At 38.2% G+C, this 64,335-nt stretch overlaps 3 protein-coding genes across 8 annotated transcripts in view; 2 read left to right on the top strand and 1 right to left on the bottom strand.

The window, feature by feature from the left end:
- LOC113568265 (C-type lectin domain family 12 member B-like) overlaps positions 1–12,059 on the top strand; it is a 15,316-nt gene extending 3,257 nt beyond the window's left edge. Inside the window, exons 3-10 of the mRNA XM_035519913.1 lie at positions 4,324–4,485; positions 4,827–4,874; positions 5,143–5,205; positions 5,306–5,389; positions 5,936–5,998; positions 7,176–7,333; positions 10,620–10,735; positions 10,910–12,059. Of these exons, the coding sequence (XP_035375806.1) occupies positions 4,324–4,485; positions 4,827–4,874; positions 5,143–5,205; positions 5,306–5,389; positions 5,936–5,998; positions 7,176–7,333; positions 10,620–10,735; positions 10,910–11,084 (869 nt within the window). The 3' untranslated portion in view covers positions 11,085–12,059. The remainder of the gene's footprint in view (positions 1–4,323; positions 4,486–4,826; positions 4,875–5,142; positions 5,206–5,305; positions 5,390–5,935; positions 5,999–7,175; positions 7,334–10,619; positions 10,736–10,909) is intronic.
- Positions 12,060–18,141: 6,082 nt separating this feature from the next.
- On the bottom strand, positions 18,142–21,239 carry LOC118240125. Its single transcript, XM_035519964.1, has 6 exons — positions 21,162–21,239; positions 20,561–20,830; positions 20,372–20,446; positions 20,219–20,277; positions 19,991–20,112; positions 18,142–18,352 (listed from the first exon to the last, which is right to left on the bottom strand). The coding sequence occupies exons 1-6, from the start codon at positions 21,230–21,232 to the stop codon at positions 18,347–18,349; spliced, it is 603 nt and encodes a 200-aa protein (XP_035375857.1). The 5' UTR covers positions 21,233–21,239; the 3' UTR covers positions 18,142–18,346.
- Positions 21,240–26,551: 5,312 nt separating this feature from the next.
- On the top strand, positions 26,552–59,023 carry LOC113568372. Of its 6 annotated transcripts, none has more exons than XM_035536667.1 (26): positions 26,552–26,728; positions 30,052–30,166; positions 30,343–31,859; positions 32,738–34,427; positions 35,409–35,684; positions 36,792–37,211; positions 37,326–37,760; positions 38,423–38,854; positions 41,505–41,936; positions 43,821–44,252; positions 44,389–44,658; positions 44,777–45,028; positions 46,784–47,029; positions 51,861–52,118; positions 52,537–52,836; positions 53,168–53,437; positions 53,552–53,626; positions 53,721–53,779; positions 53,886–54,007; positions 55,129–55,193; positions 55,655–55,866; positions 56,560–56,810; positions 56,892–57,008; positions 57,551–57,698; positions 58,124–58,171; positions 58,293–59,023. In XM_035536667.1, the coding sequence occupies exons 3-26, from the start codon at positions 31,487–31,489 to the stop codon at positions 58,604–58,606; spliced, it is 7,497 nt and encodes a 2,498-aa protein (XP_035392560.1). In that variant the 5' UTR covers positions 26,552–26,728; positions 30,052–30,166; positions 30,343–31,486; the 3' UTR covers positions 58,607–59,023. The 6 variants fall into 6 exon arrangements, with proteins under 6 accessions (XP_035392560.1, XP_035392559.1, XP_035392561.1 ...); XM_035536666.1 differs by lacking the exon at positions 26,552–26,728 and adding an exon at positions 28,424–28,500; XM_035536668.1 differs by lacking the exons at positions 26,552–26,728; positions 58,124–58,171; positions 58,293–59,023 and adding an exon at positions 28,424–28,500 and having other exon boundaries at positions 57,497–57,621.
- Positions 59,024–64,335: the final 5,312 nt, after the last annotated feature.

Here is a 64,335-nt window from a genome sequence, read left to right on the forward strand (position 1 = left end):
GCACAGCTGGGCACACAGTGATTCACACAGCTCTCTTGCAATGGGGCTCAAGCCCAGGTCAGATAGGTGATGACACAAACAGTCTACTGGGTGAGCTACCACACTTTAATAATGGTGGGCCCATGTGCAAAACAGTTAAATCTTAGAACAGGTAAAACGAGTGCCAACCCTTACGTCTCTTCCCTGTCGCGCTCCTCCTGGCGTAGCAGCTGGAGAAGGCCTGATTTTAGTTCAGAGTTGACACAGTGATTGATCTCATTGATCTTCTGATTTAGATTTTGTCTTCATTCAGTTCACAGAGTTAAAAACTGGAAGGAAAAAATAAGCAGTTTAATCAGGTATCAGTACAAATCATTTACCATAGTGGATAAGATTTGTAAATAAGGCATTCTTAACTCATTGCTTGAACAGTGTCAAAATGTCTTGCACCTGGCAAGCAATACCCTACCACAAGCAATAATCACAGGTCTAGTGGATGACAAAGCCAGTTCGTTTCACACTTCTCACACTTAATTGGTCTTAGTTCTTATCAGAACAAACTTATTTAATCTGTAATGATCACCAGTTATGTACAGTCCTTAGTAACAATTATTGTTTTTGTAATTGGTAGGACATAGGAGGCAGGATAGACAGAGAGCTCACTCTTTTTTCAAGTAACAAACAACCGATGCCTCGAGGAAGTTGTTTCCCCAGAGCCTTTAAAATGCTCAGTTCTACTTTCACTTGACAGCATTGTCTCTTTCCGCAGCTAGCCTCTGTGTTTAGGGTTGGTCTCTCTCTCTCGATCTCTCTCTTTGACTGTCTCTCTGTCCTTTATCTTTCTCTGTGTATCCATTAGCCTACTGAAAGTCAAAAGTGGAAGAAAAAAAAGCCACCAGTGTCCAATCTCATCTCTTATTTTTACCCCTAACCCTTGCATATGACTGTTGCTTTGTAGCCTGGTTAGAATTTTGCCGTAACATATTTCTTTGTTTTTCTTTGTATATTGTGCATTGTTTCTTAAATAATGACCTGTAAATAAGTTCATCCTGTTTTAGCGACATTTCCAATATGCCGTCCTGAGCTGTGGATATATGCATCCTTTTGGGGTTGTCTGCAGGTAGCGTCCACAACTTGTATCAGTAGGTAACCAAATAAAAAAGAACCAGTCTGATATCAATGCTCTGTAGGCAATCCTGCCAGTCTGCACTGATATTAGAGGAAAGGTAAAGTTCAACAACTTTGCTGCAGGACTTTAATTAAATTATGGGTGCTGAATGCCTTGACATGAGGTGTGACAAAAAAATATGCCAAAATGCAGGATTGTCATGCAGTCAAGCACCTTAGCCACTGAGCTACCACTGCCCTAACAGTCCTTGAAGAAACACTTTTTGATTTTTCATAACCATTCAACATCATCACAGATATTGCTTTGGAAGAAAATAATTTTCTCACCATGTCATACCATGCTAGCAGTAAAAGTTAAAGACAACTTGGCCTTGGCTTGGTCTTGACCTGTTGATCCACACTACATCAGTGACACCTTGCTACAACTTGACCTGGTGTTCCACACCACATCAGCAACACTCTGCTACAACTTGACCTATTGATCCACACCCCATCAGTGACACCCTGTTACAACTTGTATTTTTGTGTTTTCTTGTTATTTTGTTTACAGTTTTACATAGGAGAAACAAAAACACAAATTAGTTTTCCATTTTGTATTTACTATTTATGACAATATTTATTGATTGATTGCTTGCCAATTTCTCATGTAAAGCAAGAATCAAATATCCATTCACCTTTCTGTTTTTAATTTCTGTTCCTGAAATTAAAAAAGAATGACCAAAAAGTTGGTGGAATGAATCTTTTTGAAACAATGAATATTTTCTCAAAGCTGTATCAAAAAGAGTTTGGTACGCAGTTTTCCAATAAACTGCAAATCTAGTGGTGAATAATATGAAGTGCAACTGTTGTACCTAAATGACAGTGGTTTCTGAACTACATCACAAAATGTTAGTTGTTAAAACAGGCATCTGACAACACAAGATAATACTGTTTCAGTGTATGGATACATAAAAAAACTTTCCTGGTCACATCTAGAACAGGTCACATCTGTCTTTTATAGTGTACCTGTTGAACCTGTTCTGTTTGCAAAATGAAGCTTTGGATATCACAAATCACATGTTTATGTCAGATCAAATGAAGCCTTCCTCATCTCTTACTCCTGAGGATTTTATCATCTTCTTTTGAGGAGAAGGTTGCAGCAATCTGCCAGCCCTTTTCCTCTGTTCTCACTCTTCCAAACAGTGTTCATTCCCCTGCATCCAACTCTCTGGCTTCTTTTTCTAATCTTTCCTTAGACAAAATTCATCAACTCCTGACTTCCAGCAATCCAACTACATGTCAGCTGGATCCCGTTCCTTCCACTTCCCTGGTTAATACATTTTCAGCCTATTCTAAACACAGGGCCATGCAAAAAAATAAATTAGAAAAAACAAGTCTCTCCAGTCTCTCCTCTCCAAGTTCTCACTGGAAGTAACATTTGCAAAGTCATGTCTGCTGCATCCCATTCCTTCCACTCTGTTCCAGACAATCTCAAGAGATATGCTTCCTTTCATCTCTGTCATAATCAACAACTCCTTTTCCTCTGGATATGTACCAACTGCATTCAAAACCACCAGGGTGGTAACAATCTTCAAGATAGACACACTCGACAGGTCCAACATAACCAATTAAAGACCAGTATCACTTCTCTCTTTTCTCTCAAAAACCCTTGAACAAGAGGTTTGCAATCAATTATGTCTATTCCTCTCCCACAACTAGTTGCAAGATCCCAAACAGTCTGGCTACAAGCCAGCACATTCAACAGCCCTCATAGCAGTGATGGAGAAACTTTATTCTGTTAAAGCTGCCAAACTGTTATCTGTCTTGATTCTTCTGGACCTTTTGGCAGCCTTTTACACAGTAAATCATAACATTCTCCTATCTGTTCTCTCCAGCCTTGGTGTGATTGGCTCTGCATGGAAATGGTTTCAGTCCTATCTGGAGGGACGGTCCTATTAGGTAGCATGAAAAGGATCCACATCCAATCCATGTAGACTCTCATCCAGTGTCCTCCAGGGCTCAGTATTATACCCTCTTCTCTTTGTATACTCATTCTCTTGGTGATGTAATATCTTCTCATGGATTCTCCTACCACTGCTATGCTGATGACACCCAATTATTTCTTTCTTTGCAGACTCTGACACGCAGGCCTCCAGCTGTATCTCAGCATGCTTGATTGACATTGTGTTATGGATGACAGCCCACCACTTGAAGCTCAACCCCAGTAAAACCGAGCTCTGTACAACCCAGGAACTCCCAGCTCATTTGAAGCTCTTATAAGCCTGAGCATAACTTTAGACAACCAGTTGTCATTTTCAAATCATGTTTCAAATCTGACCTGGATTTGCAGATTTCTCCATTGTAACCTACAAAGGATTCAGGCCTTTCTCTTGCAGGAAGATGCCCAGGTACTTATACATTCTCTTGTAATCTCAAAGCCAGACTACTGTAACTCACTACTTGCTGGTCTTCAGACCTCTACAACCTTTCCAGAATGCAGCAGCATGGCTGGTTTTCAATCTTCCGAAGTTCACACGTCACTCCTTTATTGCACTCCCTTCATTGTCTTCCAGTAGTTGCCTGCATCAAAAATGGACCTGCCAGAACCTCAAGTATGGCTCAGCTTGAAATACAATGCATCAAGTCCCATAGAAGTCAAGCATCGGGACTATTCTGTGTCCTGGCTCCTAGATGGTGGAACAAACTTCTGCTTGCTGTCCAGACTTCTGCTTGCTGTCAATCCCTTGCAGACTGAAGACCCATCTATTTGTGGAATATTTAAATGACCACTGACCCTGCTCCTGTGTTGACTAACAGAAACCTGAAACCCCTATTTATTGTAGGGTATTGTTTATTGCACTGATGTTGACTGATCCTTTATTGACTAACAAACTCTAGTACTTTTGTTTATTGCACTTATTGTTGTCTGAGATAGAGCTTATGTATTTTGTACTTCTAGGCATCATCATTGATCCCTGTATTTAAACAGTATTCTAGTTCATTGGTATATTGGACTCCGATCTACTGGGCTGGCTAGGATGTATTCTAAGTCACTCTGGATAAGAGTGTCTGCTAAATTCCATAAATGTAAATGTAAATGTAAAAAATACTTACACATGGTTACACCTACATATTGTATGTTTTTATGACTGTTAAGATCATTATAAACATTATATGATATAATGATCATTATATGATTATATGATATAATGAAGCAATTCCTCATATTTCTGGCAGCTGGTCCGAGTCCATCTAATCTGCCAGGACCAGTTGACCCAGCTGACCCCTCAGATGGTGCCAGGACAAAGGTCATGACCAAAGCACGGTCTAAGGACAGACTGCTATTTGTTTCTCTCTGTGCTCTCCTGTTTGCTGTGGCCTTAATCACTGGAGTGCTCTGTGAGTCCCAAATCAAATATCTATTGCTAATAAACTATTTATTTTTTCATTTGCTGAATAAATACTGACAGGTAGCTTTGCCATGATGGTGTTTTTTCTGGATGTGTTTGCTTATGCCAACACATTTGGTCAAGTTGCCACTGTTGGGCCCCTGAGCACGGTCCTTAACCCTCAACTTATCAAGTTGTATTCAGTCATAAATGTAAGCCACTTTTGATAAAAGTGTCAGTTAAATGCCCTAAATGTAAATGAATTAATGGTGTTCTCAGGAAACACTCTCTGTGGCTTCTTCCTTCACTTCTTAGTGTGGCTACTCTACATGCATTCTTTCTCCTTCCCAGATATTTCAAGGAAGATTTTACATGAAGAGTTTGCTCGAAGTCTCACAGGTCAGTATCAGTATCAGAAATCAGACCCTGAGAGTGATGTAGTGCAAAGATGAACTACAATCAAAGCCAATTCACATTTCTCTCATTAAAAGTGTAGGATTGTAAGCCCTGGAAGTGTAGTTTGTTTTCACAGAAGCTCTGGAGAGTTTAGACAGAGCTTCAGAGTAACAAATGATCCAACTGGTTATTAGGCATCAGCATGTACAACATGACATCAAATTATTAAAATGACTTTTACTGTCCAATTTTCTTTTGATCTGGGTTTTAGAAAAACTACATCAGTATAATAAATCCTTGTGGAATTGTTCAATGAGTGAAGATACTTTGTCAAGTAAGTGTATTTTCGATTGGTCAAACCTACAGTGGCTTTTTATATGACCTACAGTGACATAATCTCAGATGACTTTCCAATTTCCAATTTTTTTTTGCAGAAGTATGGGTGAACATGACTCACCTGGAGAGAGAGAACAGGGATCTCTTGAACAATAACAACAATCTGACCAGTCAGCTTTCAGGTAAGATGAAGTTTTCATAAAAACACAAGCACAATATTCACTTCTTGGATCATGTCTGTTTATTTTCTGTTTACTTTTGCAATTTATGAACAGAAATTACAACCAGTTCTATGTGTCATAATAATATGGCATCTTGACATGCTGTGTAGTTTTATCCTTATGTCTCTATGACAAAGAACTATTTAAATGGGAAAAACAAAAGAAGCAAAACTTAACACTTAACAGTAGGGAGCAAGAAAGCATTTTTATAGAAAGGATTGCTGCTTACTTTAATAGAATAATGAATAAAATGTCATTTTTTTCTATTAGAAAAAGGGTAAGAATACTTAATTCTTTCTCTTTTCACATTTACTATCCATGAGCGGAGGCCCTATGATACACGCGCACACACAATGTTTTACTAAGTATTGAAGGGTGAAAATAATTTATTGATTGATTCTTTTATTTTATTTATTTCACAATTGTTGTTTGTTTATCCCTGTTATGCTGCCTTCAGTATTTGCTTGTCATGCGTACTAACATACTGGTGTTCTCCTGATTTTCCAGAGATGAACAGGAGTATTGAGCAGTTGCAAGCAGAAAAGGAAAATCTGACCAGTGAACTTCAAAGTGAGATATAGATTTACCTCTATAGTTTCAGTCTCAACTAGAAAACTATATAAATATTATGTCAGCATAAATGATGGCCTTCATGGGCATGATTGCATTAGAAGAAAAAGTATTCTTCATTTGTGACTGGCACACATTGTAACGTTGAGCGGTAAGGAGGCGGACGCGTGTGCGGAGAGGAGCGAGATTATTATGGGCAAATCCAAAATCATTGTAGTAGTCCAGGGTCAAAGACCCAACACGGAGAGCACGGGGATACATGAGTAAACAAAACAAGAGTACACAAAAGCAAATAGGGGAATCAGGCTATAACAAAAGACCTGGGAAAACTTGGGGCTAAGGCTAGGAGAGCAAACAAACAAAATGATTCAAATAGACATACAATCATCAATGAACTAAACACATTCAAAAATTCAATGAACAGCCACAACCAAGGCACACAACAGGGTTTAAATACATGAGCTTCACAAAACTAGAAATGAGGGACAGGTGTAAGCAATCAAACAAGGTGAGGAAACGAAACTGTGGAACGGAGCTTAACACAAGCCAGGGAAAACACGGAACACGGAAGAGGGAAGGGACTGATCGTGACACACATAAAGAGATTGTGACTGAGCCACACATATAAATACTGTGATTGAGCCACACATACAGAGACAGTGAGTGAGTGCTTGCTCCATGTACGGTGGGTTAATACTCCAGTTTCACTGTAGCAGAGCAGATTCCCTCTGAATTTGCTCATCTTAATAACTTATGTAGCATATACAAGAATTTCTACTGTAGTGTAGCTTTCATTTACACATTCAACATTTTGACTTTTATTAATTTGACCCAAGTCACATTATTTTTTACAAGGAATTGCAGTTCTGGGTAGGGTGTTGCACTAAATGTATTTATTTAAAGTTTTTATTTAAGCAATTATTTATTTATTTATTTATTTATAAATGTGTTGTCTGTTTGATTGTAAATGACTGGCCTCAATATCCTCAGCTTTCTGTCTCTTTTAAAGCATTAGATAGAACATTGTTAATATTGCTCATCTTTACATCTCAATGCCTCATGTGGAATAACTGAACATAAAAAAAGAGATTGTTATACATCAGGATATAATTTTGTGTATTGTAACAGACTGTATATTAGAACTCATCTCATTAGCATCTCATCTGTACTACTTCAGCTCTGATGGCAAAAGCAAACCACTGTGCTGAGGGCTGGAAGTTCTACAGTGGGAAGTGTTACTACTTCTCTACTTATAAGAAGACCTGGACTGCCAGTCGTGATGCTTGTGTTGCTGAGGGTGCAGATTTGGTGATTATCACCAGTATAGAGGAGCAGGTATGATGAACTCCAAGTGTAAGTAACGCCATAATGCTCAGTGATTGATGGAAAGTTACCCATGAAAGTTGGAAATTCAGCAATAAAGGGGTTGTCTCTTGAATCAGGACCATGTCTGTGGAACATTGGAAAGCTTGTAAAGCTTGGAACATATAAATTATCCATAATATTACTAGTTAGTAAATGATTAAAGTTGGTGTGTTTGCCTTTCTCAGTGTTTGTGAGTATGAAATTGATATTAGTACATTATGTGTACACCAAATAGAAGGAAATAAATACACCAGGGAGCATCAACCATTAAATCTAGAGGGTAATTCAGGCCATGCCATATCACACAGCCAATAAGTACCAGGTGGCACAGGAAGTCGACAGAATTGAGTCAGTGATATGAAAGTGCACCAATGCGCTCTCTCCTTAACACAATCATCATCATCATCATCATCATCATCATCAACAACCAACTCCCTAAATTTTGCTATCTTAGGAAGGTTGCCAGGAAAAGGGTGTGAGGGTATATTATAAGTGACAGAGGGTCCAGGTTGGGGCTGTGTGGCTGTGAGAGTGGCCTGTTTTTTTCTACCTTTCTACCTTACTGTTCTCCAGTTATGCCGTATTAATCAATGCATTGCGAGCATTAAGTGAATGTTCTATATCATTCAACATTTTATTTATTTATTTATGCTAACCTACATGACTTAAAATAAAGGCTTACTGAGTCTACCTTTTTTTTCTGATAAAAAAACTGCTTTCCTTGAGATTCATTGTACAGCTATTGCATGCTCTTATATGGCATGTGTCTGTCCAAATTCCTTTTCGATCTCCTTTTGCACTAGTCAACCCATGTCCAAGTGTCCCAGCATGGAAAACTGGACTGTAGCCCATAAACACATGAAATGCCAAGTTTGCTGCACTCTGTATCAGTGAGTGATGCAAACTGTGGAAAGCCTGAAGCCCTTAACTTGACCTTTTTGCCGCCGTGTGAGCAAGCCTGTTGCCTTATGCCACACTTGAATCACTGTTAGTGTGTGCTTTCATTTTCACAGTGACTAGTTCACTAGGTATCTTAGCTGCTTCCAGAAGCACCTGCCCTGTACCATGAGAATTTCTAATCAGGGCTCCTGTCAAATGGCTGTCAAGAAGCCTCTGTGACACCACAGGTATTCAAAATCACGAGCAACTCCAAACATGCCTAGAGTCTGTGTACATGTTAACCCTTTCACCCTCAGTGAGTTGGCATGCTTCAGTTAAAAGCATCAATTCAGTTGAATTGAGCAGAGCTAAGGCACCACAGGCAAGTGTGTCAAGGTTGTTCGTTACTGCCCAGTCACACTGGCATTGTACATCAACATGAGTTGTTGACCCCTTGGTGAAAACTGTCAAATTAATATTCTCAAGAGGGGTGTCTTAAAAGAATGATTAAAAGCATGCCATCAATGTACTAGACCATAACAAAGGAATGAAACATGCCCGGCTATGTGCTACAACAGGCTCGATACCATGTAATGCCTCCCCATGAATTGGTAAGTGCTTTGTATTTGGAGGGTGTCATGAATGGCCACCCTCCTGGCGTCCCTGTTTTCGTGGTTTCCCTATTGGGTCTGTTTTCCTTTACTTCCCTGTTCCGCTCCTTGGTTTCGTTTTCTCCGCCCCTCGTCTGTTCCTTTATTCCAGTCCGTGTTTTGGTTCTCCCTGTTCCTATCTTCACCTGAGTCTGTTTAGTGCCTAATTGTCCTGGTTATTCAATCCCTGTATTTGTGTCTCCCAGTTTCTGTTGTGTCTTTCTTATACTTGCTGTACTGTTGTTGCTCTTGTTTTTTCAGTGTGTGTTATTTTACCCTCAATGTTTTCTCTTTGCTTCTGTTTGTTTTGCTCTTTGTGTTTGATCTCACTCGTTATTCAATGCCTCTTGCATTTGCGTTCTGCCTCTTGCCTCGTTCCTACTGGAAATGTAACAGAGGGACGACACCTATAAGAACAACTTGTTCCATGTCCAGCACACCAGTTATCCTTATCCTGCAGACCACTTTGGGTGTTCAGCAAAATCAGACACAATTAACACCGATTACCTCTGAACAATTCAGGGACCTCAAAGTCCATTCTAATGATATTGCCACCTTTTCCCACCAAATGATTTTAGGTCCTAAGAAGTCAACTGCTTGAATGAGAAACACCTTGCCCTAACTTAAGGCAGTCACTGTGTTTCTCAGTGAGTTTTTCCTGTGTTCTTTATGCATTTGAAGCAGATATTTTATGCTTTTTTTGCTCTTCAGTTAGTTCAGCCTTTTACTTGGCTCGTCCAGCAATTTTCTTCTCCTGCTGTAGGAATTTGGACTCCCAGTAAAACTTAATAATGAATAAATATTATTATTATTATTATTACTTACATTTATATAGTGACTCTCACACTCAAGGATGCTTTACAGACAAAATGCATTCTTCAAACATCATGCTTGAGGGCATACCCCAAAGCCTATTTACACTCATCTAGAGTCCATGTTCCATCATTGGGAAAACAGTGTAAAAATCTGGAATTTTCTTTTGCTCACAAATGTGTTTTGTCACAACTTCATCTATTACCCCATTTGAATTGCAACTCAGTCCACTCGGGCTTTTCTATCTCTCCCTTAACTAAAATGCTGGTTTGATAGTTAAGTGCTTTTGAGGAATCCTTTCCTAAATTCTATGGAGTTTGCCCATCAGCCATGATGAGGTAACAGGATAAACAAGCCGCTATAGCAATACTTCTCTCAATTCCTGGTCTGAAGTCAGACTGCTCTAATTCCAACTCTGTCTTTCCTGTCCTTAAAGGAAGTGAATCCAGCTGACCATGACGCCCCCTTACCAGTGTCCTTCCCACATGCTAGTACTCGCTGCGTGACCCTTTGTTTATCTTTTCATTTCTCAAAGTGCTTTGCTTTTCTTTGCCACGCCCCTGCACAGGTGTCCCATGTTTCCCTCTTTGCCTGTGCCCAGTTATCCCTCACTATGTCTCCTATAAAGCTTGTTCCTATTAACCCTTTACTGTCACTTATGTAGACCACTTTGACTGTTTAAAATTGTTTGTTTATCCCACTTTTTGCTTTTTTGACTTGTTTGCGTAACAGTTTATGCCATTGTATGTCCATGCTCCCGTTGTGTGTAACCGTCCTGAGCAATTAATTATCTTAGTTTTGTATAAGCAGGATATCTTTGTTTAAAGCCTTTATTTAAATGGTGACCCCACTGATACACTGCCAAATGACGGAGTGTCTTACAGTATTTAATCACAGAATATCTTTAATTATAGGATTTCTTAAAAAGTCAATGCCTGGGCATTGAGCACTACTGGATCGGACTGACTGATGCTGTAAAGGAGAGAGACTGGCGCTGGTTAGATGGCACAAAACTCAGTGCGACACCGTGGTGGGTCCATTTCACACTCCACTCAGAAACATTCACCATATAGCAACTTTATGATGGCACGCTACATATTTCATATTTAGTTAACATGCCGTTAAATGTAAGTTGCCTTTTTTTTTTTTTTTTTTATAAAATGGCCCTGTTATTTTTTTTTTTAAATGTTCCATTGTTATCCAGGTACTGGACTGGTAATGAGCCTGACAACTGGAAAGGGTATCTTAACATGTATCCTGAAGGAGAAGACTGTGCTGTAATGCAGCTTGGATCTAACACATATCAGTTACAAGATGCCTTCTGTGATGTAGCTAACAAAATATGCAAATATGTCTGTGAGGCAAAAGCAGGAATGTAAATTTAATGAGGGGCAAAAATGGGGAGTGTCAAGAACTGAAAATTCATAACAAATCAAACTCTCCCCTTTTGTTATGGCCCAAAATCTCAAGAGAATGCTTTCAAATCCTTGTAAAATCATTCCAGAACGAACTAAGGATGTTCTGAAAACAAATGGGCATCCTACCTAGTATTAGGTATTCGTAATACACTTCCTAAATAAGTGTATGTATAACCCTGTATTTTTTTATTATTTATTTTTAAACATCAATATAATGCATAAGCCTTCCAATGAACCAGGATGTTTCAGACAGCTCCTTCATTAGCTGTGCAAAGTGCTCCTACAGAACACTGGAGTTACTCTTTGGGATCTCTTTCTGTGCCTATTACTTTATGGAGGGATTAAGGTTTATGTGTGGGGCTCGACCACTGGTTGTTTCATTATTTAGCATGAGTTCTGGTGTTGCACAGTTTATTCAGGCCTCGTCTGAGGATGTGCTATATAGATTTTCTAAAGAGCAGATTTTGGAATGGTGTTAATAATTTACACTATTTGGTTGGTTTACACCATGTGGAAATTATTCATTGTTACTATGTCTATTTAGTTTACAGTTTAATGTTATTTGCATTTAGTGTAGCATCTGCCAAAATAAAAGAATATAAACTGCGTAGACTACTTCAAGCACTTTTTAGATGGTCACTTGATCGCGGAAATGCCGCTGTTTTTTCCGTTTCCTGTAGCGTTCTCGTTTGTGAAGTTTGCCCTAAGACTGGGATTGTAGTTTGTTCAACATAATGTACTGTGTGTATTACAGAGTAGGACATGTTTCTGGGTTGGGATATATAAGGTATCTGATAAATTTGGTTGTTTAGGTGAGTGAAGGTTGCTTTACCAGTTAATGTCTGGAAATGTGTGGTGTGTGTGCGTGGGTTTTTTTTGTTTGGTTTTTTTTTGGGTTTTTTAAAACTGTTGGTATCATGCAAGAATGTAACATCAAAGATTTGAAGGATAATATGATATATGAAACTTTATATATATATATATATATATATATATATATATATATATATATATATATATATATATATGTGTGTGTGTGTGTGTGTGTGTGCATATGAGCAGAAACTGCATATAAATTGGATAACATGAATTTTACAATTCCATAAACTTGAGTTCATTATAAGCAGTGTCTGTCAGGGTGATATTAGCATGTAAACAGCAACAACAAATTAATTATATTTTTATTATACTGAGGCCCTCATCTGCTGGGAAAAAGTCCTTACTTATACACTGAGGGGTCTGTGACCATTTGCCATTATCACATTTGATCATCCCCCACTAGGACTTAGCTGTAGGTTTTAGGCTGATGTCACAGCCATAGTAAACACTAGAATCAATTTCCTGCTGAGGGACTAGAAAACCATTTCTGAGTGTAGGACTCTTACAATGTTTTGAACCTGTTGAAGACAATATAGATTTTTTTAATTAATTTATTTCAACTGATTTAAGCAATACCATCTCCAATCTGCTGTTATGTATAGGATTAACATCCAAGACAGAATAGTGAAATCTGAAGCATGAATTCATAAAATGACATTCAATTATTAATTAAGCTTTTTTCATACAAGAGGATCAAATTATTAATTATTTCTACAAATGTAAACAATAATTTCTAATAAAAAAAAAAGAAATACAAACTGCTATTGAATTTGCATTATTTAAGAAAGCTAAACAGACTGCTGCAAAACCCTTACCTCCCACAGCCTGAGAAAACCAAATGCAGAGAACCAGAATAGTGATTTTAATTTTCTTCTCCTCAGCCCACAGCATAACCTTTGAGTTAAAATGAGATACAAACAACTAAAGTACCCAGTACGAATTATTTACCCATTGACTCCTGTTACCAGAAACCACGCATGAAATTTCATCATTGGAAACTTTGTAATTGGAGCATGACCTGCTCTGATGTCATTCTGAACTAATTTTGTCAGTTGTTTTTTAAATATTTTATTTGGAATTTGATATACTTGATTTGTTTTGACAAAGTATTTGAATATTTGCAGTATTGAAATGACACAAAATGAATAAAATTAAACTTCGACACCAAAGGGCAAAAGACGCAAGATGTAAAAATGAAAGCAAAATAAATAGTTAGGGTTAGGTTATGATAAAATGAATGCCACAGTGGCAGGTGAAGACACTGATTTCGATCAAGGAACTGACACAAACACTTGTATCAGATCATGGCTACAGACTGAGTCTTATCTCTCTAGCTTGTTAGTACTAATACAATTGTACTGAACCTCAACAAAAAATTCAATAGCTAGCTAATGATCTGTGCAGTCTTTCTTAGCTAGCTACCTAACTAGCTATTCTTTGCAACTGATACAAGCTAGGTTAGTATAGGTAGCTATCTTCGTTCTCACTGCCAAAAACGCTGGTTATGCAGTGTACTGGTTCAGCCACCATCTCAGCCCCAGTTTTAGGTTGCTTTGGTTAGGTGGGGTGAGGCAGTAAAACATAGTGAAACTTTTTGAAAGCCAGAACTATGTTCATGGGTTTGTGGAGGGATGTGATGAAAATAAAACAACTGAAATGCAAAAGAATAACAAAAGATAGATATGCGTTTCTCTAATCTAAGATTAGTTGAAATGGGTTTTAGAACATAGGAAGTGGAACATTTTCATCACACTAATTTCACTTGAGCACTGATTCCTCCATGTTTCTGAATAAAAGAAGGTAATATAAAACAGACAGGCTCCCTAGAGAGGCTGTGTGTTGTGTTGGATGGAATGAAGGAAACCAGGAAAAGCAAAATTGTGGTGCATCAGCTGGTGGCACTGTTTTACTGGCCAGCTTGTTTCTCTCTGGGCTTGCGACAGGCGACGGTTTCTTCAAAAAAATATAACAGTAATCTATTCAAACAGCTCCGCTTCTTAATGCCACTGATAAAAGTTACAGGCAGTATTATCCCCAAAAGTCTGGATACAAAACGGTTGGCAAGTATCTTAACTTCACCTTATAAATGTAATAGCTTTTAATTCACAACAATTCATTATTGGCATGGCAATCATTGATTAACCTAATAAACATATCTGTACTGAAAACATAAATGCTATGTCTTATAAATACATAATATATACACCCGACATAAGCCCAATTGAGCTTTTATGGCATGTAGTGTAGAAGTCCATTTGCATCAAACATCCTGCAATTACAAATACCACAGACCTGTGGGTGGCTATCCAGACAGCATGGCTCAGATATCTTCCATCCAGTTGTGGAATTTATGCCATGTTGAGTTACTGCACAGTGCCAGGCTAGAGATGGTCCTACACAACGGTAGTTCCTATCCCATGACTTTTGTTACTTCAGTGTAATTCTACATTAAATTTTACATTGACTGTAGTTTTTAGTTTAGGGTGTAAGTGAATTAATCCTGCAGATCCTTCTCATTTCATTTTTATATATATATATATATATATATATATATATATATATATATATATATATATATATATATATATATATATATATATATTTATTTATTTATTTTATTATTATTATTATTATTTTTTTTTTTTTTTTACCATCCTCTTTATTAGGTACAGCTGTTCAACTGCATGTTAACATTTACATTTACAGCATTTAGCAGATACTATTATCCAGAGCAACTTACAAAAGTGCTTTGTCCTAGCCAATACAGTACAGTAGCCAGTACAGTTTACATCCTACTGTACCTACATCCCAATACATCCTAGCCAGTACAGAAGGTTAGATAATCTAGAATATTGTAGAAATACAGGGATCACTGCTGATACCTAGAAGTGCAAAATACTTAAGCTCTACAATAAACAAGCAGTCAAAGGAGCAATAAACAATACCTTGCAATAAGTAGTAATTCAGTTAGTTAACACAGGAGCAGGGTCAGTGGTCATTTAAATATTCCACAAATAGAGCAAGTGGAAGTTCATTCTACCATCTAGGAGCCAGGACAGAGAACAGTCTCGATGCTTGTCTTCCATGAGACTTGAAGCATGGTATTTCAAGCCAAACCGTACTTGTGGTTTGAAATGCTCGGGTTAGGGATTGGGTTTTCTCCATTCATGTATGGAGGGGCTGGTCCACTTTTGGCTTTGTAGGCCGGCATCAAGGTTTTAAATCTGATGCAGGCAGCTACTGGAAGCCAATGAAGGGAGCACAGCAGTGGAGTGACGTGAACTTTGGAAGATTGAAGACAAGTCATGCTGCTGCATTATGGACAGGTTGTAGATGTCTGATGGCTCTTAGAGGAAGATCAGAAAGTAGAGAGTTGCAGTAGTGCAGCTATGAGATGACAAGAGACTGCACAAGTGTATTACGAAGGAGAAATCTGCAAGACCGGGTCAGATTTGAATCATAAATTGAGAACGACAACTGGTTGTCCAAAGTTATGTCCAGTGACACCAAGGAGTTCTCGAAGGAAACTGAGGTCATGGTAAGGGCTGGGAGTTCCTGGGATGTACAGAAGCTTGGTTTTACTGTTTTACTCAGTTAACACAAATATCTAATCAGCCAATCATATGGCAGCAACTCATACATTTAGGCATGTAGACATATCAAGGAAACCTGCTGAATTTCAAACCGTACATGCATGTATCAAATTAAAGTTATTGATTAGATCTATCTAATGGCAAAAAGATAAAAATATTAACCACTTGTTAAGCTATGTTAATAAACCCAGACAGGCCCAAGTATAGCAGAAATTTATTAAAATTTAAACTACTGTACAGCAAAGCAGTGACTTTTATCCGGCTTCTGTCGTGCTGTGATAGTTTACTTCCCATGTCCTGTCTTACAATGATTGTTTAGTGAGTCATCTTTTTTTTTTTTGTAATGATCAGATTCAAATTTTGAACCCCAGTAAATAGTTTGATGCCTCATCATGTACACTGGAGTCAAAGCCATAACTTCAGGCAAATCTGTATTTACCTAGAGAACAATTTTGGAGATTTCATTGCTCTTGAAAATAAACAAAAAACAAGGACAGCAAGAAAATATAAACAGACAAGGGAAAAGAACATATGTCAGGATATGTACTTGCAGAATCCTCGATAAAACTCCAGCGTGAAAGTCTTTCAAAGCAATCATTTAGATGGAGAGCAAATTTTACAATGCTGTACAAGAAAAATATATTTCCTCTTCATTTTTAACATGATTTTGTAATCGTTATTTGCAAATGTTTTCATTTAGCTAGCTAAGTAGCATGGCTTAACTTATGTCAGCTAACTAGCTGGCCAGTAATGGATCCAACAGGTCATTCTTCTCTAGCATCTTCTCTAGCATCAAACATTTAGCGTTACATTTAAGCTAAATAACGTTGCATAGCTAGCTAGCTAGCTAACCAAAATTTTAATAGCTGGATAGGCTGTGCAATCTTTTTTTTTTTTTTTTTAAACATTTATTTTTTATTATTATTTTTATTTTTTATTTTTTAGCTAGTTAGCTAGCTAAGATTTACCAATTACTTGCTACTGATAGAAGCTGGGATAGCTAACCTAGTTAGCTTAGTTTTCCAAAATAGTGGTTGTAATAAAATACAAACATTTGTACAGAGCTGTCTACATATGACCAAGCAATCCATTGGTGTCCTTGTCACTTTAATTTCAAATTCTGCTTTGCATTATGACCAAGCATCAATTCTTTTTGTAGGACTGACTTTTCTCAGAGTAAAAATCAGGTAGCTTCTGTTACCTAGCTACATAGAAATGCTGGGAAACCCAATTCCTGGCCACATGTTCATTTCGATCAATTTGAGTTGAAATTTTGAATTAGGATGGATTGCTGTCAAGTACAACTGCCCAAAATGAGCCCATGTTTAAGATCCATTTCAAATTATTTGTACATCTGTACCATAACACAAGTTATCTTAAGTTGTACATATAACACAATGGTAATTCAGGATTTAAATTGAAGTACACAATTGAGCCAAGACATTCATTCACATCCAGGATTTTTCCATCATTTAGGTTGGGGAACATCTAATGTAGAAAAAATGTGCCTTTTATTTTGGGGGTTTATAATATGTATGTGGATGCTAGGTATTAAATGCCAGTCATTCTCTACATTTCCTGATTCACCAGGGTCTTAAAAGACAAGGTACAAAAGCAGACACACAAATGTAGTCAGGAGCTACAAACTATTTCCACTAGGTGTCCTCTTCCCCAGAGTCCTTGCTAGAAACTCTCAGCTTCCTGCTCATCATGACCTGCAGCTAAAGTAAGCCTCTTCCTTTCCATGATTTCCAAAAGTGTTACAGATCAGGTTATCCATGAAGAAATATATATATGACTTCATAAACTGCACCAAACGGGCTCAGAAACATGCACTCTACAATGTTATAGCTATAATGGCTAGAGTGCAGTAGGGGTCTGTTGTTTTTTCACATTGCCCACCCTCACTCAGTAGGTGACCATTCAAAGAAAGTGACCTGTCTACATCATCTGAGTGAATACCATTTGTTTGAAAATGTGTAAGTCACTTCTGAGACTACAGCAAATCACCTGTGAACACCATCATGATCAGTGCTCATGCCATAGGTGCTCATGACTGGCACTGGCGCATCACCTTTGTAACATTGCCTGTCTTCATTGCAGTTTTGAGTACTGCAACGCTCCAATTATTGATCTGACAATGTAACTGTACATAAACAGACATGCTTGTGGAGTAGTATTATAAGTTTTAATACACATGTTTAGGGATATGTAGTAAGAGCACAAAACAGGGATTTTATATGTCATAAATGCACTATATAAATAACAAATATGATGATGACAAGTCTGTACTTGAGTGAGTGTGTATAATTTGTTTCATGAGCCAGTTGTTGAGAGGGACCACTAACAAGTTATACAGTAATACTTGTAGACTGTTATACTATACCAGTTTGCTCTGTTCTCCCAGCTTGGAGCCCTGGGTTCAACCCTACCTTGGGGTGGGGCCCCCTTACAAAACTAGGTTATGTATATTAAAGGAATTGTGGTTAAAACAAGCCTGCATTGTCAAATGTACTGATGTAGTTAACATTCCTTGGTGTCTTACCTTCTGTTTCACAGTATGGGAGGTGAAGTAGGTACATTTCTCCTACAAGAGTTTGTATGTCATAAAGTGGTCCATCTGGTTTATAGATGTGTTTGGAAAAATAATGCATGTCCCAGTTGACCACTCTGTACTCAACACATCCTCTTCCCTTCATGCCAAATATCAGCTCAGTTGCTCTGCATTGGAACTCACCACCCATTTCACACTCAAATCTGTAATTTCAAGAAAAAAGATTTAAGAACTAATAGTGCCCCAAAATAGGGCACTACTATGTTGAATGCATGATACCAAATTCTGATGTGAGGCAAACCGCTACTTTAACAGGCAAAGGTAAGAGCCAGAGGTTTTCACATTAGTTACATACATAAATGTCCCAGGCAAAATATATTTCAAAATGTTGAAGACCACCTTAGGCGAGACCAAGAGCTCGACCAATCAAGTCCAAGTCCAATAGCGGTGTGAAACATGACATGAGACTGAGTCAAGACCGAGAAAATGCAAGTTCAGTTCAAGAATGTGAATCGGTGTGGGGGATTGGGGGGGGGTGCGTGCATGGAGGGTGTTTCATAGATGGTGCAAAGATCTATTTAGGAAACATCTTCAGTGTTCTAAATGTACATTTTGCCCATATTAAGGCATCGGAACTGAAGTATTATATTACATTACCTATAGACTATGTGGTCATCATGAACATATATCTCAGGGTCAAACTTGGCTACTGTAGTTATTCTCTGTGTACAATAATAGAAAATAATATATTTTGCTCTGAAAAGACAACAGCAATGATAATACTTCTAAGTAGGACTGGGTGATGAAACAATAAAGATCATTATTTTGAAATAACTTTTCCTCAAATTAAGTGACATGGCTAGTAAGTACCAGTAAGCATTTAAAAATGTCTAATTTAAGGGGCTGATTAAAGTAATTGACACCTGTTACCAACTCCCTGGCCATAAACATTTCTCTCAGGAAAACACTGGCAGAACCGAGAGACCGTACTGCACAAATGGGAATTTCTTGTGCCTTTTTTTGCCATGGAGCATAAGTTGACCATAACTGATTGACTGTCAATTTTGTTTGCATCTGAAAGCAGCTTGAATTTGTATTGAGGATATATACAAAATGTTTATTTTTGTCTATATTGTCTATATATTTGTAGGTTTGTTACCCAACAGTTTAAAACTGTGAACCTAAGTTTTAAGATTTTATTTTGTATTAATACCTACTTTATTTAATTGGAACTGACTAAAGAATTTATTGTGTTCTCCTGTAAAACTTGAAAGTTTTAAGATTTCAGAATTTGAGAATTAAAAATTTTGTTTTATTTATTTGGAGTTAACCATAAAACGTGTGTTCTCCTGGAAATCTTTTGAATGGTCAGAACTGAGACTTAAAAATTTGTATTACCTATTGTATTTATTTGGAATCGACCATAAAATTAGTTATCCATTTTGTATGTGTTCTCCTGTAACACTAAAAGCTTTTGACTGGTCAGAATTAAGACTTGTTTATTATATATACCTATTTATGTGAAATACAGTTGTAAAATGTTCTAGAGTACATTTTCCATGTTCAAACTCTGACAGAAAATAAATAATATTTAACTCAAAATTAACTATACACCTTTACATCTCACTTAGGAGTAAAAAGGAACCTTTAATCTTGACAGAAATAGTGATTTGATTTATATCGTGATATATATTGATATCAACTGATATGAAAATAATTTTTTTATCATCCAGCCCTACTTCTAAGGGAATATGCTTAAACAATATGAATAACTTTGTACTATTCAAAAATGTATTTCAAAATGTTAAATGGTGAAGATTTAGCATTTTCATATACTATACCTTAGTGAAGAGCTCAGATAGTGCTTTCATCACAAATACAGACTCAGAATCATTTGTAAATGGACACTTTGAAAAATCTTCTTTCTCTGACTGCACATATGTGGGTGAGTTATGTTGTGTTTCTATGAAGAGAGCAAACCAAAAGTTTGAAAAACCTCAAACAAAAGTTTGGTATGCCCTTTCATTCATTTGTTAAGTTGATGGTATTGGTACTACTGAGCTTCATACCTTGATAGTGCAGGTTCTTAATGAAAAGCCTCATGTCTGTATTCAAGTTATTGAAAATGCTGTGGGGAAAGCATAGAGCATCAATCAGTGACCATTGTATTTAAACTATCATAGCAACCACCATTCAGCACCAGTGAAGAACAGTGTACTCACCGTATAGTCTGTGTCTTAGTTAGAATTTTCTGTAGGCTCAGTGCTCCATAATCAGTAATGTTATTGTTGCTTAGACTGTTTTTAAAAAAAAGAAATGACAGGGATTAAGGTGTGGTCTAAATATACATCCATAATAGTCCACTAATAGTTTTGCTTGCAAATATTTTGCCCTGTATCTGCTAAACTTACTCAAGGAGCTGCACTTTGTGAAGATGTGGGAGCAACAAGTCGAGACAGTCATCAGTGAGTTGGCAGTGGCTGAGGTTGAGATGAGTAAGATCCTCAGAATTCTCCAGGACCAACCCCAGTGATTTACAGGAAAGATAGTCCAGAGGGGTGTGACTGAGGTCTACTTCTTTTCCAAGGGCTATGGAGAGAGCTTTGGCTCTGTTCCAAGAATCTCTTTCCCCAACACACTGAATCAGCAAAATGAGCTGAAGAAGCTGAGGCTTGCCAAGTCTGAGAGAGGAACAGAGAACACATTTCTGAGTCAAATAATTGCGCAAGACAGATTTCTGACAAACACTTCTCCCGTCAGTTAACTTAGTACATACGTTTCCAATTAATACTTTCATATTTTCAATTTCCACATTTCAAGCACCATTATGACAATTCCAGTAAGAGGTAAAATAAGAATGTGGGTCAGTTTAGTACTCTTTAACTGCACCTTCTATTGTCCTTGCTACATAGTATGTGGTTCTATTGTCATTGCACCATGGTACTCCAGGACACCAGCATGGTCGGTGTTAGTCCAGTTACTCCAGTTTTACTTACACAAAGATTATCTCACCTGAGACGCATGTGACTTAGAGCAGGAAACAGTTGTTCCAGTGCACAGTCATCAGCCTGACAATCAAACATAATCAAGTCTGCAGATGAGATCGACTTGCAGTCTGTAACACTGAGAACCATTGGTTCCCTGTTGCTTTCTTCAAGCTGACTGACTGTGGAGGGGTAGGGGTCCCGTGAAACAAAACAGGCATGAAGAAGGTCCACCAGCAAATGCCTGTCGACTCTATACCAGAAAAGTATGCAAATGTAATCTTTATTGCAATGAACATTGAATACATAAATTAATGTCAATCCAAGGGACATCCTTTAACAAGAGGTGTTTAAATTAAATCACTAATCACTACTATAAGTCATTAACCTGGGTAAGAGTTGGAGGATGCCTAATACAAACAATTTTAAAATGTTTGTAAATAAGTGAGAGTTAAATTACATACGCAAGGCTATTCCAGACATGATGAAGTTTTCCCACAACAAAAATGACTAATTTCTAAAGTTAGAAATTAGAAACATAGATGTGCTTGTTTACACAAGATAGAGCATTCAAAGGTAATGGTGGTACTTCATAGTAGGAATTTCAATGTGTATGCAATAAAATAAATTGAAATAAAGCATATTTTGACTCAAATACAGATGAAAATACAACCTGAGGTTAGACACTCTGTGCATAAGTATAAGGATACTTTCAGTTTCTTCCTTTGGAATAGCTGTTTCTGAGAGGTTAAGCCTGACATCATCACTGTAATGGAGGGCAAAGCGCAGAGCTGTACAGTCATGACTGTCCAATTCTTGCTTATTTAGATTAATCCAGTTGTCTGATGTTATCACTAAACTTGTCACCAGGTGGCCAGCACGACTTGCAAATATCTCCTTTAGAGCATTCCTCACAAACTGGGAGTCGGTTCTGCAAACATAAGATTAGTACTGATTTTAATCTGTTGCATATTTTTTACGCAACAAGAAAGTTTTTTCTCTATTATCTAAACAGTATTTTTTGGCTCCTCCAAAAAAAAAAAAAAAAAAATCAAAGCAGGGGTTGCATCCATACCAGATGTAGAATGTAGATTATGCAAAGATTGCCCCTGAGACAATCCAGAACCTAGTAGCTGGATGCTGGCAGGAGAAGTATACACTGAGTGTCACGGGACGCTCCCCCCAACAAGTCACGTGGTACGGCCTGCCGCGTGCGGGGGGGTTCATCCATGTTTGTAGCCACACCCCCGTGAAGGCATGCACCTGTATGGGGTTACGTGTTAATGTGTGTCTGTCTATTTAAACCCCCATCAGTGCGTTGGTCATTGTTTGTTTGCTGATGTATGTAAAATGCGTATGTAGTCATTGTTAAATGTTACTGTAGCCTGTGTTTAGTTAAATGTATAAGTCATGTCTGTCGTTAATGTTGTGTGTGAGTGCCACCGTTCTTCATGTTTTATGTTAATAAATGTTTCACATCATCGAGGGAGTCTGTGCGTCCTGCTCCACGCCCATCGGCACTCGGGCCAGCGACAACGTTACACTGAGAAATATAATAAAGTGGCACATTTAAGAGGGCATGTGAGCAATTCCAAGTTGGGGGAACCTGTAATGAAAAAATTACATTGCTTTTTTTGTGCTACAAGAACGTGGCTCAGACAGTTCCTTATCCTCCAGACTGTGCACATTGCTAGAACATCACAACAACTATATCTAGTATAATCTGCTAATTTGGTTTCTCAGTAAAATGCTCTGTTGCAGGGCAGATATGTTGGCAGGGAGTAAAACAACTGCTTTTTTGGTAGAAAGGGAGTGCAACTTGAGAGGGCCAAGAGTAGTATAAAGAAGCACAGAGGAAAAGAGGATCCTGGCTCCCCCTTACAGACACCTTGTCTGTCTGTGTGTGTGTGTGTGTGTGTTTGTGTGTGTGAGTGTGTGTGTGTGTGTGTGTGTGTGTGTGTGTGTGTGTGTGTGTGTGAGTGAGTGTGTGTGTGTGTGTGAGAGAGAGAGAGAGAGAGAGAGAGAGAGAGAGAGAGAGAGAGTGTGTTGTGTGTGTGTGTGAGAGAGAGAGAGTGTTGTGTGTGTGTGTGTGAGCGAGAGAGAGTGTTGTGTGTGTGTGTGTGTGTGTGTGTGTGTGTGTGTGTGTGTGTGTGTGTGTGTGTGTGTGTGTGTGTGTGTGTGTAACTCAGATACCCTCAGGCTGAGACAAATAATAAATAAGATTTGCTTTTGCTATACCATTGGTGTCTGACTCATTTTTATTATAGGATTGGAGAGTTCCACAACAAAACCTGCCACCCCAGATGGGACCCTGTGATTGAGGACAGCACAGGAACCTCAGGGGGTATAGTGCACAATACCCTGAAGGCTGTTACTTCATCTGGTTGACAACAAACCGTTGAAGGACCTGGGTTTGGGTGCTTCCTCAACAACATCCCAACTTAAAAGGTATGAGATCTACAACAATTCTGTATCAAGGATATAGATATCTAGGATATCAAGGATAACATGGATATTGGGGATATCCAAAATATAGATTTCAGGGAAATCTAAAAGGCTTTGGGAAAACCAACACTTGGGTTGACAAGTATCAAGTTCAAGTTCAAGTTCAAGTTTCAAGTTTGGTTTATTCGTCACATACATAGTCATACACAGTATAACTCATACACAGTATAACTCGCAGTGAAATGGTGGAGAGTGCTCTGTCCAAACTGAGGAAAGGAAACGGGTGCATAGAGAAAAACATATATATGCAAGATAAATATATATACTCTATGTATGTACAATATATATTAACAATGTATGTACAATATATGTGTATTATGATTATATACACAATGTACAATGTATATGGTTGGGTATATATGTACACAATCTACAGAATGTACAGATCCATTTTGTATAATAACATATCTACAGTTGTTGTGTAACAAGGTAATTGAGTATAAATCTATATATACAGATGTACAGATATACAGTTATGTTACATGGTGGTGGTGGTCCCCACAGTTTATCAATTTCCCTGATTCAGGGCCCGAATGGCCTGTGGGAAGAAGCTCCTCTTCAGCCTCTCTGTCTTGGTCTTCAGGGAGCGAAAGCGCCTCCCTGACCTCAACAAAGAGAAGAGTCTATTGTTGGGATGGGTGGGGTCCTTCACAATTTTCCTGGCCTTGGTCTGGCACCGCTTGTAGTAGATGGTCTGCAGGTCAGGAAGTTCCGTGTGAGTGATGCGCTCTGCTGAACACACTACCCTTTGGAGTGCTTGTCTGTCCTGCTTGGTGTTATTCCCAAACCAGACTGTGATGTTCCCCGTGAGGATGCTCTCGATAGTGCAGGTGTAGAAGTTCCGCAGTACTTTGGAGGGCAGTCTGAAGTCTCTTAGGCGTCTGAGGTGGTAAAGACGCTGACGAGCCTTTTTTGCCAGGGAGTTGGTATGGCGGGACCACGACAGGTCCTGCGAGATGTGAACACCAAGGTACCTGACACTATCTACTCTCTCCACCGTGGTTCCACTGATCCTCACAGGTTGGTAGTGCTGCTCCTGCTTCTTGCTGCAATCCACGATCAGCTCCTTTGTCTTACTGACGTTTAGGAGGAGATTATTTTCCTGGCACCAGTTTTCCAGGTGTTTAATCTCCTCCAGGTAGGCCCTCTCGTCGTTGTCCGACCCATGACAATGGTGTCGTCAGCAAACTTGACAATGATGGTGGAGCTGGAAGTGGCTGTGCAGTCGTAAGTGTACGTAAGTAGAGCAGGGGGCTTAGGACACAACCCTGAGGAGCTCCAGTGCTGAAGGTGAGGGTGGATGAGGCGCAGTTGCCCACCCGTACTGATTGTGATCTGTCTGTTAGGAAGTTGGTGATCTAGTCGCACAGGGATGTATGCAGTCCTAGATCCCCCAACTTAGTAGTGAGTAGGGAGGGGATGATAGTGTTAAATGCTGAACTGTAGTCGACAAATAGCATTTTAACATAATTTCCCCTCCCTTCGTCCAGGTGAGTCAGTGTAGTGTGGAGCAGATGTGCAATTGCATCGTCAGTGGAGCGGTTGTGGCGTTATGCAAACTGCAGTGGGTCCATGGAGGCTGGCAGTGAAGATGTGATGAAGTCTCTGACTAGCTTTTCAAAGCACTTCATCACGACTGATGTGAGGGCGACAGGGCGGTAGTCATTGAGGTCGGAGGGTCGAGGTTTCTTCGGGACGGGGACGATGGTGGACCGCTTGAAGCTGGACGGGACGATACCGAGCGTCAGGGAGAGATTGAAGATGTCGGTGAATACCGGGGCTAGCTGATCTGCGCAGGCTTTGAGGACCCTCCCGCAGATACCGTCTGGTCCCATCGCCTTCCTGGTATTCACCCTTTTAAACACTCTCCTCACGTCACTCTCCGTGATGATGAGAGGGCGCTGTTCTATGGTGGGCCCCGCGCATGTGCCATTGGCTGCGCTGATAGTGCCATTTGGACTAGCGCTGTTAGCACTAGCGCCGTTGGCATTGCCGCTGTTAGCGTTAGCGCTGTTAGCATTAGCGCTGCTAGATGTAGCCTCGAAGCGAGCAAAGAATGTATTCAGCTCGTTCGCCAGAGACTCATCCGCACTCATCAGTCCAGAGGGTGGGCTCCTGTAGTCCGTGATCATCTGTAGTCCCTGCCACAGGGATCTAGAGCCACTCTGCTGGAACTGTGTCTCTAGTTTCTTCCCGTAGCGCCGCTTCGCCTCCCTCACCGCCCTGCGCACTCCGTATGCTGCAGACTCTGAACCGGAGCTTCCCATTTCAGCCTTTGTTCATATTTTGGTAGGAGGAAGATGGCGGCGTGGTCCGACTTACCAAACGGTGGATGACACACATAAAGAGATTGTGACTGAGCCACACATATAAATACTGTGATTGAGCCACACATACAGAGACAGTGAGTGAGTGCTTGCTCCATGTACGGTGGGTTAATACTCCAGTTTCACTGTAGCAGAGCAGATTCCCTCTGAATTTGCTCATCTTAATAACTTATGTAGCATATACAAGAATTTCTACTGTAGTGTAGCTTTCATTTACACATTCAACATTTTGACTTTTATTAATTTGACCCAAGTCACATTATTCTTACAAGGAATTGCAGTTCTGGGTAGGGTGTTGTACTAAATGTATTTATTTAATGTTTTTATTTAAGCAATTATTTATTTATTTATTTATAAATGTGTTGTCTGTTTGATTGTAAATGACTGGTCTCAATATCCTCAGCTTTCTGTCTGTTTTAAAGCATTAGATAGAACAATGTTAATATTGCTCATCTTTACATCTCAATGCCTCATGTGGAATAACTGAACATAAAAAAGATTGTTATACATCAGGATATAATTTTGTGTATTGTAACAGACTGTATATTAGAACTCATCTCATTAGCATCTCATCTGTACTACTTCAGCTCTGATGGCAAAAGCAAACCACTGTGCTGAGGGCTGGAAGTTCTACAGTGGGAAGTGTTACTACTTCTCTACTTATAAGAAGACCTGGACTGCCAGTCGTGATGCTTGTGTTGCTGAGGGTGCAGATTTGGTGATTATCACCAGTACAGAGGAGCAGATATGATGAACTCCAAGTGTAAGTAACTCCATAATGCTCAGTGATTGATGGAAAGTTACCCATGAAAGTTGGAAATTCAGCAATAAAGGGGTTGTCTCTTGAATCAGGACCATGTCTGTGGAACATTGGAAAGCTTGTAAAGCTTGGAACATATAAATTATCCATAATATTACTAGTTAGTAAATGATTAAAGTTGGTGTGTTTGCCTTTCTCAGTGTTTGTGAGTATGAAATTGATATTAGTACATTATGTGTACACCAAATAGAAGGAAATAAATACACCAGGGAGCATCAACCATTAAATCTAGAGGGTAATTCAGGCCATGCCATATCACACAGCCAATAAGTACCAGGTGGCACAGGAAGTCGACAGAATTGAGTCAGTGATATGAAAGTGCACCAATGTGCTCTCTCCTTAACACAATCATCATCATCATCATCATCATCATCATCATCAACAACAACAACCAACTCCCTAAATTTTGCTATCTTAGGAAGGTTTCCAGGAAAAGGGTGTGAGGGTATATTATAAGTGACAGAGGGTCCAGGTTGGGGCTGTGTGGCTGTGAGAGTGGCCTGTTTTTTTCTACCTTTCTACCTTACTGTTCTCCAGTTATGCCGTATTAATCAATGCATTGCGAGCATTAAGTGAATGTTCTATATCATTCAACATTTTATTTATTTATTTATGCTAACCTACATGACTTAAAATAAAGGCTTACTGAGTCTACCTTTTTTTTCTGATAAAAAAACTGCTTTCCTTGAGATTCATTGTACAGCTATTGCATGCTCTTATATGGCATGTGTCTGTCCAAATTCCTTTTCGATCTCCTTTTGCACGAGTCAACCCATGTCCAAGTGTCCCAGCATGGAAAACTGGACTGTAGCCCATAAACACATGAAATGCCAAGTTTGCTGCACTCTGTATCAGTGAGTGATGCAAACTGTGGAAAGCCTGAAGCCCTTAACTTGACCTTTTTGCCGCCGTGTGAGCAAGTCTGTTGCCTTATGCCACACTTGAATCACTGTTAGTGTGTGCTTTCATTTTCACAGTGACTAGTTCACTAGGTATCTTAGCTGCTTCCAGAAGCACCTGCCCTGTACCATGAGAATTTCTAATCAGGGCTCCTGTCAAATGGCTGTCAAGAAGCCTCTGTGACACCACAGGTATTCAAAATCACGAGCAACTCCAAACATGCCTAGAGTCTGTGTACATGTTAACCCTTTCACCCTCAGTGAGTTGGCATGCTTCAGTTAAAAGCACCAATTCAGTTGGATTGAGCAGAGCTAAGGCACCACAGGCAAGTGTGTCAAGGTTGTTCGTTACTGTCCAGTCACACTGGCATTGTACATCAACATGAGTTGTTGACCCCTTGGTGAAAACTATCAAATTAACATTCTCAAGAGGGGTGTCTTAAAAGAATGATTAAAAGCATGCCATCAATGTACTAGACCATAACAAAGGAATGAAACATGCCCGGCTATGTGCTACAACAGGCTCGATACCATGTAATGCCTCTCCATGAATTGGTAAGTGCTTTGTATTTGGAGGGTGTCATGAATGGCCACCCTCCTGGCGTCCCTGTTTTCGTGGTTTCCCTATTGGGTCTGTTTTCCTTTACTTCCCTGTTCCGCTCCTTGGTTTCGTTTTCTCCACACCTCGTCTGTTCCTTGATTCCAGTCCGTGTTTTGGTTCTCCCTGTTCCTATCTTCACTTGAGTCTGTTTAGTGCCTAAATGTCCTGGTTATTTAATCCCTGTATTTGTGTCTCCCAGTTTGTCTGTTATTTTGGTAAGTCAGCTTTGTCTGTTGTGTATTTCTTATACTTGCTGTACTGTTGTCTCTCTTGTTTTTTCAGTGTGTGTTATTTTACCCTCAGTGTTTTCTCTTTGCTTCTGTTTGTTTTGCTCTTTGTGTTTGATCTCACTCGTTATTCAATGCCTCTTGCATTTGCGTTCTGCCTCTTGCCTCGTTCCTACTGGAAATGTAACAGAGGGACGACACCTATAAGAACAACTTGTTCCATGTCCAGCACACCAGTTATCCTTATCCTGCAGACCACTTTGGGTGTTCAGCAAAATCAGACACAATTAACACTGATTACCTCTGAACAATTCAGGGACCTCAAAGTCCATTCTAATGATATTGCCAACTTTTCCCACCAAATGATTTTAGGTCCTAAGAAGTCAACTGCTTGAATGAGAAACACCTTGCCCTAACTTAAGGCAGTCACTGTGTTTCTCAGTGAGTTTTTCCTGTATTCTTTATGCATTTGAAGCAGATATTTTATGCTTTTTTTTTTCTCTCTCTCTCTTCAGTTAGTTCAGCCTTTTACTTGGCTCGTCCAGCAATTTTCTTCTCCTGCTGTAGGAATTTGGACTCCCAGAAAAACTTAATAATGAATAAATATTTATTATTATTATTATTATTACTTACTTACTTTTATATAGTGACTCTCACACTCAAGGATGCTTTACAGACAAAATGCATTCTTCAAACATCATGCTTGAGGGCATACCCCAAAGCCTATTTACACTCATCTAGAGTCCATGTTCCATCATTGGGAAAACAGTGTAAAAATCTGGAATTTTCTTTTGCTCACAAATGTGTTTTGTCACAACTTCATCTATTACCCCATTTGAATTGCAACTCAGTCCACTCGGGCTTTTCTATCTCTCCCTTAACTAAAATGCTGGTTTGATAGTTAAGTGCTTTTGAGGAATCCTTTCCTAAATTCTATGGAGTTTGCCCATCAGCCATGATGAGGTAACAGGATAAACAAGCCGCTATAGCAATACTTCTCTCAATTCCTGGTCTGAAGTCAGACTGCTCTAATTCCAACTCTGTCTTTCCTGTCCTTAAAGGAAGTGAATCCAGCTGACCATGACGCCCCCTTACCAGTGTCCTTCCCACATGCTAGTACTCGCTGCGTGACCCTTTGTTTATCTTTTCATTTCTCAAAGTGCTTTGCTTTTCTTTGCCACGCCCCTGCACAGGTGTCCCATGTTTCCCTCTTTGCCTGTGCCCAGTTATCCCTCACTATGTCTCCTATAAAGCTTGTTCCTATTAACCCTTTACTGTCACTTATGTAGACCACTTTGACTGTTTAAAATTGTTTGTTTATCCCACTTTTTGCTTTTTTGACTTGTTTGCGTAACAGTTTATGCCATTGTATGTCCATGCTCCCGTTGTGTGTAACCGTCCTGAGCAATTAATTATCTTAGTTTTGTATAAGCAGGATATCTTTGTTTAAAGCCTTTATTTAAATGGTGACCCCACTGATACACTGCCAAATGACGGAGTGTCTTACAGTATTTAATCACAGAATATCTTTAATTATAGGATTTCTTAAAAAGTCAATGCCTGGGCATTGAGCACTACTGGATCGGACTGACTGATGCTGTAAAGGAGGGAGTCTGGCGCTGGTTAGACGGCACAAACTCAGTGAGACGCCGTGGTGGGTCCATTTCACACTCCACTCAGAAACATTCACCATATAGCAACTTTATGATGGCACGCTACATATTTCATATTTAGTTAACATGCCGTTAAATGTAAGTTGCCTTTTTTTTTTTTTTAAATAAAATGGCCCTGTTATTTATTTATTTTTTTTAATGTTCCATTGTTGTCCAGGTACTGGACTGGTAATGAGCCTGACAACTGGAAAGGGTATCTTAACATGTATCCTGAAGGAGAAGACTGTGCTGTAATGCAGCTTGGATCTAACACATCGGTTACAACATGCTTTCTGTGATATATTTGCATATGTTGCTAGCTACGTCTGTGAGGCAAAAGCAGGAATGTAAATTTAATGAGGGGCAAAAATGGGAAGTGTCAAGAACTGAAAATTCATAACAAATCAAACTCTCCCCTTTTGTTATGGCCCAAAATCTCAAGAGAATGCTTTCAACACCTTGTAAAATCCATTCCAGAACGAACTAAGGATGTTCTGACAACAAATGGGCATCCTACCTAGTATTAGGTATTCGTAATACACTTCCTAAATAAGTGTATGTATAACCCTGTGTTTTTTTATTATTTATTTTTAAACATCAATATAATGCATAAGCCTTCCAATGAACCAGGATGTTTCAGACAGCTCCTTCATTAGCTGTGCAAAGTGCTCCTACAGAACACTGGAGTTACTCTTTGGGATCTTTCTTTCTGTGCCTATTACTTTATGGAGGGATTAAGGTTTATGTGTGGGGCTCGACCACTGGTTGTTTCATTATTTAGCATGAGTTCTGGTGTTGCACAGTTTATTCAGGCCTCGTCTGAGGATGTGCTATATAGATTTTCTAAAGAGCAGATTTTGGAATGGTGTTAATAATTTACACTATTTGGTTGGTTTACACCATGTGGAAATTATTCATTGTTACTATGTCTATTTAGTTTACAGTTTAATGTTATTTGCATTTAGTGTAGCATCTGCCAAAATAAAAGAATATAAACTGCGTAGACTACTTCAAGCACTTTTTAGATGGTCACTTGATCGCGGAAATGCCGCTGTTGTTTCCGTTTCCTGTAGCGTTCTCGTTTGTGAAGTTTGCCCTAAGACTGGGATTGTAGTTTGTTCAACATAATGTACTGTGTGTATTACAGAGTAGGACATGTTTCTGGGTTGGGCTATATAAGGTATCTGATCAGTTTGGTTGTTTAGGTGAGTGAAGGTTGCTTTACCAGTTAATGTCCGGAAATGTGTGGGGTGTGTTTTTTTTTTGTTTTGTTTGTTTTTTAACTGTTGGTATAATGTAAGAATGTAACGTCAAAGATTTGAATGATAATATATGACATGGCAAGTACACAGCAGTCGGCAGTGGATTATATCAGAAACGGCAGAGTCGTTCTCATAAACGGACTTCGGAATTTGATCTTAATACTGCAAACATTGAAACAGCGCACACTTTTATCAGACTCTGAGAAAGACTTCATTTTGGACGAGGACGTTACCAGGCTTGATCAGATCGGACGGTTGTTGGATTTAGTGACTAGCAAAGGCGAAGATGCCTGTTACGAGCTACTGCGAATTTTGGACGACACGAGGTTCCAAACCTTTCCTATGCCGGGTGTACAACAGCCGGATCTCCATCACTGGATCAGCTGCTTTCCTTTCACAAATGACCCAAATGTCCAAAGTGACGACAATGCAGGTATATAATCGGCAAAATATTTTGAGTGACCGTCGTCTTATCTATATATCCCGGGCCGTAACCAGGATCAAAATATTAGTGAAGTCCATGATGTAATAATGTGGTTTATTTAGCCTTAGAAACATCCATCTTAAGTGTCCCACAAAAGTCTGCCAACATAAAGGGGATCCACCTTCCTTCCTACTGCTTTTCCATAGTTTATGTAATGTCAGTAGACAAAAGACTATTGGCAACAGAAAAATTCTGAAAACATATTTGGATTCAGCATGGTAAAATACAAACGGATATTTTTCCATATAGTTCTTAACCAGTGTTATTAGTTGCCTGAACGTGCTTGCCCCTGCTGCAGGAAATGCTGCCTTGCCGTAAAGTGCTGTAAAGTTCTTATTCTGTTTTTAACAGACCACCACTCAGTTAAAATGTAATCTCCCTGTTGCTGGGTCCTTGTGTTTGTCTCCATCGTCCCAGTTGAAGCAGCCTGTGTTTTTCTCGCTCTTGTCAATTTCTGTTCTATTCAGTAAATTATGGCTTGTGTCTGCATCCTGCCTCTGCGTCTCACCTTCACCCATGTTACAATTTATTTATTTATACAGTAAATAGAGTAAAAACAAACAAATTTAATTATATCACATTAACTAATCCAAGAAAATAAATAAATAAATGAAGTACAAAACAACCCTTATGCATCTTTGTCAAAAATGGGGATTTCTGGTCCAGCTTTATTTGGTTCATGAAGTTTAAAATACCAGTAGGTAATATAGTTTATTCTAGTTTATTTAGAGAACTGCTGTTATCTGTACAGATGTGTATATAAAACTGTGTCAGCAGTGGGAGCAATATATGTACAACTGTCAGTGATCTGTATTTTTTTCTTTCAGGCTCAGGGCCATGTTCAAAATATCAGAAACAACTTAAAATGAAAGCAGCGCAAATTCTTCATGAAAAGTGGAAGCAAAGCATGAATGTTCTTAAACACAAGGCGAAAGAGAAAAGTTTCAAGTATATACCACTAGTTTTGGACACAGATGTGAGTGTGATACCTCACACTAAAATCAAGGCTTACAAGAAAACCAGGACTAAAAAGCTGAAGACATACATCCCTACAGACAAGAGAAGACTCTCACCTTATGATTTACTTTTAAGCAATGAGAAGAAAATTCTCCTTATTGGAAAGCCAGGCATTGGAAAAACAACAGTTGTTCAGGAGATACTGAGGCTTTGGGCAAATGGAGAAGACAGTCAAGTGAGCTATATGTTTTATTTTGATGAACCATTTATTCGGTTTTTATCACAGTCTGCCTGCAGTGAATCTTTAAGCTGCCTCCTTTTTAACAAGTATCTTAAACCCAGTGAGGGTAGTCATATAGTATGGAAAGATCTAGAAGAAAATTCTGAAAATGTTGTAATAATTTTTGATGGCATCATGGACTTTGTTGCTGGGTCTGTAATTGAGAAAATCATGGAGAAAGAAATCTTAAATGATGCAAAGATTTTGATCACTTGCAGACCAGAAGCAGATAGTGCAGGTGATCTGTCAGACTGGACCTCTTTCAAAGTTGAGGTTCAAGGCTTCAGTGAAAACTCTATTAAGGCCTACTTTCAGTGGATGCTTGGGACAAATGATGAACAGATGACCAGTGTCAGTGCAGCTAACAATCTGCAGCTGTTCAGTCTGTGTCATGTCCCTATGTATGCTTTCATTATATCTGCCTGCATTTTATTCAGCCCATCAGAAGCAGATAATCGGCCCTGTACAATCACTGAAATGTATGTGCGAATCTTTCTCCATTGCATTGCCCTGCATATGGATAGAAACATGGACAATCTGGATCAATACATACAAGAGAGAAAGGAAAATATAATGTTTTTAGCATCACAGTCCTATCAGGCACTTCTCTTCAAAACAGTCAACTTGGCAGAAATTAGTAAAACAGACATAGTGCAGCATGATTTTTTGACACAAGTGACACTGGAAGGGGAAGGGACATCAACATCCTCCCAGACAGCTTTTGTGTTTCTACACAACACGATGCAAGAATTTTGGGCAGCGCTCTTCCTGCTCATGACTCCGCATAAGATTGGGCATTTGCTCCAGCAAAGTCAGACAGAAGAAGGGAAATACCTCAAGTATGTCGTCATCTTCCTTTGTGGACTCTTGTCTGAGAAAACTGCAGCCTTTTTGAAAAGCCTGGTCACAATCGACGAGATAAAGGCCATCTCTACCAAATACTTTGATGATATCATGAATGCATTCCTCTATTCAATAGAAGATGATGATGATGATGATGATGATGATGATACATATGTAGAGGCTGAAAATGTCCTCTATGTATGTCAGTGCCTTTATGAATATCGGAAACCTGAGGCATGTTTGCGCTTCCTGCAAAAAGTGGAAAATATGCTAGATCTGAATGACCAACCTCTGGATCCACATCAGTGCTGTGCTGTGTCCTATGTAGTAAGCCAATCCAGTAGCCAGACAGTCCAACTTAATTTGATGAACTGCAGCATCTTAAATTCTGGGATAAAGCTGATCCTCAGTTCTTTGACAAATCTGAAGAGTCTCAGGTACTTCTTTCATTCTATCTCAGAACAAGAAAAGAACAAGATTCTAAAACTGGCAAATACAATCATAGGGCTTTGCTGAAATCATAACACTGTGGATAGCATCTGTAGTAAGGAAGAAGCCAGCTGTCTTATGCAGTCAGACATGAAAACTGAATACATTTGGTTTAAATGTGTGGGAGAATGTGGTGAAATTTGACTTAACTGTGGGTGTAAATGTAGACATATTAGGGTGGGAACAACCAGAACAAGGTAGAGGTGGTAAATGACAGAGTATGACACTGAATGAAGTATTTTAAAATGACTTTTGACAATTGATGTTAAGCAATGAACCCACTCTGATAAAACTGATATGATTGGTGATCCAGAAACATCCATTTTGAAGGCTTAATGTTAACTATGCTTTAATATGTCTGTACACTGAAGGAAACCTCACATTCCTCGAGGCATGGCTAGGCATACTTAACTGTGTAGCACATTGACATAAGAGTAAGAGATTACAGGAAACAGATGATAAATGATAAAAATAATAAGGAACAAAGAACTTACACAAAACAAACATAGCCTATGAATTTAATTGAGGACACAGGAAAACAAGTTTTAATTTAATTTTAAAAATAGGATTGATGAAATGAACTGTCAGTGAAACCTGAAAAAAATCTATAAATATTATATATATATATATATATATATATATATATATATATATATATATATATATATATAAATTTTTGTTTGTTTTTATGTATATATATTTTCAAATGTATATCCTGTTTACATAAACCTTGCTAGTTGCTTGTCACAAGATTTTGTTGTCATATATGTGTAGTAATTACTGCAATATCTGTCTGAGCAGTGTAAAACATGTATTTTCAAGATACTGACTGCATGAGGCTTCACTTCCTATTTTATGGTACATTACATTGCTTATTACACAAAACATGCTGGCATGAATATTCTTAACAGATTCTGTTTATTTCATAGGTTGTCTTCCTCTTCAATGCAATGCCAGATATGGATGATGGCACTTCAAGAATCAAAGACAGATTTTGAGAGCTTGCTGAGATTATTTGGCTTTGAAATGCATCTTTCAGCACAAAACCAAAGTGACAGTAATACATTTCACAATGCTTGCATTGTGTTGAATGGGAAGAGACAAAACAAAGTCAAATTATGCCTGCATTTGAATACACAGAAAAAGATAGCAAACTCCCTGCTAAAAAACATTTTTGGAAGTTTGCACAACATTGCAGACATCAGGTATGATGATTGACATACTCTGTCATACATATCTCCAACAATTGAGCAGTGTGTGGGCTTGGAGGTTAGCATGTTTGCTTTTCAGTACTATAGTCTTGGGTTTGGATCTCTGGTATGAGTGTGTGTGTGAGAGAGAGAGAGAGAGAGAGAGAGAGAGAGAGAAAGAAAGAGAGAGAGAGAGAGAGAGAGAGAGAGAGAGAGAGAGAGAATGAGAATGACTGACTTAATGCTTGCATGCCAAGTGATGGATGGTGCTCTTTCCTGGGTGTTATCTCTCCTTCCTGTGCCCAATGCTGCCCCTCAGGGTGCTGTGGTTTCCAGTTGAGAATACAATGTGTGCAACTGGCTGCTGTGTTGACTAGATATAAAAGCACTGTGCAGTTTGATGATTGTAAAGTGTCCTTGGGTATTGAGAAAGGTGCTATATCAGTATAACTTCATATCATTACACAATGGACTGTTTATTGGCATCACTTAATAACATGTAGGCCTATACAAGAGTCTGTAATGTGGAGAGATCACAAGGCGGATGCAAACGCTGAGATAAGCAGGATTTATTAGGGGCAAATCCAGAATTAGTCATAAACACAGTCCAGGGTTGTAGAGCCAACATGGACAGTCCTGGAAAATATAGTAAACACACACACAGCAACAGAAAATGGAAGCAGGCTAGAATGAACAACACGACTTGCATAAGGGGGGTATGCACAAATACCATGACAAGCAAGCATGACAAAGGCTAGGATAGCAAATACGAGCAGCAAAAAACACGACAGGGCTTAGAACAAACAGAGGCTTGGAATCACAACTACAAATAATGAACACAACAGAGGCATGGATTAACAATGACCAGAAACAACACCAAAGAAACACATAGTTTAAATACATGTACTAATGAGAGTTAACAAGACACAGGTGTTACAGATGAAAGGTGGGGAAACTTAAATGAGTGGCGGAACAGCAAAGAAGCAAAGCAAAATAAAAAGACATGACAGGGTAACCATTATGACAGGATAATAGGGAGGGGCCAGATGTGATACAGTCACTGAAATGATACTGAGTGGGCTTTTATAGACTTCATTATGTAAACAATCTAACCCTTTTTAGGATCATTTCTCCTGATTATCCAAGAAGAACTTCTGATACATGGAATTCTGAAGTTGATTCCTTTCATCTAGATCTCTTCTTGCAAGGAGCTCTACATGATAAGGAAACAGGGCAAATGTGTGTGCGACATCTGCTGTCAGTGAACAGGCATTTATGCTCGCGTTCTCCTCCTGACCAAAGCAATTTTATATGTACACTTTACCTTCATGCCAAACAGATGGGAGTTTTGGCAGAGTTGCAGCCAGTGTTCCAAGCATGGCCTTCTTATTGGGTTCTGGACCTCTCAAAAAGGAATACTTCATACCTTGTAGAATTACTAAAATTGCAAAAAGTAAAAAAAATCGTTGAACTTTGGCTGTCAAAAGAAGAGTGTGAAATAAGGGTTTTTCTCCAGTGTCTACCTTATGTATCTCAACTGAGGTGAGATGAGATGAATGGCACCTACATGAACAATTTGGAGAACAATAAAAATGTTTTATTGCTATGTGCTTTACTTGCCTAAAATATAATTACTTTTTTGCCTTTTTATATTAGGTTCAATGACTATATTCACATTCAGGAAGATGATACAAAGGCAGCAGTGAAGCTCCTTGTAGATCTTTTCATTTGTGCATCAGAAAGTGGAGATGATCAAACCCTGAAAATGCTGTCTGCAGTTTGCTCCTACTCAAGCTTCCCATTCACTGCTAACATGGAAGAAATCCAGAGTGTCTTCTTGTGGGATTTGTTCTCCTACATAAGGGACTATGAATCTAAGAATGAAGGGAAAAGTGTCCTTCCTACACTTCTTCCAGTATTTCAGTCAGTTCCTGCTGTGTGGATAGTGGATCTTTCAAAAGAAACTCCTGTTATTCTCCATGTATTAAAACATCAGGTGGTGAAGAAACCTATTGAACTCAGTCATTGGTCAGATGAGGCTGATAAAGTAGATGCCCTCCTTCAGTGCTTGCCCCATGTGTCACAGCTCAGGTGAGCATGCCAGTTATATTTTATTGGGATGTGTTAATAAAACTCAAACCATTTCAGAAGTTTACTCTTTTGGCACTGTAATGATTGTGTTTAGTACACAAATTCAAGTCCAAATGCCAGTCCATGTATTCATCTAATTGTCTTTCAGCTTGTCAGAGGAAGAACAAGTTATCTCATTCCCATTAACAAGAGACTTCCAGGTCAATTGGGTGTCTAAGTTGTCACAACTAATCATCTTGGCCTAAATTAACCTAGCCCAATATTGTTTCCCTTAGCTGGCAAACACAGCTTCATGGTGTGCTGTTTCATATAGTAATACAACATAATACCTAATATAAAAGCTTTAAACCTAATATAATGAATATTTACATTGTATTTTAATAAATGTTTACAATGTATTACAAATGTTTGGACTCCACTTCTGAAGGCTTTAGATGGACTGAAAAGGGAATGGAAATGACAAAACGTGGCATGATTTGGCTCTTTTGGTCTGGGGTCTGTTCATGTAATCGATTGGTGACTAATATCAAAGACCTCTGGCATGCACATAAAGATATATTGGATCAAGATTGGGATTGCATAATAATTTCAGCATTTTGCTTAATTTTGGTTGTTATTGATAGCTAACTATAATAATTATTTTGGGGGTATTGTTTTCACAGCCTCAGGTACTCTGCCAATGATCACAGTTTTGCCAGAGGTGAAGCTGTTCGTTTCATTATGAGACTTTTCCTTTATGCGTCAGAGAGTGGAGATCATGGGACCCTGAAAATGCTCTCTTCAGTTTGTTCCTACTCGACCTTCCCCTTTGCTGTTGACATGGGGGAGATTCAGAGTGTTTTCTTGTTGGACTTGTATTCTTGTGTGATGGAGTATGAGTCTCAAACAGAAAAAAGTGTCCTACCAGCATTGCTGCCCATTTATCAGACTGCTCCTGCTGTGTGGGTACTAGACCTCTCAAAAGGAGTGACGTCTTTGCTGCATCAGACCATGCAGCTCCAAAAAGTAAAGAAACCAATAGACCTCTTGGTTTCTTCAGACCGAAGAGACCTCGTTGATTTTCTGCAGTGTCTGCCATGTGTGGCCCAACTCAGGTGAGTATTATGCACATCATCATTACCTTTTGCTGATTGTTACCTTTTTCCCCATTTTTAATTATTTCTTATTTTCTAAGTTACATCAAAACATGGACAGTTATGTATAATTCATTTACTTTTGTTATGACATAGTAAGTTATATTTATAACTTAAATATATCTTATATTTATATGTTTTTTAAAAGACCCAAGTTCATTTTGCAATAGGTCAAAACAAGTAAATAAATAAATAGATAATAAACCAAACATATCAGATAAAGTGTAGCAAATATGCATAATTAATGAATTAATAATAATAATAAACAAAACAAGAAAAGGAAAGAACTGAAATCAGAGGGGTAGAACTTTTGTGCAAGGCAGAGAACTGTTTAGCTGTGGTGCTAACTCAGCTAAGACTAGCCTGTCCAAAGAGCTAATGGAGGTAGCATAACTACCAGACAGTGGCCTGAAAGGGCAGCGCGTCCTATATTATTATATAGACTAATAATAATAGGCTCATTGACTTCACAGGTGTCAATTCGAGAGCGTATCCTAAATGTAGCTTTGTAGGAATCTAAAGTTGGCTGATTAGCACCAATTACTGTTGGCAAACGGGACTAATTCTGATTTTACTAACGATGCAAAAACAAAAATTCGACTATGTTGACAGAGTAGTGGAAAGCAAATTAAACAAGTTATGACACACTAACACTAGATACAAGACAGACAGGAGAGGTAGCGAGCGATATTATTCCTAGGTTCACTCATACATATTCATGCTTGTTTGTTTTGTCTACAACTTTGGTGGGGTGTTCAAAAAAAAAGAAAAAATGGAATAAAACAACTTGGTAGTGATATTTGGTTATGGGATGTATGTCTTTTAAAGTATAACAGGTGGGATCCCTTACCCTAATTCACCTCAGCCCTTTGGTCCAAATATTTATAGGGTGCAGACATTCTTATAAACAATATAAAGCACACAATTGTATATAATAGTTACATTTTATCAAGAAACTCACTGTCTCTAAGTGTCTCTGAGTGAGTGACTTGGAGGGACAGAGAAAGATAGAGAACATGAAAATTACACACGCGTTGTACTAGTTTTAATGATTCAAATATCTTCCTCTCTCTATTATACTTGAGATGAGGTGGTAGTCACTAAGTAATACAAGTATAAAGGTTAATATGCAAACAGTAGAATAATAAGGTTCAGGCATAAATATAATAATTTCATGAACGACTGAAATAACAAGGCATAAGAAAAGCTGACAAATTTAGACAGAATGGATTTCATAACAGTTCAGTGATGATAGCTAGTAAGATTTCACTTAGAATTGAGTGTGCTGAGACTGTTATGTATATAACAATGCATTGTTAGGCATACATGGATAATAACTCCAGATGGGAGAGTCTGTTATAGTCACCAAGGGGTGCTGTGAATTCATAGTCCTTACAATAAAATAAATCTTATTACGTACTTTGGATTCCAAAAGCCAGAGTCTGGTCTCGTTGTGATGCTCGCAAGATGGCCTTTCATATAGATAAGGTCAAATTCCAGTAGCCCACCAAGAATATGATCTTTATAAGTTTTCTTGATCTGTGTATTCCAGGTTTTGAAGTCATCCTGTAATTCTAAGCATGGGTACTTTTAAGTTCTTTTAGGTCCTCAGGCCGGATCTGGAGTCATGAAGTTTTGGGCCATGTGTCCTTGCAGAGTAATAAACCTTTATTACAGAGTGGGTTTGAAGACCTGAGAATGGAATGGAGTGCCCTTTTTTGTATAGCCAAAAGAGTACTGGTGTTTGCAAAGGAGGTCTCTCAGAGTAGGTGTTATAAATTGCCTGGGGTGAAGGTCCAGTAGGGCAGAGACTGGTATTCCAGAGCATATTAATAAGGAAACCTTCTGTGAGGGGTGTTGGGGTTACCTTAGGGTTAACTGCAGGAGCAGGGGCTGCAGCCTTGACACTATCTATGTCTATAACAAAGCTTTTATATAGATCTTCAGTCTTCCGAAGTTCACGTCACTCTACTATGGTGCTCCCTTTATTGACTTCCAGTAGCTGCACTCATCAGATTTAAAACCTTGATGCTTGCCTACAATGCCAAAAATGGACTAATCCTTCCAAACATGATGTCAGTGGTCAAAGCCTGATCCATACCTCGAGTACTTCGAATCTCAAGTAGGGCTCGGCTTGAAAAACCATGCTTCAAATCTCATGGAAGGCAAGCATCGAGACTATTCTCTGTCCTGGATCCTAGATGGTGGAATGAACTGCTTGCTGTCCGGACAGCAGAGTCCATGCAGTCTTCAAACGCAGACTGAAGACCCATCTATTTGTGGAATATTTAAATGACCACTCACCCTGCTCCTATGTTGACTAACAACCTCTAGTACTTATTGTTTATTGCACATATCATTGTCTAAGATAGAGCTTAGATATTTTGTACTTATAGGCATCAGCATTGATCCCTGCATTTCAATAGTATTCTAGTTCATTGGTATATTGGACTCTAACCTACTCTACTTGCTAGGATGTATTCTATAAGTAAAAAGCACTTTTGTTAGTCACTCTGGATAAGAGCATCTGTTAAATGCCGTAAATGTTGATTTGAGGTAAATAAATAATTAAAATTATTTCTAATTATTTTTATTCATTTTCCCTAATCAGATTAGAACAACTGTTGGATGGAAAAGATTCTGACACAGAAGTTGCTGTTGATGTCATTTTGGAACTGTTCCTTTGTGCATTGGAGAAAGGAGAGGCCACGTTAAGAATGCTCGCTTCAGTTTGCTGCTACTCAACCTTTCCCTTTGCTGATGATGCAGGGGAGATTCAGAGTGTCTTCTTGTTGGACTTACACTCCAAAATGAGAGAGATTGATTCTCAAACAGGAAAAAGTGTCCTGCCTGCATTGCTGCCCATTTATCAGACTGCTCCTGCTGTGTGGGTACTAGACCTCTCAAAAGGAGTGACGTCTTTGCTGCATCAGACCATGCAGCTCCAAGCAGTGAAGAGACCAGTGGAGCTAAGAGGCTGGTCTCATAACAAGATGTCCTTGAAGTTCTTTCTTCAGTGTCTACCTTTTGTGTCACAACTCAGGTTAGTGTTTTGTAGCAGTCTATAATTACATTTTATGTTATATTTGATGATATAGTAAACCTGTTTGCCACACTTTTCACACTAGTTCAATATTAAAAAAAAAAAAAAAAAAAAAAGAAAACCAGTGCTAACAAATATCCTCTTGAACATACACTATGGAATTGTACGTTGTAATTACAACGTACAACTACTAAATTGTATCATTGAAGAATAATATTGAAAATCTTTTTATAATCTTTTTGAATTATATTTTAAGTATATAGTAGAGATTGATGACACATAAATTGACCAAAGAGAACAGAAAGGTAAAAGAAGAAAATAATATATGATTAAGTTATGCGTATACAGTTATAGTAAATTAATGTTAATTTAATTAATTAACTAAAATTTAAAATTAATTTAAAAAATTAATTTAAAAGATTCAGTGATAAAAACACAGTGCCTTAAACAAATCTATCTATGTTCCTAGTGTTGAATAATCATTGCTTTATATTATGTGAATATATAGGGCTCTATTTTTTTTCATGCAAGTGTAGTGTAATGGTATAACACCCGCAGTGCTACTATTTTGATTGTATATTCCTGTTTCATCTTGGCTTTCCATTAATTCAGTACTGAGCTTTATGTGACCTCAGACCCCACTCATCTCATGACAAGTCCAGTATTAACTACTATATAAGAATAAAGACAAACAAACAAACAAACATCTTGCCCTACATATAGATTGTAGCCCAAAAAAAAGATTTTAATGGTTAGCTATTTGAGACAGGATGCATAATTGAACAATGTTTATTAAAGGTAGTTTGACAGACATGGTCATTACAACAGTCCAGGGTTAAATAGTAGACACACAGACACACATTTTTTAAAAAAAAAGACAAGGACAGAAGGAAAGCAAGTAAGGAGGTAAATACTGACAAATGAAGATAGGAAAAGGAGCTATATATAGACAGGTGAAATCAATGAAGAGTGGGGATAACATGACACAAGGCAGGGCGGAGACTAGATGAAACACAAATAAAAACCCACATGGTGCTAATGCCATAGGAACTTCAACACCAGAGAAGATAAACCTTTAATTAAGGCATTATTCAGACAGATTACATTTTCAATTATTACTGCTTATGTTACACTTCTGTGTTGGTAAAGACCAATAATCAATTTCACCATAAAGCACTTTCCTAGCAAACAAGTCAAACAAAACACAATAGAAGCAATGGTGTGTGTGTATTGTAAAAATGAAACCTATGCTGCAAATGCAGGTAAAAAGAGTACTGCACTATGATTAGTTTTTTCAATTTTAGAATGTGGTATTGTAACGTTGAAGGGTTAAACAGGATGCGGGGACGAGGAACGTCAAACAAAAACATACGTTTTAATATATATATATAGCGTTCATGACTCCACACAAACACATTACTTTGATCAAACACCGACAACTTCAACGATACGACATGAGACTTATATACACGCATGACAATTACACACAACAAGGATCAGGTGAATGACATGAGAGGGCGTGGCAATACAGACACACACACATATATTTGAGAGGGGCGGGGCCGTACCATGACAGGTATATTCTTTCCATGCCATATTTTATTGCTTTAGAGCTGATTTTGTAACATCCCTTAACAGTTTCTCCTTTCTACATGGGCCTATATATTTTCTTTCCTCCACATGCACAGTGTTTTCATTTCTATGCCCCCACATAGGTGTCCCATGTTTCCACTTAGTCCCATGAACTGTGCCTAGTTTCTACCTCATCATGCCCTGTATAAAACCTATTCTGATGTAACCACTACTGTTTTTGTGTTGTTTTTTTTGCCTTGTGTGTTACCTGTGATTTTAAACTGACCTAGCATTGATTTTCTGTTGATGCAGATTTAATGACTTGAGCCTCGTCTTGAAAAATGACATAAACGGAGCAGTGAAAATCCTAGTGGAACTTTTGATTTTGGCATCAGAAGGTGGAGATGAAATCCTGAAAATGTTTTTGGGGGTGTGCTCATACTCGACCTTCCCCTTTGCTGATGATACTGGGGAGATTCAGAGTGTTTTCTTGTTGGACTTGTATTCTTGTGTGATGGAGTATGAGTCTCAAACAGGAAAAAGTGTCCTACCTGCATTGCTGCCCATTTATCAGACTGCTCCTGCTGTGTGGGTACTAGACCTCTCAAAAGGAGTGACGTCTTTGCTGCATCAGACCATGCAACTCCAAGCAGTGAAGAGACCAGTGGAGCTAAGAGGCTGGTCAGCTGATGAGAGTGAGTTGAGGAACATTCTGGAATGTGCGCCTCATGTGTTGCAGCTCAAGTAAGAATGCTTAAGAACACTCACCCTTGACACCAATGTTATATTCTCTTAAATAGGCATGAAAACATACTGGTAGTATAGGTTTTATTATTTTCTTTACTGATTTACAAACCTTCTTTGTTTCTGGCCCATCTAGTTGCAGTGAGCATTTTTTTCAGACTTTATGTGAGGTCCTTTCTGCTAGCCAGGACTGGAACCCTGAGAAGGTTGCAGGGCTTCTAAAAACACTGAACTTCTCTGTAACATTAATGGAAATGTTACCCAAGCGCATTTGCCAGGCAGTGGGTTTGGTGCTCGGCTGGACAAGTCTAGAAAAAAGCCTCTCTGTCACTCTAATTCCACAAAGTGTCTCATGCCAAGGAATCTGTGTTCTATTTTCAAAGTTGACCAGGCTTCAGAAATTAAGGTGTGATTACTTTTTTGTTGTTTTTTGTTTTTTTTATTTTGCAGTTGAAGTGAGACAATTTACTGGTTACTGTAATTACTTGATAATGTAATATATTTACTTCATGTTCTGTATATAGGATGAATGAATATGCAGCACTGAAGGTTTCAAAGATGGTAAGTCTGAGGAGTCAAAGATCAGTTACTATTGAAGAGCTTTCCCTGGTGTCCAACAATCCATATCCAAGTGGAAGGAGGATGTGTAAGATGATCCACAGTTTGGCGTCAATCTTGAGAATTTGGACTGTAAGATGCTTGGATCTTACTGAAAGCCATCTGGAAGGTCATTTCCTTATCTTGCTGTTGTGTTTGGATAGACCCTTCTCTATCAGGTCAGTGCAAAGTTTGAATACTGGAAAGATGCTGATGAGTCTAAACTGCAAAGTTTCAACCATAAACCATTTCAATAGATTTTTAATTGCAGCTGTGGACAAACTGTGTTACATGTCTTTCACTACTGCAGGGGCCTTGAAAGGGCCTTTCAGGGCCTTGACAAAGTTTTCATACCCCTTGAACTTTTCCACATTTTTTTCATGTTACACCTACAAACATAAATGTATTTAATTGGGATTTTATGTGATAAACCAACACAAAGTAGCAAGTAATTTTGAAGTGAAAAGAAAATGATACATGGCTTTCAATTTTTTTAATAAATAAAAATCTGGATAGTGTAGCATGCATTGGTATTATTCAGCCCCCCTGACTCAATACTTTGTGGGACCACCTTTCTCTGCAATTACAGCTGCAAGTCTTTTGTGGTATGTCTCTACCAGCTTTGCACATCCACAGGCTGAAATGTTTACCCATTCTTCTTTGCAAAATGGCTCAAGCTCAGTCAGATTGGATGGAGAGCATTTGTGAACAGCAATTTTCAAGTCTTGCCACAGATTCTCAATGGGATTTAGGTCTGGACTTTGACTAGGCCATTCTAACACATGAATGTGTTTTGATCTAAACCATTCCATTGTAGCTCTGGCTCTGTATTTAAGGTCATTGTCCTGCTGGAAAGTGAACCTCTGCCCCAGTCTCAAGTCTTTTGTAGCCTCTAACAGGTTTTCCTCCAGGATTACCCTGTATTTAGCTCCATCCATCTTCTCATCAACTCTGACCAGCTTCCCTGACCCTGCTGAAGAAAAGCATCCCCAGAGCATGATGCTGCCACCACCATGTTTAAAGGTGGGGACGGTGTGTTCACTGTGATGTTCAGTGTTAGTTTTCCACCACACATAACATTTTGCATTTAGGCCAAAAAGTTCAACTTGGGTCTTATCTGACCAGAGCACCTTCTTCCACATGTTTGCTGTGTCCCCTACATGGCTTGTGGCAAACTGTGAACGAGACTTCTTATGGCTTGCTTTTAAAAATGGCTTTCTTCTTGCCACTCTTCCATAAAGGTCAGATTTGTAGCGTACATGTCTAATAGTTGTCCTGTGGACAGATTGTCCCACCTGAGCTGTGGATCTCTACAGCTCCTACAGAGTGACCATCGGCCTCTTGGCTGCTTCTCTAAGTAGCGCTCTCCTTGCCTGCACTGTCAATTTAGGTGGATAGCCATGTTAATAAATTACACAAAGGTGGACTCTATTTGGTGACCTTTGAAGGCAATTGGTCACACTGGATGTTATTTAGGGGTATCAGAGTACAGGGGGCTGAATACAAATGCATGCTACACTTTCCAGATTTTTATTTATTAAAACATTTGAAAACCATGTATCATTTTCTTTTCACTTCACAATTACTTGCTACTTTGTGTTGGTTTATCACATAAAATCTCAATAAAATACATTTAAGTTTGTTGGTGTAACATGAAAAAATGTGGAAAAGTTCAAGGGTTATGAATACTTTTTCAGTGCCCTGTACTTAGAGTATGATTGTCTTACAGTCTTTTTTAAAATTGTTTTTAAACATATTTTTTAATTACAGTTCTGATTTAGATGTGTCCATCAGTACTATGTAACAATAATGTTCCTTTTCCTTGTTGTATCTTAAGCGTTTTCTATTTATTTTATTTATCTGTTTTCATGCGTTGGCTGTTTTGATTTGTTTGTTTGCTTACTTATTGCATCTGCTTTCCTGTGGTCTGGCAGAATGTCTGATGAAAATGTGCACCAGCTAGCTGAGATTGTTTATGAAGCCCAGGATGACATCCTTACTCAGTCCTTTTTAGAAAAGGTTAGTGGAGACCTGAGCTCTTCCAGCTTCCCATGGAACATACTACACTATCTGCTTCAGAAGTCCAAAATACCTTTGACAGTGGACCCTCAGAAGAATAGATTTGCCACTATAAACATTCAGCATCTTCTCCCATTGCTGCACAGGATTCATTTCAATGGGTAAGTAAGAAAAGGAATAAGTAAAGTTACAATATGATATAGGTTTAACAACATAAACTTGCAGGCAAACTTAAGTCAGGCAGCAATTTACTTCAGATATGAAAGATATAACTGCCTCCACACTTCTTCAAATGAGTGGTGGTGTAATGATACTGTCCTGCAAAAAAACATTGTCAGTTTGAAATTTCCTGTGTGGTATTCCAGAAAGCAAACCTTAACTCTGAATTGACCTGACTTGACTTGGTATATCCGGAGTAATCAGTACCAGGACAGCTGGTTAGAATGTTAGAGACCAGTGAGTCAACACTGAGTAGACTGAACTGTAGAGCTTTTTATTCCACAATCTGATCTTGAAGTTATATATGCAGACTATTAACATATTTTAATTGTAACACAGCAATGTTACCAAAAGAATGATGTTCAAAAATGTGAGTGAGCCAATAGATGAGTTGCAGAACTGTATAGCCTAAAGCCTATTTAATAAACATGTGTAACCTGTTTTGCTGGTTCCTGACCATTTCATTTCGGTTGATTGTAATGACAATTTATGACAATGACAATGACCGTTTAACCCAAGTCTAATTAAACAGCATTGATAGCAAATAAAACAAACATTTTTAGACATAATTCAAAATATTAATGGCTTTTACTTATAGCTTCTCCATTTCTGTAGTGACCTGCATGCGATGTTGGTCTCATAGCTGAGTTTCTCTCTGGAGATTTCAGGAAGCAGGCTAATTTTAACCTACTTCTGTTTTTTGAATATGAGGATTTTGAGTAGCGTACATCAAGTTATTATTCATTAGAAGTTCAAAATAGACAGTCGATGTCAGACACCCATCAGTATCTCCCCTGTCACAGCACACAGTCCCACCAATCACCACACTCTCATCAGATCTGCTTCTCCTGATTATTAACTATTGTCACCTATTTCTGATTATCAGTCTGTATTTAAACTTTTTGTCCCTCTCATTCTTTGTGACATATTGCCATGGTTGTTGCAGGCATACTGATTATTATCAATGTAAATCTCTGGCTATTAACCCCTAAATGAAAATAACAAAAGGTCTGTACAAACATTAAAAATCAAATTACATGCTATCTACAATTCATTAAAACAAATTTGGCAACATACATTTCCTAATAAAATAGCCTTAGAATAGTATAACCGTTCTTTAAAATACATAGTATTTTATAATAAAAAATGTACATAGATCTACACATGGCCAGAGTTGTAAGTTGTAATTCTGCATGAAAGGCAAAATATCTAAAAAAATAAAATAAAATGTTTTAACTGTGTAAAAAAAAAAAAGGGTACACAATTTCATAAAACAAAGTCAGGATATTAGATGATTTTTACAGACCTTTTGTGAATTGGTAGGGACATTGAATATTCACATTATTACGACCTGGATATAGCCTCTGGATTGCAACAGGAAGAAGAGATGGAGAGACGGGCAATAGGGTTAATGGAGAGGATATTTTATTCAGGAGCTGATAACACCAAAACAACAAACAAAAATAACTAGAACCACAAGAAGCAGATAACTTTCATTTCAAGAAAATAAAACACAATAACCTGCCATGCAGAAACAAATTCCCAAAAGAACAAAATAAATGGCACCAACTCCCTACTTCACAATAACTACACAATGATTATACACAACTATTCACAACAGAAACCGAATTCAGTAAGAGGCAAGCAGTGATCACAAAACGGTTCAACAGAGCCAAGGCCACAATACTATAGTCAAAGTACAATCACAATTTATGAACAGAATGCAACCTTCACAATCAAAATCATACAATCAGAACAAAAAACAGACACTCGCTCAGCCACAACCACAAAAGCATGAATTCACAGTCACGAACCAACAGCGCACATAATTGAAAAGCAAGAGGAAGCTCTGTCCTCTCTTCTTCCTATCCAGTTGTGAGTTGAAGCAGCCAACAGGAGCAAAGGTCATAATTAGGGAAGACTTGGTACAGTGTAGCACAGATGGAAGCAGCAGGTCCTGGTAGAAGGCAGAGGACCTGGAATAGAGGAAGCACACACAAACAACACAAGCTGAAGATAACTTACCCACCCATGGTTGTAACAACATGATATGAAACATGGAAGTAAAAACCTTGAGGGAAGCTGGGAGCTCACCCAAGCAGATGACAGGGGTTTAGAAAAGGTGTGAGAAAAGGCCCAGCTACATCTAAAGAAAAACAAATATGAGGCTCACGAGATTTACCTGGCCCAGGATGAAACCAGAGTCTGCACAAGTCAAGGACATCACCACAGCACTACAAGTGAAGTGCATCTGATAGAAACAAATAACTCTAAGACAAAATAACTGATAGAGAAGAGAACACTCCTTCAGAAAAGATAGACATGAGGGAAGACTGTCCTTCTTAGAATAGATGAGGAAAACAACAGAAGAATCTTGTACTTGCTTAAAGTACGTTACACACACCAAACCTTAACACAGACTGGCCTTTGTGATGCTGTTATATAGGGTGGGGCCATATATATATATATATAGTTAATGTATGTGTCTATGTATATGGGTCACATTTCCTCAAGTTCTTCATCATCCTTTCCTTCCTATGGATGTTTCCATGACTTGGGATTGCCACATCTATTACCACTGTTTTCTGCATGTTATCTACTAGTCAGTTCACTCGCTTGTTTGCCAGAAATAGAGGTCCCACGGGATCTTAGCTTTGTTGTTTTAATCACTGTCTGTGGCTTGTGGTGAAAATCAGATCTAGCGGATCTGGATTGATTGGAGCTGATGGTTCAGGGTGCCAACAAGGACAGCCGTCCAGGTCTGAATCTGTAACAGACTTGGTACACTGCAGACTAGGATTACTGTCTTTTCTACATTTAGGCTGTGAACCTGTTTTTTGTGCCTTTGCCTCTGACCCACATTTTGTATGCCTTCCAACTGACTTTTTTATTAACTTCCAGGTCCATTAACTTATATTTCAGTATTTCTCATTTCATAGAAAAACTACCTTTTTCAGGGAAGTCATACCTGTTCACCCACAAGTCAAATTGGTCAAGTGACTCACGACCATAATTTTTGAACATAAACATTACATTTGGATAATGACATTGTTCTAACATGATTTTTTCCCAATTTACTGTTGCTGTTGCCCATTTTTAGGTCTCTTATACTGTTAAATGTCCCCCGGGTCACCCGGAATCCCATATATTCCTGTCGGACCTCTTGTTCCTGTACTTCAGATTTTCTGTACTTCACCTGATACTTGTCAACCCAAGTGTTGGTTTTCCCAAAGCCTTTTAGATTTCCCTGAAATCTATATTTTGGATATCCCCAATATCCATGTTATCCTTGAGATCCTAGATATCTATATCCTTGATACAGAATTGTTGTAGATCTCATACCTTTTAAGTTGGGTTGTTGTTGAGGAAGCACCCAAACCCAGGTCCTTCAACGGTTTGTTGTCAACCAGATGAAGTAACAGCCTTCAGGGTATTAGGCACTATACCCCCTGAGGTTCCTGTGCTGTCCTCAATCACAGGGTCCCATCTGGGGTGGCAGGTTTTGTTGTGGAACTCTCCAATCCTATAATAAAAATGAGTCAGACACCAATGGTATAGCAAAAGCAAATCTTATTTATTATTTGTCTCAGCCTGAGGGTATCTGAGTTACACACACACACACACACACACACACACACACACACACACAACACTCTCTCTCTCTCACACACACACACACACAACACTCTCTCTCTCTCTTACACACACACACAACACTCTCTCTCTCTCACACACACACTCACACACACACACACACACACACACAAACACACACACACACACACACACAAACACACACACACACAAGGCGTCTACTTCTTTATACTACTCTTGGCCCTCTCAAGTTGCACTCCCTTTCTACCAAAAAAGCAGTTGTTTTACTCCCTGCCAACATATCTGCCCTGCAACAGAGCATTTTACTGAGAAACCAAATTAGCAGATTATACTAGATATAGTTGTTGTGATGTTCTAGCAATGTGCACAGAGTCTGGAGGATAAGGAACTGTCTGAGCCACGTTCTTGTAGCACAAAAAAAGCAATGTAATTTTTTCATTACAGGTTCCCCCAACTTGGAATTGCTCACATGCCCTCTTAAATGTGCCACTTTATTATATTTCTCAGTGTAACGTTGTCGCTGGCCCAAGTGCCGATGGGCGTGGAGCAGGACGCACAGACTCCCTCGATGATGTGAAACATTTATTAACATAAAACATGAAGAACGGTGGCATTCACACACAACATTAACGACAGACATGACTTATACATTTAACTAAACACAGGCTACAGTAACATTTAACAATGACTACATACGCATTTTACATACATCAGCAAATAAACAATGACCAACGGTGAGGCACGCACTGATGGGGGTTTAAATAGACAGACACACATTAACACGTAACCCCATACAGGTGCATGCCTTCACGGGGGTGTGGCTACAAACATGGGTGAACCCCCCTGCACGCGGCAGGCCATACCACGTGACTTGTTGGGGGAGCGTCCCGTGACACTCAGTGTATACTTCTCCTGCCAGCATCCAGCCACTAGGTTCTGGATTGTCTCAGGGGCAGTCTTTGCATAATCTACATTCTACATCTTTGTACAAGATACATCTTGGGTCTTGACTGGTATGGATGCAACCCCTGCTTTGATTTTTTTTTTTTTTTTTTTTGGAGGAGCCAAAAAATACTGTTTAGATAATAGAGAAAAAACTTTCTTGTTGCGTAAAAAATATGCAACAGATTAAAATCAGTACTAATCTTATATTTGCAGAACCGACTCCCAGTTTGTGAGGAATGCTCTAAAGGAGATATTTGCAAGTCGTGCTGGCCACCTGGTGACAAGTTTAGTGAGAACATCAGACAACTGGATTAATCTAAATAAGCAAGAATTGGACAGTCATGACTGTACAGCTCTGCGCTTTGCCCTCCATTACAGTGATGATGTCAGGCTTAACCTCTCAGAAACAGCTATTCCAAAGGAAGAAACTGAAAGTATCCTTATACTTATGCACAGAGTGTCTAACCTCAGGTTGTATTTTCATCTGTATTTGAGTCAAAATATGCTTTATTTCAATTTATTTTATTGCATACACATTGAAATTCCTACTATGAAGTACCACCATTACCTTTCAATGCTCTATCTTGTTTAAACAAGCACATCTATGTTTCTAATTTCTAACTTTAGAAATTAGTCATTTTTGTTGTGGGAAAACTTCATCATGTCTGGAATAGCCTTGCGTATGTAATTTAACTCTCACTTATTTACAAACATTTTAAAATAGTTTGTATTAGGCATCTTCCAACTCTTACCCAGTTTAATGACTTATAGTAGTGATTAGTGATTTAATTAAAACACCTCTTGTTAAAGGATGTCCCTTGGATTGACTAATTTATGTATTCAATGTTCATTGCAATAAAGATTACATTTGCATACTTTTCTGGTATAGAGTCGACAGGCATTTGCTGGTGGACCTTCTTCATGCCTGTTTTGTTTCACGGGAGCAGAGGAGGGTTACCACGAGTCTCATGATGGCAATACAAAACAAACTGGATTTCTCCTACCCCTCCACAGTCAGTCAGCTTGAAGAAAGCAACAGGGAACCAATGGTTCTCAGTGTTACAGACTGCAAGTCGATCTCATCTGCCATTCAGTTATCAGCCTGTGCAGACTTGATTATGTTTGATTGTCAGGCTGATGACTGTGCACTGGAACAACTGTTTCCTGCTCTAAGTCACATGCGTCTCAGGTGAGATAATCTTTGTGTAAGTAAAACTGGAGTAACTGGACTAACACCGACCATGCTGGTGTCCTGGAGTACCATGGTGCAATGACAATAGAACCACATACTATGTAGCAAGGACAATAGAAGGTGCAGTTAAAGAGTACTAAACTGACCCACATTCTTATTTTACCTCTTACTGGAATTGCCATAATGGTGCTTGAAATGTGGAAATTGAAAATATGAAAGTATTAATTGGAAAAGTATGTACTAAGTTAACTGACGGGAGAAGTGTTTGTCAGAAATCTGTCTTGCGCAATTATTTGACTCAGAAATGTGTTCTCTGTTCCTCTCTCAGACTTGGCAAGCCTCAGCTTCTTCAGCTCATTTTGCTGATTCAGTGTGTTGGGGAAAGAGATTCTTGGAACAGAGCCAAAGCTCTCTCCATAGCCCTTGGAAAAGAAGTAGACCTCAGTCACACCCCTCTGGACTATCTTTCCTGTAAATCACTGGGGTTGGTCCTGGAGAATTCTGAGGATCTTACTCATCTCAACCTCAGCCACTGCCAACTCACTGATGACTGTCTCGACTTGTTGCTCCCACATCTTCACAAAGTGCAGCTCCTTGAGTAAGTTTAGCAGATACAGGGCAAAATATTTGCAAGCAAAACTATTAGTGGACTATTATGGATGTATATTTAGACCACACCTTAATCCCTGTCATTTCTTTTTTTTAAAAACAGTCTAAGCAACAATAACATTACTGATTATGGAGCACTGAGCCTACAGAAAATTCTAACTAAGACACAGACTATACAGTGAGTACACTGTTCTTCACTGGTGTTGAATGGTGGTTGCTATGATAGTTTAAATACAATGGTCACTGATTGATGCTCTATGCTTTCCCCACAGCATTTTCAATAACTTGAATACAGACATGAGGCTTTTCATTAAGAACCTGCACTATCAAGGTATGAAGCTCAGTAGTACCAATACCATCAACTTAACAAATGAATGAAAGGGCATACCAAACTTTTGTTTGAGGTTTTTCAAACTTTTGGTTTGCTCTCTTCATAGAAACACAACATAACTCACCCACATATGTGCAGTCAGAGAAAGAAGATTTTTCAAAGTGTCCATTTACAAATGATTCTGAGTCTGTATTTGTGATGAAAGCACTATCTGAGATCTTCACTAAGGTATAGTATATGAAAATGCTAAATCTTCACCATTTAACATTTTGAAATACATTTTTGAATAGTACAAAGTTATTCATATTGTTTAAGCATATTCCCTTAGAAGTAGGGCTGGATGATAAAAAAATTATTTTCATATCAGTTGATATCAATATATATCACAATATAAATCAAATCACTATTTCTGTCAAGATTAAAGGTTCCTTTTTATTCCTAAGTGAGATGTAAAGGTGTATGGTTAATTTTGAGTTAAATATTATTTATTTTCTGTCAGAGTTTGAACATGGAAAATGTACTCTAGAACATTTTACAACTGTATTTCACATAAATAGGTATATATAATAAACAAGTCTTAATTCTGACCAGTCAAAAGCTTTTAGTGTTACAGGAGAACACATACAAAATGGATAACTAATTTTATGGTCGATTCCAAATAAATACAATAGGTAATACAAATTTTTAAGTCTCAGTTCTGACCATTCAAAAGATTTCCAGGAGAACACACTTTTTATGTTTAACTCCAAATAAAAAAAACAAAATCTTTAATTCTCAAATTCTGAAATCTTAAAACTTTCAAGTTTTACAGGAGAACACAGTAAATTCTTTAGTCAGTTCCAATTAAATAAAGTAGGTATTAATACAAAATAAAATCTTAAAACTTAGGTTCACAGTTTTAAACTGTTGGGTAACAAACCTACAAATATATAGACAATATAGACAAAAATAAACATTTTGTATATATCCTCAATACAAATTCAAGCTGCTTTCAGATACAAACAAAATTGACAGTCAGTCAGTTATGGTCAACTTATGCTCCAAGGCAAAAAAAAAGGCACAAGAAATTCCCATTTGTGCAGTACGGTCTCTCGGTCCTGCCAGTGTTTTGCTGAGAGAAATGTTTACGGCCAGGGAGTTGGTAACAGGTGTCAATTACTTTAATCAGCCCCTTAAATAAGACATTTTTAAATGCTTACTGGTACTTAATAGCCATGTCACTTAATTTGAGGAAAAGTTATTTCAAAATAATGATCTTTATTGTTTTATCACCCAGTCCTACTTAGAAGTATTATCATTGCTGTTGTCTTTTCAGAGCAAAATATATTATTTTCTATTATTGTACACAGAGAATAACTACAGTAGCCAAGTTTGACCCTGAGATATATGTTCATGATGACCACATAGTCTACAGGTAATGCAATATAATACTTCAGTTCCGATGCCTTAATATGGGCAAAATGTACATTTAGAACACTGAAGATGTTTCCTAAGTAGATCTTTGCACCATCTATGAAACACCCTCCATTCACGCACCCCCCCCCCCCCCCCAATCCCCCACACCGATTCACATTCTTGATCTGAACTTGCATTTTCTTGGTCTTGACTCAGTCTCATGTCATGTTTCACACCGCTATTGGACTTGGACTTGATTGGTCGAGCTCTTGGTCTAGCCTAAGGTGGTCTTCAACATTTTGAAATATATTTTGCTTGGGACATTTATGTATGTAACTAATGTGAAAACCTCTGGCTCTTACCTTTGCCTGTTAAAGTAGCGGTTTGCCTCACATCAGAATTTGGTATCATGCATTCAACATAGTAGTGCCCTATTTTGGGGCACTATTAGTTCTTAAATCTTTTTTCTCGAAATTACAGATTTGAGTGTGAAATGGGTGGTGAGTTCCAATGCAGAGCAACTGAGCTGATATTTGGCATGAAGGGAAGAGGATGTGTTGAGTACAGAGTGGTCAACTGGGACATGCATTATTTTTCCAAACACATCTATAAACCGGATGGACCACTTTATGACATACAAACTCTTGTAGGAGAAATGTACCTACTTCACCTCCCACACTGTGAAACAGAAGGTAAGACACCAAGGAATGTTAACTACATCAGTACATTTGACAATGCAGGCTTGTTTTAACCACAATTCCTTTAATATACATAACCTAGTTTTGTAAGGGGGCCCCACCCCAAGGTAGGGTTGAACCCAGGGCTCCAAGCTGGGAGAACAGAGCAAACTGGGTAAGCCACTACTTTATTTGAAGTGCAACACAGCCAAAGAGCTTTAAACAAAGAAAGAAAGAAAGAAACAGACAGACAGACAGACAGAGACAGAGAGAGAGAGAAATAAAGAAATAAAAAAAAAATTAAAATTAAAAAACCAGCCACTAGCACTAGCTTTAGTAACTAGAGAGAATTCTTCCAAGGAGAAAACCTTGTAACTAGACATAATTTCTCCAAGGAGAAAACCAAAGATGGGGTTAGAATCGGTGCTCTCAAGCAATCTGGTATTAACCATATCAACCTATTTTTCAAGCTTCATAAAATGCAATGAGGCAACAAGACAATAATAGGTTCTCATTTAAAAGTATCTTATCAAATTTTCAAGCCTTTGATCAATTTCAGAATCCTCCAGGCTTTAGTAGCAATAAGGTCAGGTTTCTTCAGTAGTAAGGTCTCATATTTCTGCAGTTGAACTTCTCTCTCACACTGCCAAAAAAGTTAAAAGTGGGGGGCAGTAAAAGTGTTCGTTTCATCCCTTTGTCTCATAACAGCTGATGGTTTGGAAGACGTTTTTGTGGCTCATATACATGAAGGCAGCATGCAGATCCTGACCCCAGTGAAGATGACATGCACTCATGTGACTGTACGCATTAGTGGTCTCTCTTCTTATGGGAAAGTTCGCAGAAAAGGATCTATGACTCGTTATGTCCGAGGCCAAGTTCTGCTTTTCCTTGATCAGATCAGTAAAAATGAACAGAGAATCTGGGTGTTTCTGCTGTCCAAACATGTTTCACCTATTGAGGTAATTCAGTGCAACTTCCAGCATTCAGACATATTGTTTGTCTGTCTCCCTAGCATTACTTAACCTTTTCAGTCTTCATAGGTAAAGAAACAGCAAAAGGAGTATACACCCATCAACACAACTTCTTACTGCATTCTAAGACAAAAGGGGAAGTATTGCTTGACTTCTAATCTCCAAAATTGCAAGGTTCAGCCCAAGGTATGGTCAGACAAATTAATATTAGTTCAAAGCTTTTAACTCAAAAGTGCAAATGTATAATTTATTAAATCAACTTTGGCTGTGTTTGCTCTTTTGAAAAGCTGGCAGCCCTATCTGTAACCTTCTATATGGCCGCTGTGGATTGCAAGCATTTTGGCATTGTTAGTTTGCAAACATAAATTAATCATTCTAATTTAGTTACAATTTTTAAATAGTTTAAGCCTTTTCTCCATTGGTTCCACAAAAGGAACAAAATGGCTGAACTTAGGTTTTGCAGTGCTGTACAATGTGAAGGGATGTAATGTAGAAGTAGGAAGTTCAGCACCAACACATGCTTATTTTTGCCCCTCTAAAAGTTCAGTTCTAGTTATAGGCATGGGGGGTGGGGGGTCATGCCCCCCAATAATTCCTTCTCACACTACTCATATAATGTGTTAGGTTGGGTGGTGTGAGCATTGTTAAAATTAAACCTGTGCTACTGGTTCTAGTTATGTTTCAGGTGTGGCCTACAGGAGTCTTCTGCTCTCTTGACTTTCTTCTAGACATACACTTTCCATGATGCTGGTGATGCAGACTACCACCACTCAGCATTCGAGATGTTCATTGGCAGTGAAGTGTCTGAACTCCAAATGAAGGTTCAAGAGAAAGGGAACAAGTTAAGAGCCAGATGGACTCGCCGAGTGATTCTCAGTAAGAGCACTTGAGTTGATATTTCTTATATAATGAGGGAACACCTGTCAAGTTAAGAACAATAAAAATGGAAGAGCAGGTACATGTCATTTATATGATAATGGAACTTTATTTTGAGAACCACTAAGTAGATTAAAGTTGTATAATGAGAATTTCAACCAACGCATTGTTTAAAGATTAGATTGTGTATCAGATATGCTTTATGAATGCACCTTCATGTCGTCATATTAAACATAATATGATCTTTATTTTATTCCAATAACGTATCTAATTATTCCAATCATCTTTATATTTTATTCCAAAAACATGACCATTATTAGGAGCTTTTGTTGGACAGTATAACATTTCAAGTGTCTTTTTGATTTGAAATGAAGACTGATGAAGCACTGCTTGTAATCTTCATCTCTTACTTTCTGTAACTTTAGATAATTATGCAAACAAAATCAAAACCGAAGAGGGAGCAAATACGAAAGGTAAGCAGCAACTAGGTTACTGAAACAACAAGTAAAAGAGGAATTAGGATAGCAAAAAATTACTTGAGAAACTGATAAACATGCAGTCTCCTGTTTCTGATTCTAATGTTCTGGTTCCTAGAAAATGTTCTCCTAACAGAAAAAACATGGAAGTTATCTTTGTGTAATTTGTTGGAGGAGCTCTCTGAAGACAATGTGAAGAAGCTGAGGCATTTAATGAGGAATACTACAGACCCTGATTCCATACCAACAGGTAAACTCGAAAAAAAGGATACGCAGGACCTTGTAGATCTTATAGTACAGACCTGGGGTTTCAAAAGGTCTGTCTATCTCACCAAAAAGTTTATGAACAAGTTGCCACGCAATGATTATGCTGTGACATCCATACTGAACCCTTATTTGAGACAGTTTGGGATGTTACTTTTTGATGAGTAACATGAGTTACTTGATTAAAATGGATGTTTTCAGAATTTGAATTTCAGGAGAAATCCATGTCTCAGGTATACATCTAATGTAAACTACTGTAATTAAAAATATTTATTTTGTATGTAGAATGTACATTTATATCTGGAATATGTCATCTATTACTATCTATCTGTTATAGGTTATTGTTATACTTGAACCACATTCGGTGGCCTTTTATGTGTATACATGTTATATTGCCATATTGCACAAGCTCTATTGCTGATCACATGGCTTAAAACAAATTGACAACTTTCTGTAAATATACAATGTATAACCTTAACTTTTTCATACTATAAAAGCTTGCAATTATTTTATCATTGCTGTTTTACTGAATTATTTTGGTTGTAATCATAAAACTGACAGTAAATAAACTCAATTGTATGTCTATCATTCTTGCCATGCCCTGTGTGTTTGCCGCATCTTGCTAGGGAAGGTTTTTGTGTCTTACTTTTACAATATGAGCTTTTTAAGAAATGCTCCCACTCGCATGCATTCAGTCTACAAGTAGTACTGTATAACTTGTTAGTGGTCCCTCTCAACAACTGGCTCATGAAGCAAATTATACACACTCACTCAAGTACAGACTTGTCATCATATTTGTTATTTATATAGTGCATTTACGACATATAAAATCCCTGTTTTGTACTACATATCCCTAAACATGTGTATTAAAACTTATAATACTACTCCACAAGCATGTCTGTTTATGTACAGTTACATTGTCAGATCAATAATTGGAGCGTTGCAGTACTCAAAACTGCATTGAAGACAGGCAATGTTACAAAGGTGATGTGCCAGTGCCAGTCATGAGCACCTATGGCATGAGCACTGATCATGATGGTGTTCACAGGTGATTTGCTGTAGTCTCAGAAGTGACTTACACCTTTTCAAACAAATGGTATTCACTCAGATGATGTAGACAGGTCACTTGCTTTGAATGGTCACCTACTGAGTGAGGGTGGGCAATGTGAAAAAACAACAGACCCCTACTGCACTCTAGCCATTATAGCTATAACATTGTAGAGTGCATGTTTCTGAGCCCGTTTGGTGCAGTTTATGAAGTCATATATATATTTCTTCATGGATAACCTGATCTGTAACACTTTTGGAAATCATGGAAAGGAAGAGGCTTACTTTAGCTGCAGGTCATGATGAGCAGGAAGCTGAGAGTTTCTAGCAAGGACTCTGGGGAAGAGGACACCTAGTGGAAATAGTTTGTAGCTCCTGACTACATTTGTGTGTCTGCTTTTGTACCTTGTCTTTTAAGACCCTGGTGAATCAGGAAATGTAGAGAATGACTGACATTTAATACCTAGCATCCACATACATATTATAAACCCCCAAAATAAAAGGCACATTTTTTCTACATTAGATGTTCCCCAACCTAAATGATGGAAAAATCCTGGATGTGAATAAATGTCTTGGCTCAATTGTGTACTTCAATTTAAATCCTGAATTACCATTGTGTTATATGTACAACTTAAGATAACTTGTGTTATGGTACAGATGTACAAATAATTTGAAATGGATCTTAAACATGGGCTCATTTTGGGCAGTTGTACTTGACAGCAATCCATCCTAATTCAAAATTTCAACTCAAATTGATCGAAATGAACATGTGGCCAGGAATTGGGTTTCCCAGCATTTCTATGTAGCTAGGTAACAGAAGCTACCTGATTTTTACTCTGAGAAAAGTCAGTCCTACAAAAAGAATTGACGCTTGGTCAGAATGCAAAGCAGAATTTGAAATTAAAGTCACAAGGACACCAATGGATATCTTGGTGATATGTAGACAGCTCTGTACAAATGTTTGTATTTTATTACAACCACTATTTTGGAAAACTAAGCTAACTAGGTTAGCTATCCCAGCTTCTATCAGTAGCAAGTAATTGGTAAATCTTAGTTAGCTAACTAGCTAACCTAAATAGCTAAAAAAATAAATTAAAAAAAATAAAATAAATAAAAAATAAATGTTTAAAAAAAAAAAAAAAGATTGCATAGCCTATCCAGCTAGTAAAATTTTGGTTAGCTAGCTAGCTAGCTATGCAACGTTATTTAGCTTAAATGTAACGCTAAATGTTTGATGCTAGAGAAGATGCTAGTGAAGAATGATCTGTTGGATCCATTACTGGCCAGCTAGTTAGCTAACATAAGTTAGGCCATGCTACTTAGCTAGCTAAATGAAAACATTCGCAAATAACAATTACAAAATCATGTTAAAAATGAAGAGGAAATATATTTTGCTTGTACAGCATTGTAAAATTTGCTCTCCATCTAAATGATTGCTTTGAAAGACTTTCACGCTGGAGTTTTATCAAGGATTCTGCAAGTACATATCCTGACATATGTTCTTTTCCCTTGTCTGTTTATATTTTCTTGCTGTCCTTGTTTTTTGTTTATTTTCAAGAGCATTGAAATCTCCAAAATTGTTCTCTAGGTAAATACAGATTTGCCTGAAGTTATGGCTTTGACTCCAATGTACATGATGAGGCATCAAACTATTTAATGGGGTTCAAAATTTGAATCTGATCATTACAAAAAAAAAGATGACTCACTAAACAATCATTGTAAGACAGGACATGGGAAGTAAACTATCACAGCATGACAGAAGCCAGATAAAAGTCACTGCTTTGCTGTACAGTAGTTTAAATTTTAATAAATTTCTGCTATACTTGGGCCTGTCTGGGTTTATTAACATAGCTTAACAAGTGGTTAATATTTGTGTCTTTTTGCCATTAGATAGATCTAATCAATAACTTTAATTTGATACATGCATGTATGATTTGAAATTCAGCAGGTCTCCTTGATATGTCTACATGCCTAAATGTATTGAGTTGCTGCCATATGATTGGCTAATTAGATATTTGTGTTAAGTGAGTAAAACAGTAAAACCAAGCTTCTGTACATCCCAGGAACTCCCAGCCCTTACCATGACCTCAGTTTCCTTCGAGAACTCGCTGGTGTCACTGGACATAACTTTGGACAACCAGTTGTCGTTCTCAATTTATGATTCAAATCTGACCCGGTTTTGCAGATTTCTCCTTCATAGCATACTTGTGCAGTCTCTTGTCATCTCAAAGCTGCACTACTGCAACTCTCTACTTTCTGGTCTTCCTCTAAGAGCCATCAGACATCTACAACCTGTCCATAATGCAGCAGCATGACTTGTCTTCAATCTTCCAAAGTTCACGTCACTCCACTGCTGTGCTCCCTTCATTGGCTTCCAGTAGCTGCCTGCATCAGATTTAAAACCTTGATGCCGGCCTACAAAGCCAAAAATGGACCAGCCCCTCCATACATGATGTGAATGGACAAAGCCCAATCCATAACCCGAGTATTTCAAACCACAAGTACGGTTTGGCTTGAAATACCATGCTTCAAGTCTCATGGAAGACAAGCATCGAGACTGTTCTCTGTCCTGGCTCCTAGATGGTAGAATGAACTTCCGCTTGCTCTATTTGTGGAATATTTAAATGACCACTGACCCTGCTCCTATGTTAACTAACTGAATTACTACTTATTGCAAGGTATTGTTTATTGCTCCTTTGACTGCTTGTTTATTGTAGAGCTTAAGTATTTTTGCACTTCTAGGTATCAGCAGTGATCCCTGTATTTCTACAATATTCTAGATTATCTAACCTTCTGTACTGGCTAGGATGTATTGGGATGTAGGTACAGTAGGATGTAAACTGTACTGGCTACTGTACTGTATTGGCTAGGACAAAGCACTTTTGTAAGTTGCTCTGGATAATAGCATCTGCTAAATGCTGTAAATGTAAATGTTAACATGCAGTTGAACAGCTGTACCTAATAAAGAGGATGGTAAATAAATAAATTATATATATATATATATATATATATATATATATATATATATATATATATATATATATATATATATATATATAAAATGAAATGAGAAGGATCTGCAAGATTAATTCCCTTACACCCTAAACTAAAAACTACAGTCAATGTAAAATTTAATGTAGAATTACACTGAAGTAACAAAAGTCATGGGATAGGAACTACCGTTGTGTAGGACCATCTCTAGCCTGGCACTGTGCAGTAACTCAACATGGCATAAATTCCACAACTGGATGGAAGATATCTGAGCCATGCTGTCTGGATAGCCACCCACAGGTCTGTGGTATTTGTAATTGCAGGATGTTTGATGCAAATGGACTTCTACACCACATGCCATAAAAGCTCAATTGGGCTTATGTCGGGTGTATATATTATGTATTTATAAGACATAGCATTTATGTTTTCAGTACAGATATGCTTATTAGGTTGATCAATGATTGCCATGCCAATAATGAATTGTTGTGAATTAAAAGCTATTACATTTATAAGGTGAAGTTAAGATACTTACCAACCATTTTGTACCCAGACTTTTGGAGATAATACTGCCTGTAACTTTTATCAGCGGCATTAAGAAACGGAGCTGTTTGAATAGATTACTGTTATATTTTTTTGAAGAAACCGTTGCCTGTCGCAAGCCCAGAGAGAGACAAGCTGGCCAGTAAAACAGCGCCACCAGCTGATGCACCACAATTTTGCTTTTCCTGGTTTCCTTCATTCCATCCAACACAACACACAGCCTCTCTAGGGAGCCTGTCTGTTTTATATTACCTTCTTTTATTCAGAAACATGGAGGAATCAGTGCTCAAGTGAAATTAGTGTGATGAAAATGCTTCACTTCCTATGTTCTAAAACCCATTTCAACTAATCTTAGATTAGAGAAACGCATACCTATCTTTTGTTATTCTTTTGCATTTCAGTTGTTTTATTTTCATCACATCCCTCCACAAACCCATGAACATAGTTCTGGCTTTCAAAAAGTTTCACTATGTTTTACTGCCTCACCCCACCTAACCAAAGCAGCCTAAAACTGGGGCTGAGATGGTAGCTGAACCAGTACACTGCATAACCAGCGTTTTTTGCAGTGAGAACTAAGATAGCTACCTATACTAACCTAGCTTGTATCAGTTGCAAAGAATAGCTAGTTAGGTAGCTAGCTAAGAAAGACTGCACAGATCATTAGCTAGCTATTGAATTTTTTGTTGAGGTTCAGTACAGTTGTATAAGTACTAACAAGCTAGAGAGATAAGACTCAGTCTGTAGCCATGATCTGATACAAGTGTTTGTGTCAGTTCCTTGATCGAAATCAGTGTCTTCACCTGCCACTGTGGCATTCACTTTATCATAACCTAACCCTAACTATTTATTTTGCTTTCATTTTTACATCTTGCGTCTTTTGACCTTTGGTGTCGAAGTTTAATTTTATTCATTTTGTGTTATTTCAATACTGCAAATATTCAAATACTTTGTCAAAACAAATCAAGTATATCAAATTCCAAATAAAATATTTAAAAAACAACTGACAAAATTAGTTCAGAATGACATAAGAGCAGGTCATGCTCCAATTACAAAGTTTCCAATGATGAAATTTCATGTGTGGTTTCTGGTAACAGGAGTCAAAGGGTAAATAATTCGTACTGGGTACGTTAGTTGTTTGAATCTCATTTTAACTCAAAGGTTATGCTGTGGGCTGAGGAGAAGAAAATGAAAATCACTATTCTGGTTCTCTGCATTTGGTTTTCTCAGGCTGTGGGAGGTAAGGGTTTTGCAGCAGTCTGTTTAGCTTTCTTAAATAATGCAAATTCAATAGCAGTTTGTATTTCTTTTTTTTTATTAGA

The sequence above is a fragment of the Electrophorus electricus genome, chromosome 19 (assembly GCF_013358815.1).
Source record: "Electrophorus electricus isolate fEleEle1 chromosome 19, fEleEle1.pri, whole genome shotgun sequence".
NCBI lineage: Eukaryota > Metazoa > Chordata > Actinopteri > Gymnotiformes > Gymnotidae > Electrophorus > Electrophorus electricus.

What these genes read in the sequence shown, in the direction of transcription:
- LOC118240125 (XM_035519964.1), bottom strand. Translation starts at nt 21,232, where the DNA reads ATGTTTGATTGTCAGGCTGATGACTGTGCACTGGAACAACTGTTTCCT. An exon ending in CTAAGTCACATGCGTCTCAG is followed by an intron (nt 20,831 to 21,161) that starts GTGAGATAATCT and finishes TTCCTCTCTCAG; the next exon opens with ACTTGGCAAGCCTCAGCTTC. An exon ending in ACTAAGACACAGACTATACG is followed by an intron (nt 20,278 to 20,371) that starts GTGAGTACACTG and finishes CTTTCCCCACAG; the next exon opens with CATTTTCAATAACTTGAATA.
- LOC113568372 (XM_035536667.1), top strand. Translation starts at nt 31,487, where the DNA reads ATGATAATATATGACATGGCAAGTACACAGCAGTCGGCAGTGGATTAT. An exon ending in GATAGACCCTTCTCTATCAG is followed by an intron (nt 45,029 to 46,783) that starts GTCAGTGCAAAG and finishes GTGGTCTGGCAG; the next exon opens with AATGTCTGATGAAAATGTGC. An exon ending in ATTGCAAGGTTCAGCCCAAG is followed by an intron (nt 57,009 to 57,550) that starts GTATGGTCAGAC and finishes ACTTTCTTCTAG; the next exon opens with ACATACACTTTCCATGATGC.